General features: G+C 40.4%; 1 protein-coding gene across 4 annotated transcripts; it reads right to left on the bottom strand.

Annotated features, from left to right (window-relative positions):
• Nucleotides 1-12,900: 12,900 nt before the first annotated feature.
• On the bottom strand, nt 12,901-60,161 carry Tcaf1 (TRPM8 channel associated factor 1). Of its 4 annotated transcripts, none has more exons than XM_026409376.2 (9): nt 40,393-40,552; nt 34,006-34,639; nt 23,072-24,066; nt 22,692-22,789; nt 21,442-21,655; nt 20,910-21,149; nt 19,783-20,120; nt 18,121-18,397; nt 12,901-15,362 (listed from the first exon to the last, which is right to left on the bottom strand). In XM_026409376.2, the coding sequence occupies exons 2-8, from the start codon at nt 34,623-34,625 to the stop codon at nt 18,143-18,145; spliced, it is 2,760 nt and encodes a 919-aa protein (XP_026265161.1). In that variant the 5' UTR covers nt 34,626-34,639; nt 40,393-40,552; the 3' UTR covers nt 12,901-15,362; nt 18,121-18,142. The 4 variants fall into 4 exon arrangements, with proteins under 4 accessions (XP_026265161.1, XP_026265160.1, XP_026265159.1 ...); XM_026409375.2 differs by lacking the exon at nt 40,393-40,552 and adding an exon at nt 60,059-60,161 and having other exon boundaries at nt 12,902-15,362; nt 18,147-18,397; XM_026409374.2 differs by lacking the exon at nt 40,393-40,552 and adding an exon at nt 42,181-42,320 and having other exon boundaries at nt 12,902-15,362; nt 18,147-18,397.
• Between the last annotated feature and the right edge of the window lie 11,928 nt (nt 60,162-72,089).

Genomic DNA, 72,089 nt, shown 5'->3' with positions numbered 1-72,089 from the left:
CCGGGAGCTACAACTGGCGTTTGGGTCTCCAAGTTTACCCAGAAATCGTGCCCAGAGATTGTGTTGCTAGGGAGGAAACATGACTGTGACGTCACCGAAACAGACACAGCTATGATTGGAGAAATAACCCTAAAGCACTGGGGAGTCGGTGCATGAATCTCCACCCAGGAGGGGTCGGAAGTGGAGAGTTACGAGGGAAGGGAACTGGGCGATTTGCCGCGATTCTGTTCTTGCACCGCTGTGCATCGCGGATGCACTGTTTTTATTTTTACTGTGCTTTGTTTGATTTTGTTTTTAGAGGGGGAGAGCAAACATACAGGAAGGAAGGTATGAATTGAGAATGATTACAGACAACAGGACTTTGGATCTCGTTTTCTCTAGTTCCCTTTGGGGGCTCCCTTGCTGTTTATAAAGCTTTTTGTTGTTAAAAGAAGAACATGCTGCTTCTTTACAAGACCATGTGTCTCCTTACAGGAGCTATTGAAAAGCCGGCCCCGTGGCGCAGGCCGGTGATCCCAGCGGCTCCTGAGGCTGAGTAAGGAGGATCTCAAGTTCAAAGCCAGCTACAGCAATTTAGCGAGGCCTTAAACAACTCAGACCCCCGTGTCTAAATAAAATACCAAAAAAGGGCTGGGGTGTGGCTCAGTGGTTAAGCACCCCTGTGTACCAAAAATTAATCAGAGAGAGAGAGAGAGAGAGAGAGAGAGAGAGAGAGAGAATTTAAAAACAGTCATCTCCCCACAAACGACCCCACTGAATTTTAACATGTAGGGGTGTCCTCATTCATAATCTCTTCTGTCCCGCCAGCGTGTCTAACCTAGCGTCTGCACCAGGACCTCTTGCCCCTTGTCTAACTAGATAGCTCCCCTTTCAAGACCTTCTGTTCAGTTGCCTGCATTTTTGTAGTTTTATTTTTTATGTATTCCCGATTCGGTTTCTGCGCTAACAATATGCTTTGGTTAAAAGCTCTTTCTTGAATCTGTGCAGCCCATTCTTTTTTGCATTCACCTGCTTTAGGCAGCTTTGTGCGGCTGTGAACAATATATCCCACAAAAACAATTTTGAGGAGGAAAGGTTTATTTTGGCTCATTGTTTTGGAGGGCCAGTGGGCTGACTCCATTGCTCTGGGCAAAACTGAGACAAAACATCATGGCAGGAGATCCTGGCAGCACAAGGCAGCTCAGGACACCACAGCCAGGAAGCTAGAGAGAGCTCCTTTCACCAGGGATAAAATATGAATCCTAAAGGCATGGTCCTGGAAGCTAGCCTGCTTCCTTCAGCAACACCTTACCTGCCTGCCTATAGTCGTCCTCAATATTATTTGTTCTTTTAGGTTCTACTTATTTACTCATTCAATGTGGCAATAAGTAAAGAAAAATATGGCCTTATTTTGAAAGTGAGTTACCCAAATATATTTTTACCTTAAAAACAAAGTCAGTAAATGGGCAGGACTTTTGGAAAAAATTTAAGATTTACAGAAGATAAACTGGGATGTTTATCAAATGCAAATCTATCTATATAGCTCTATGTATCTATCTATATGCCTTCTGTTTTGTCTCTAACCCAGCAATCTTACTTTTACAAATTTATTCTACATAGAAGTATAAATGCTACAGATCAAAAAATGTTTAATGCAAAATATTTGAAATAGAAAAAGAATTCAAAATTACTAAATTTAATGTATTGACAAGCTAAGGATGGACCATGCAATGGAACCTGTTTCAACTGTTTTAACTAGACCTGTAAGTACTAATACGTAAATGTTTACAAGTATAATGTTTAATATATGTTAGTGTGCATAATATATCTTTTGAACATAAAGATCTTATATGCAAATATGTGTATATGTATGTGTGAGTGTGTGTGTGAGTATGCATGTACCTATGTGTGTATGTGTATGAGTGTGAGAGTGTGTGTGGGTGTGGGTGTGTGTGTGTTGCATGGAGACATCTTCAAGGCATCCAGGAGTACTTGGTAACCATGGTTACCTCTGATAAGTGATTCAGGGATGTTTGAGAATGTAGATGAGCATTATTTTCTTTTCATCTTGGGTAGTTCTTAATTATATTATTTCTTCCATACAAAGAAACAGTGAGAACAACACAAAAATGTTTCTGGGAATAAAAGATCATACACAATTTTGGTTACTGAAGAGTTATAAAAATGTCTTGAGGATTTTTCATGATTACCTTGTAGAAGTCAATAATATCACTAGTTAAATACCCAGATTTTTATCAAGCAGCCGCACCCTGAAGGCTCAGTCCACACCCAGGCAGTCCCATGTCCTGTCCTCTCTCTGGCTGGCTGTCCCTTCCCCAGTCAGTTCTTAGCATGAAATTACAGTCACAAAGTTCACCTATCAATTTCTGCAAAACCTCTCATCCATTCTCTCCATCTTCACCCCCCACCCCGCACCCTGTCAAACCACCAGCATCTCTCCTACTAAAATGAGCCCCTGAGCTCCTGTGCCCCTTCCTGTCATTTTAACACATTAGGGAGACTGCAATTGGTGTTCATTCTAAAATTCAGAGCTGTACATGTCAGCTCTGGCCTAAACCATGTAATGACTTCCCATCAACTTAGCATTCTGACCTGGGAACACGGCTCCGCACGAGGGCTCCTGCTCAGGCCTCCAGCCCTCAGTGACATCGTGGTGCCTCTTGTCTCCCAGTCCTCCAGCCCCATGGATTTTCTTTTATTCTTACTTACTTTTTTTTTTTTTTCTTGTACTGGGGATTGAACCCAGGGACACTTACCCACTCTCAAACTGCTGGGATCACAGGCATTCACCACCATGCCTGGTGACCCCATGGATTTTCCTTAAGTTTATGGAATGCACCACACTCACTCCCATCAAAGTGAGCTTTCCTTCTAGAAAATTACTCTTTTTTCCCCCCCTTAGCCCGTCATCACTTCTGCAGGAGAGACTTGCCCACCCTTCAGAGTATCCTCCTGTCCACACTAAGTACCTCTGCTTTTTGGTTCACATCCTGTTGCTGTTGTACCTCAACCAGTACAATCGTCTGATCACTCTGCTTCTCTCATCAGTCTGCAGTGCCAGGAGGCAGAATCTGCCAGAATTGTCCCCACCATTTGTTGGATTGTTTTTCCCTGCTTTGTTTCTGGTATGTAGAGGGCTTTAGTTTCTTAAGAAATGTGTAAATATATGCTGAATAAATAAGTCTGTAGTGAGTGTCCCAAAGATTTTTGTTGAATTAGTGAGTAAATAACTGACGGATGCACTAGTGGAAATCTGTTTGGCAAAGAGCCCGATGCATTCAACTTTCAAGAGTGAGCAAGGAGAAACTTACATAGCAGACACAACTCAGAGGAAACCTGTCAGATTTCAGAATGTTCTGGGGCAGGAGCCTAACGTGCAGTGGAGTTATCTGAGTTCTTAGGCTTCATGCCAGAAAAGAACTGAACTTCAGGAACTGAGGTGCGAGAGGAGTGGCTCAGTAACGCTCCGTGTCCAAAGCTGAGCAGCCTCTCCTGCATGCCGGCACTCTTAACTTCTAACCAGTCTCTACCTCCATCAGCCTCACCCCTATAGTAATGTGCTGCATTTGTTCTTAAGAATCTTGAGAGTATTTTAATTGCTCTAAAAGAAGAAAGGCCCTTGCACAGCTTTCACCTTAGAAAAAAAGGTGCTTTTTGCAGAGTGAGAGTGCAAAAGCAGGTCTCACGTCAACCAAGGCGCTGTCAGTCAGGGATACAAGATGCCCCGAGGAATGGAACCACAAAGTAAGAGCAGACTAAAGGTCCATTAAGAACTAGGGGATGAAAGACGGTGACTGGTATGGCTTCTGGCTTACGTGGCATTGCTCACTCAAGGTGCCAAACCCTAGACCCTTCCTTCCACCTAAGGGAAAACCATCTATTCAACAAAAGTCAATATATTCTCACTGGACACACATTCTTTGAGGCACTCTGGCATACAGAAATGATACTGCAGTTGATAAATCTAGAGAAATCTGAAGTCCATAAGTCGAGACATCTGGAGAGGAGAGCTGACGTGAAAGTGACCATTGGGTCTGTTTATCTCAGCATCAGGTCAAGTGTCAAGTGTGAGTAAGTGGAAAGGAAGATGCACTCATCTATGATCAAGGGATCAGGGAAGAGCTTGCAGAGTAGCCCTGAAAAACATCTAGGGTGTTTGTGGAGGCGGGGGGGGGGGGGCAGGCTGGTGGGCATCACAAGATGAGGCCACATCTTATTTCAAAGCCAGGAGACAAAATGGAAAAGCTTCCTTTGAAAAGGACAGAATGTTCTTTATCACTGAAATTTGCTCATATTTGTTAATAGGAACTTGAGCAATGCTCATTCTAAGTCCCCAGGTTTTGAGGGACTTTGGCTGTCCTATCAGAGTTTGATGGTCTTCTACAGTCTGAAGGCATTTTAAGAAACACCATGTAGCACACACTGTGGTTGCTCCCACAACATCTGTTCCCTACCCCTATTGTCCTATCTTACCAAATCTCATTTTTGTTCAGATAATCTATGCCTCCCTCAAAAGGTTCAGGGGGAAATGAATCCATTTCCGGTTCCTAGGGTGGATATGGGTGAGGTGAGTCAAGCAGTCTTGCCTAGGCCCTTTGTACTGCCTCGGCTGTGTGTTAGCCATCTTGTCTCTGTGACCAAAATACCTGACAAGAACAACTGAGAGAAGGAAAACCTTATTAGGGGCTCATGGTTTCCAATGTCTCAGTCAACTGTCAGCTGGCTTTCTTGTTCTGGACCCAAGGTGAGGCAGAGGAGAGAGTCAAAAAAGGGTGAGGGATGAAATATAATCCCCTTTTTCCAGCCATGACCCACAGGCCTACATTTACCACCCAGTAATCTATTCAAACTCTTAATTGATCCAATGGATTGATTCACTGATTCGGTTATAGTTTTCACAGTTTAATTGTTTCACCTATGGACATTCTTGCATTGTCTAACATGAGCTTTTTAGGGAACACCTCACATCCAAACCATAAGAACTGGCTCTTTCTACTTTATATAAAATAAATAAATATAAACAACAACATTATACTTACTTTCCCGGAATACACAAGAGGCAAAAATTAGAATTGCTATTTTCACTAGTTGCACGGTCCACATTTGTCAGATAGAGGCCAATCCTTGCAGTAATTTTCATTTATCACTAAACCAAATGCAGGGATTACTTCATACATAGGCTTCCTAATTGTAGGCTAGAATTAATAGTCCTTGGCCACTTTCTCCAATTATTTTTAGTCATGAGTTCAGCTAAAGCAGTCATGAATATTCTTGCCCTGATAGCCTGGAAAGGATTAGACATACTCTAATTTAGGAATGGAGATGGATGAATCCACCACCGTTGTACAGTCACTGTTCTGGGTCACTGGGAAGGTTTACCAACTCACTATTTAGGATGATCCAGAACAGGTGTCTACAGCTGTTTTGAGAATAAGTGTTGGGGTGGCCTTGAAGAGGCTGATCTCAGGTTTCCAACTGCAGGGTATGGAAGTGCCAGGAGGCCCCAGCTGGTGTGTTCTGGAATCCTTGGTCCCAACGCCATGCTGCCCAACGGTTTCTCAGTTTCTTGAGTGATTTAGAGTGACAGGGATCATAAGGCAGGCCCAATCCTTGGTGACATGGGACTCTTCTAATGGGTAAATTGGGCTCAAGAACTCCCCAGTGACCTTGAAGGGACCTTGAAAGACCTGCACTGTGCTTTAGGCTGTTCCCTTGTCCTGTCTCTGCATCCCAAGGGTTAAACCTGCACTGCAGTCCCGGCCTCCCCTGGCCCCTCCTCAGCGTTTCCACACAGGCGTTTCCCTTAATAAATCTCTTGCACATCTGATCCTCTCTGGGCTTCTGCCTCTTGGAAGACCCAGAATAACACAAGTACTGTTATAATTATAACTCTTAACATTAAAGTGTTTGAGTGAACTTATTAAAATTGTTAATAGGAACTTGTGGAAGTTGAGAGCAGAGTCATTAACTTGAGGGTACTCATAAAACACTGTTATGTGTCTTGTCCTTTGGTAGATTTATGATACCTTTATTGAAATTATAGGATAGGCTATCTGCAAAGGCAAGTTCCTGTCTGCTGCATCATTGAAAGCAATGACATTGGAGTTTTTTACTTGACAGGTGGCTAACCCTAATTCAGAGTCACAAAAGCTTTCATATTTTCCTTTGATGTACTTGTGTAACTAACTTGGGCCCCCATTTGGTTATGTTTATATCACACATGTATAGAAAATCTGCGTGGGAGCCAGAATTATTCCAGCTACAGAGGTTGTCTTGGAGCACATTGTCACCATACAGTGAGAACTATACTGAGATCTTCTTCCTCCATTACTGGCGGGAAAAGGAAGTAGATCTTATATTTCCAAACTCTTTCTCCAATCTCAAGTTGGACATAAAGTCTGGTTTCATTTTGAAGGTTTCAACTGGTGGGCAGCCAGGGAAACTAAGTTAGCTCAAGACTGAGCATGGAGGTTCTTTCTCAGGTTCTGAAATATCAGACTCAAATTGCACAACAGACCTAAATTGCACCTGCACCAGTGTGATGTATATGTCTTCATGCACAATCACACATGGGTTGCAGATATACAGATACCAGAGAAGATAGGCTATGAGAATCGGGGGGCTGTAGATGGTCAAACCCTGTGAGAAAACTCCTTCAGGGGAAAAGTAAGTCAGAGTTCCTAGACCTACAGAACCAGCACCTATCGTTGCTTTGTTTTTTTCTCTACAAATATAAACAATTATTGATTTATTCCAAAGATCCTGTGACTTCAAGGTAGTTCCTTCTCAAGGCCTTCAATTATATTTTGAGACCTGTGATCCAAAGCTTCTCTAATTTTAACTGAGGACAAATGGGTATCATTCAGGCTAGTGGGGTGAGAAATGGATTGAATGAGAAAGAGAATACCTGAGTCTGATTTCCCAGTACTCTAAACATCTGTCCCAGTAGACTCAATATGTAAGACTGAAACTTTCATTGCTGTGCAAATTTAATTCAGTTGTTTCTAGATAAGTTTTCTCCATATGAACTTGGTTCCACACTCTACTTCTTAATGGATCCATCAGGCCCTTGATAAAGAACCAGAATTTTGTATATAAAAGTTTAGAGTCATGTTTTTTTTTTTTTTTTCTGTTTAGTCCTTTTGGTAGAGGACATAGCCATATTAAAACCAGCCCATCTTGCTCCTTAGTCCTAGAGGAATTTCAGAGGGGATTTACTCTGAAATGTGACTTGATTTTTGAAGTTTCAATCTTCAGAATTTGTGACTTTCCTCTAGGTCAGTGTGTTAGCTCTGACTCTGAGAAAAATACACTTGAGATACATCAGTTTAAGAGGAGGAAACATTTATTTTGGCTCACAGTTTCAGAAGCTTTAGTCCACGGTCAGCTGGCTCCGTTGCTTTGGGCCCTGGGTGAGGCAGAACATCATGGCGGGGAACACGTGGTGGAGCAGAGCTGCTCATCCCAGGAAGCAGAGAGGGGGAGAGAAAAGGAGGATCCAGACTCTGGGGTTCCAATATCTCCTCCATTACCCTTTACGACCTCTTATCAGCCCCCACCACCTGTCATCAGTGCCATCATCCAGGGACCAAACTTTCAACACAAACACCGCTGGGGAGAACTTTCGATTTAAACCAAACCATCACTGATTTCTGTCATAAGGTCAAGCCAGAAATCTGTGATCCATCTATACATCTAGGAAAGCAGCTCTTTCTATAGGGATGAAACTCACAAATGTCTGCCTTGGCACATCTTGAACATGCCCCACACATTTGTATCTCCCTTTGCTTTAGATGGTCTGTGTGGTCTGCTCTATTATTCCTTTTAAGAATGTACCCAAATATCCCCTTATCAGAGAGGCTTTCCAGGATCTCATTACATAAAATAGCAGGTGTGCTCATTCTGTAGCCACTCACCCCCAACACACTCCTCCCCATCCTTACCTAATTTTTCTTCACAGCACTTACCAATCTCACTTGTTCATTTTTATGTTCAGAGTGCAACATAAGCACCGTAGGACAAGACCTTTGTTTATCTTGTATTTCTAGACCTTAAACAGTGAGTAGCTTGTAGTGGGTGTGCAGTAAGTCCACATAATGTAGATTTTTAGGTGGCCCAATTGCTAGATTGGAAGAGGATGTTCAGGTTGTGAGATATGCATGTTACAGAAGCCAAAGATGAATGTTTAAGAATGTTTAAGAAACGTTTCTGTGAATGTTTCCTAAAAGACAGCAGATAAGAAGCATTTTAATTTAACTTGGGAATACAATTTCTTTAGTGGCTCCATCTAGTTTTGTGTTAAAAGATGAGTCTTGATGAGGCTATAGACCTTTACTAGCTTAATTTCCCATTACATAGAGATTATAAATTCCATGAGGTAGGTTTAGCACCCCAAAAAGATGTTTTCTGCTACTTCTTTAATCAAAACATGATACTGCGATGGAAAGGCATCTTTCCGTTTTATTTTAAATTTCCACTCCTTCTGTGTGGATTATATAGCAGTCATCAAGTGAACTCACATGGACACTACAGATGTAGCTATTCCTTCTACGTACAAGCAGGCTGCTGGCCTACTACCTTCTCCCTGTTCCTCCTTGGGATGGCTGAGGGAATCTATTTGAGAAGTGGGGATATCTCACACAATGAGCAAGTGGCCCATAAATATTGACTTATAGCCTCAATTTCATTTTTGTTTACCCCAAGTCTTCTGTCAAATGGAAGCATCCTTTCCCAGAGTACCCACTACAGATCTTGTGATGTATGTATGGTTTGTCAGTGTGTCTCTTGTGCTATGGCAAGAAAATGTAGATGTGAATCATTCTAAGAGCAGCCAGCTCTTCCTCAAATCTTTTGTATTGAGAAATAAAAAAAGGCAATCCCTAACATACAAGAATTTGTCTGTCACTCACAAGTAGGCCATGTTTTCCTATTGTACTTAAATGATTTCATAGAACATCAACATCACAATAGTCACTATGAAATAGATGAATGGATAAAAACTGTGGCATATATATACACAATGGAATATTACTCGGCAATAAAAGAGAATAAAATCATGGCATTTGCAGGTTTGGATGGAGTTAGAGAAGATAATGCTAAGTGAAGTTAGCCAATCCCATAGAACCAAATGACAAATGTTTTCTTTGATATGAGCAGGCTGATTCACAGTGGGATAGGGACGGGGGGCATGGGAGGAATAGACGAACTCTACATAGGGTAGAGGGGTCAGAGGGGAAGGGAGGGGGCATGGCAGATTTAATGATGGTGGAATGTGATGATCATTATTATCCAAAGTACAGGTATGAAGACATGAATTGGTGTGAATATATTTTGTATACAACCAGAGATATGAAAAATTGTGCTCAATATGTGTAATAAGAATTGTAATGCATTCTGCTGTCATATATAAATAAAATAAATATTTTTTAAAAAAGGAAATTCTGAAGCCTGTAAAAAAAGAATAGTGACTCTAAGATCATAAAGTGCGACTCAAATAAGTTTACTGTGCAACCCACAAACATACTCCTCTCTTCTCTACAGCCAGTATCTACTACTTTAAAAAAAATAAATCAGGTGCAAGCACATACTAGCATATACAAGGACCTGGGTTCAATCTCTAGCACATAGACACACATTATAAGATCAAGGTCATTTTTCTAAGCAAAAATAACCCAAAAGGTTTCAGCATCATGATGAAAACACAAATAACTAGGATGGGAGCAGACTTCATGGATCAGCTATGCCTTTTATTCAGCAGTGGAGTTAATCAGTTAGGCATCGGGTAGAAATGGCCACTGGTTACAGGAGGAATCTGTGCTTACATAGGTTACACCGAGAAGTGATTTAACCATTGAAGATTTTAAGAGAAATATCAGTTTGGGGCACTCAGGAAACAGGTTGTGAGAGTTTGAAACTTGTTTTTAACTGGGCAATGATATTTATTCTTCCCTCTGGGCAAGGATGGAGGGTCCGGAGTTCAGCATTCAGTGTGTATCTCTTTCCCTCCAGGGTCTATTGCACTGTCACTGGGAAAGGATTTATTGGGAAAAGATTAATGCTTGTCCTTTTCCCAGGGATTGTCTTGTCACTGGGTGAGGTTTGCTTCCTTCCCAGGGATTTTCTTGTCACTGGGAAACGATGTATTGGAAAATGATTAAAGTTATCAATCTTTTGTCTTCTTTCTCCCTCCCTCTTCTCAGACCACACTGCTTTGGGGGTTGTCATTGTCATATTCTTCAACTTTCAGTACCCTGGTAGACGGATAAGATGTACTGAGATCTCAACCATTATAGAATTGCTCCTGTTTCTTGACAGTATCTAACCCAGAATAAAGCCTGGCTTCCTGAGACTCTCCCCCAAATTGTTTACCTGAATCTCCACACCTATAGTAGGTTCTGTTTAACACCCTTTGGCAGAGATGCCCCCAGTTACAGAGTGCATTTTTCCTGTCTGCAATGAGTAGTAGATCCAACTTGTCCAACTGCAGGTGTGTTCTTACAGGTTCTGGATGGTGGTTCTGCAATCACTTCTATTCTCCTCTTATTTATTCATTCATTCATTTATTCAGCAATTCTGAGAGTATTCTCCCTCCACATTAAAAGGCCCTTCTGTTTCCACTACTGGGGATCCATTAGGCTTTATGCCAAAGGCCCCTCTTGCACTACAGATCTGAGTCAGCTGCTTATCTTTTTATAGATTATTGTGGTTCCCATGAGGACCCAGGATTTAAGTCTGCTCTAGGTATTGAGAGCAAGCCACTAACACGATCTCTTTGTGTTGTCTTGTGAATAAATGATAAAGGCCTTAATTAAGGCTTATTATTAGTTTCTTTATAATTCTTTGTCTCTAAGGCTACAAAGACAGCTAGAATAAAAGGAGAAACCCTGTGTTTATAAAAAGTGCTGGAGTTGCCACTCCAACCTCTATTTACTTTGGTGAAGAGTAAAGAAAGTTAGGACCTCGCTCCAGGTTCTTGGCTCGTGTTGAAAGCACACACCCTACAGACAGCAGGCCCAGGCATAGGTTCAGCCCACTGTGCGTGCTGGGGCCCAATCTATGAGTTTCATACGAGATTGTAAAAAAAATATGAGTTTCATTCAGGAAGGGGAAGGGTCGTTTTTCCATGTAGTGGGGCCTCCTCTGGACCCCTTGAAAGATTATTTGTGTATTGCATCTTTGATCATTTCACCCTCCTCCCTCCCACCCTTTGGGCTCTGTCTCAGACTTTAAACTGCAATAAAGAATTTGGATAGTTTGTGAAAATGAGCATTATGTCAAAATTCAGACTATTAATGATTTTTAGTGCCTACATGTTCATATTTCTTAAATAATTATGCATATTTAAGTTTCTATGAACAGATGTAACTTTAATGGCCCTTGGGTGCCCAGACTTGTATTAATATTAACCTTGGTTCCTGACACTGTCATTACTGGTCAAAACATGGCTTTTTTTGTTGTTGTTGGTTGATTTTTAATCACTTCTATTCTCCTCTTATTTATTTATCCATTCATTTATTCAGCATTTCTCTATTGAATGAGCAGTTAGGAAACCAATGACCCAACCTGAGGTAGGATATTGAGTTACTCAAACTGCCCTGGGTCTCCTCTCAAAGAAATTCTTCTTCTATACAGCACTGAAATGTGCCAGAATCCAAAGACGTAAATACCATTTCTATATTCTCTCAATTTAGATGTAGTATTTTGTGCGTGTTTGTGGTTAGAAGAAATATCCTTAGGAAGTTGAGAATTTTCCACTACCCATTCTCTACTGTACTTGGAAGATTGATCCTGACATTGTGGGAGATAGAAGGAAGAAACCCTTTTCAAAATGGAAGCCAATAGGGAATTTATCCACTAAGTGTATTAGAGGTTGATCCTATGGAGAGTGGAGAGAAAGGGTTTGTTACAAATGCTCCTGTTGAAGGTTGGCTGTGAGGTTAGTACTCATTAGAGAGCTTCAGTTGATCTTGGGAGTGAGACAATAGGGGAAAAGAAGCTAATGGTGTATTTCAGTTTCCTTTCACAGGAATGCAGACTTACTGGTGTGGTGGAAGATAAAAAAGAATCTTGGTTTTTGCTGTGACAGTAACAACCTGGGAATGACTCTCATTTGTGAGGGTAAATCTTGGTTCCAGATCCTGATACATGGACCATAGGAGAGATGCTAACTCAGGTGTGTGGCAGGGGAGGTCTTCTATGTAAATATTTATTTTAAGACAGAAATGTTGGAAGGATGGAGAAGGAACAGCTACTAAAGTCGTCAGGACAGTAGGGCACAAGAAACTTGGTAGCCTGTTTCTCTCAAGTTCAGGAAGAAAATAGGTGAAACAGATGATAATGCACAGGGAAAGTGGCCAGGAACCTAGGAAAGGGCTGACAGATGGACAGAAATCCTCTGACACCACCAGCTGGTCTTATGTAGGACTAAAATTTGTTAAAGCTGTCAAGTGAATAAGAGTGCAGAAAAGGTTCCAGCCCTATGTGGTTCTTCTTGAAGTATTTCCCAGAATAGGGGTGGAATTCACAGCCTTGAAAAGAACACTAGTTGGCAATCTTCATCCAATGCCTCCTTGAGCATTCTTTCATTTAATAAATATTGCAAACCTGCTGGACAGCAAGCTCAATCACTAGTCATGGTGAGCCCAGCAGAAGGCTTGTTTTCTGTGGACCACCTGTAGAACAAGGGAAAGTGAAGCATGCTTGAATTGTTGGCCTATATTTGTGTGGCTAGAACTGCAGAGTATGGGGGACACGTGACAATGAGCCTGAAGATATCAGGGGGATCCATATGGTTGAGGGCCTTGTAAGCTCTGTTAAGGGGTTGGTTTGATTGACTGTATCTTAGCCAATGTGAAGCCACAGAAGGATTTTTATTTGACTTTATTAAAAATGTCTCAAAGTAATACATGCACAAGGTAAAAAATTAAATAGTACAGAAGGACTTAAAATGAAAATCACAGTTTCCCACCTGACCCCTTAAACCCTAGTCCAGTTCCCTAGATACTTTTAACAATATTTTTTGGATCTTCTGGTAACTAACTTTTCTACTTTAAATAATGTTTGAACAATACTTTCTTGATTAACTTTAGACAATCTTTGATAATTCCCCATTACAAAAGATAAGGATTTAGCTTACACTCTCTGTACTTTTCCTTTGCCCATACTTCTCCAAATATTTGATAGATATGTTGTTTTTAATACTTTTGTTGGTTTAATTTATAGCTTTGATCAATGCACTAATTGTCTATTTTTTGTTTTATTAATTGAATACCTTATCTTTTTACCCCCACTTTGAACATAGAAGTAGCCCTAAACGTCCTTTCTACTTTTCTTGCCTCAGCTAATTCTCGACCTCTTTCTGGTTTCTTTTACCCTAATCTGTCAGCATTACATTTAGCTTTAGTTCTGAATAAAAACACTTCAGCCATTTTTACTTTGTCAGTTAGTTGATCAGAACACTGAAGACCATAAATGGCATCTCCAAGATTTGGGGTAAGAAAATACTTTATACTGAGAGCCAAGTAGCAGCCAGGCTGTCTTTTCACCACACCCCTCATGTCATGGTGCCTGGATCACTGGCAAGGAAACATACCTACCGTCAATGTCAACTCAAGTCTTCCTCCACACTCTGAGTAACCCAAATCATGCCCCATTTTATTTTGCTTCATAATTGGACTGGAATTTCTTGACATTTTCTATTCAACTTTCTTTTTCGTTGACTAAAGATTGTGTTTCTTCTCAAACATTCCAGCTTCTCAATGATACTACCTATGGCCCCGAATGCACATTCTCCATAGAGCCGAAGACTATGCACCCTCATCCACAAAGGGACTGCTGGGCAACTGTCACTCAGAGAGACGTCCTTCCAGATGAACGTCACTCTAGAGAGAGACGTCCTTCCAGATGAACGTCACTCTAGTGTGAGACATCTTGGGGTGAGGTCCATATGGATCCTATTTCATCTTCTTTCCTGGGTTTCATCATTTTTCTCTGGGAAACTTCCTCAAGGTACTTCCTCAGGGAGGGTCAAAGAAGGCAGACTTTGAAACTTGCATGCCAGAACATGTCTTCACGTTGGTGTTCTTCTTGACCGCCTGCCTTCTACGGAATTCCCAGAACCAATGTTTTCCAGAAGTTGTGTGAAAACACTGTTCCCATGACTTCTTGCATTCAGGGTCCCTGATGAAATCTCTGCTGTCAGTCTATTTCTCATCCGATTTTAGTTGAACTAATTTTAAGTTTTTTTTTCTCCTTGGACACATTTCTTAATAATCCAAAATTCTGGAAGGCTGTCTAGGTGTAGGTAGAACTGGGGTTCCCCAACCTGTTCTTCTACTGTTCGATTCTTTCTCTGTGTTCTCCCTTCTAGGAATGGCTAGTGGTTGATATTGATTGTCTAGGTCTCTTTCCTTCCTTCACATTTTCTCTTTCTTTTTGCTCTACATCTGGGGAGACCCTCAACTTCACTTTCCAGCCTGTCCACGCAGGAATTTTCAGTCTTAGTTTGCTTTCAAGGGGCTTTTGTTATCCACCGCTTTCCCTTTCTTCGCAGCGTCCCGTCACCATTTTACAAACGCACCTCTAATCTCTCTGAAGATAGGGCGTGAGTTTTCAGTTATTCTTTCCCTCTGGAGTTTATAGTACGTTCAACACCCCTAATTCTACATGGTTAGCTTTCTTATGTTCTGTCCCTGCTCCTGCCTCCTGCCCTCTGTGTGTGGGATTTCCTAGCTAAAAGTTCACATCCCAGAATCAATATGAACTACTGACTGGTAGGCGTCGGTGGAGTCTCCTCTGCTGTCGTGTGGACAGGTCTGTTTCTCCGGCTGCTTCTCTGCATGGAAGCCCTGGGCTCTTGGGTAGCGGTCTCAACTTTCCGAAGAAAATTAGCTGATTTAGGCTGGCGGGGGTGGGGGGGTGGGGGGCACTTGTTTCCACAAAAAGAGCAATTTTATTCGGAGCACTGACTCTTACCTCTCCTCAGGCAGTTTATTCAATTTCTTTATACAAACAACAATGACAACAACAACAACAAGGAATCTTTAACTGGCACTGACAGCAGGCGCCTGTGTTTTGTGCACGGGGGTGGGGGATAGGGGGTCGGGGTGGGGATGGGGGTCAGCTATACAGCGGGTACAGTTCATTAGTTGAGGGACTCCCTTGATGCTCGAGTCTCTTTGGGGTCATGTTGCTCAGATCAGCTTCTATTCTGTCTGAAAGGTACCTCCGCTCTCATCAAGCTGCTTCCACTTTTTCTCTTCCAGAAAGGTGTTGAGATCATCTTCACGTATCACCAAATGCCTTTGTCTTTGCCGAGATGTGCCGGTTCTCTTCCCGTCTCTTGACTTCAGTTTCAGTGGGGCCTGGGGAAGGAGGGGAGGTAAACTGACATGTTCAGTCCATCATCTTAAGTTGCAAGTCCCATTGGAGGCTTCAGACAGGGGAGTAACATGGATAACTCTGTATTTTTAAAAGATCCCCAGGGCTTTACCGCTAAACTTAAAGAGGGCAAGGACAGATACAATTTTATTCTAAAAGTTTGGGCATCTAATTTTCTCACTGAGAATATGCAGTGTGGGAGACTTTTGGGAATAAGGCTCGTTATCAAACTAGCCCATTACTCAAAATCCAATAAACTAGAGTCTATTGGAGTCTGCTCTCCGGGGACCCAGGGGACAGTGACTGAAACTTGAAAAACCTTGAACCTTAAAGACTTGCTGGGTCCACAGCACTCACCCAACCACCTGCAAAGTGCCTCGGGAGGCTACCTTAAGTCCTTCCTTTGTGCTGGCATTGGGGATCAACAAAGGAACCTTTGTTCTAATAAAATTAGATGAGGAGTACCGGAGCCAAAGCTCTAGTAAGTAGGGACAGAACTCCCTCTGTTGGCTGGTTGGCTTCTTTATTACTCACTCATTTGGCCCTTCAGCACTGTAGTTATGAACCCCCATTCTGTAATCAGAATGCCTGTGTTCAAATCCCAGTTCTACCACTTGTTAGCAATATAGCTTTAGATAATTTACTGAATCTCCATAATATTCAGTTCGCTCATTCATCAATGGGAGTGATAATAGTTTCCATCTCATAAAATTATGGTGAGGATTAAGTGAAACAATCTATAGAAAAGAACTAGTAGTACAGTACCTGGCACACCGTCAACACCTTACAGTTGACAGCAGTTATTTAAAATGTAGAATGAATATTCAGGTTTGAAGAACCTGGACCATGGATATTCATGGAATAAGGGGAAGTAATTCTAGGAGGGAGAAGTGGAATGAAATCCAGAGGAAAGCAGGGTGTAGGTCAAATCTTATTTTCTACACAGCCACCCATTTACCAACTAAGTCAATGGAAGGATCCATTAAAATAAATGTGAGCTAAATCAAGGAAAACTGTCTGGATATGCACATCGGCCTTGGAGACCGGAAAGCTATAAAAAAATGGGAAGTTCTGAACAAAACTAGAAGTACACAGGAGACTCTATGAATGTGTGCTATTTAAAGAAACTGGATGAGCTCTATCTAGTTGTCTTGTTCCAAAGTGATGTTTTGTAGGCATGTGTGGTAGGTAACTCCACAGTGACTGTCTAGTTAGTGCCACTGGGGACATAGGAACTCCACCAGAGGCTGATGCCCACTGTTTGCTAAGGACAAACACCATCTTGGAATTGTTTTGTTTTCAAGACATTCACTTTTGATTTAATCAAAAAGGGGATTTGACTCTTTTTAAAAATTCCTTTGGTTCCTTTCTTTTCCTGAAAAATAGAACTGAGTAAAAAGACTACACTGTTAGTAGTTTTAAAAGACACCATTGTGAATTGAGAGTCCTTTCTTGGGATTCATAAATCAATGTACCACGAGCCTTGGAGAGGTTGGTGTATAAAACATAGGATAAGATAGAATAGGTAATAATTACGTACCGAATATCTTAAAATGCCAGAGGAAAGGATTTTGAATGTTTTCACCATGAAGGAATGATAGACATTTGAGGCAACAGATATGTTCACCTCATTCAAATGCACACTACATACATATATTGCAACCATGCAGGATACGTCATTAATACTATAATTTTTACATTTTTATGCATCTGTTAAAAATTATGACTGTATTTACAAACTTCATCTAAACTGAAGTCTATTCCTAAAATAATTATAAAATAATTAGTCAGCTAATTATATAATAACAATGGCAACTGACGTTCTCTCTAAACCTACTAGTTGCCAGGCCCTGTTCTAATGACTTTTAGAGTTGGGGAACACTGAATCCTCACAATAATTCTGTGAAATAGATCCCATCTTATGGGAGAAAACTGAGTCACAGAGAAGGTAAGAAAATTGCCAGGGACAACAGATGGAAGATCTAGAATTTGAACACAAGGAGTCGACTAGTTGGAATGATGATTGTAATCACTAAGCTATGGGCAGAGAATGGGAAGCAGTGAACTCACTATTCTGCACACAAGTCCCTTAAATGGCTTGCATTATATATATTATAAGACTTCACAATTATCACTGCATATCTTCATGACAACCCTGTGAGGCAGGGACTTTTATCCCCATTTCATACACAGGGAAATGGGAATGCCGGGTCAAATGACTTTCCCAAGAGCAAACCCTAGCTCTGGCTCTTCCTGCTATACCAGACTGCGTTTAAAGTGCTTTGACAACTATGCAGGACACAAAATACATGAGTTGTCAGAGAGCTGTCTAGCTGTCATGGTGGATTTGTGCAGTAACCTTCTATCACCAGGTTTTTAGAGCAACTAATAACAAATAAAAGGCCAGAGTGAGTCCGCAGGATGTCAGTAAGAGCCACTATCGATGGGCTATGGCCATATACCAAGGGCCGGTCTAGAAACTGGTGCCCAAGCTCTCAGGACCGGGCTGACGGCAGTCAGGAGGCAATCTGACAACTGAGAGCAGAGGAGCAGAATCATGGACGGGAGGCCTTGTTCCCGAGACATTCTGACTTCACTTTTGCTGTGTTCTTAACCCACTTCCTAGAGACAGAAGTCAGTAATGAGATTCGGCAGTGAGCTAAGAGGACAAGGCCAGAACCCTAGCAGACAGAGGTAGAGGACTGAACCCCCACCTCTGCCTACCTCCCCAAACCTCTCTACCTGCCACCTCGATGGGCACTCCTTACATCTGTGTGAGGAGGTATAATTTCATAATATTTTCCTTCCATTCAGGCAGATAGGCCAGGCTGGTAGCCACTTCCTTCTGGATGGGCCAGGCCCAGGCCTCAAAGAACGGAGCCAGGTTCTTCTGCACTTGGTGGGAGAACATCTTGACCCACAGATTCATTTTGTCGACATTGTCTGTGGGCAGGTTGGTCTGGTTCCTGTACTCTGTGAAGAGACGGATGAATGGCTCCCAGCCAAAGGCTTCCTGGAGCTAGAAAGAGAAAGAGGAAACCAGGTGAGACGTCTAACCTACAGAAAGAGGGCCCCGCAAACAACACAAGTGTGATGTGCTTAACTCCCTGACCTCAGGCTTCATGTCCACCCCTGGCCTTCCCTCCTGTTCTGCACACTGCCCTCATGTCCTGTTCTCCCACTTTCTGATCTTAAGAAGGGCCTTGGGGCAGACAGCAGGCAGACATGGTTGTGGTGATCGCTGCAATAATTAAAATTGATGATTTCTACCAATATCATCATTCACCTAACTCACAAGATCACGAAAATAACGATGGGATGTTACACAGGGCCTTAAAACCGACCAAGTGGATGGATCCTTATTATCTTTCATAGTTACAAGGTTAAATAAACTCCAGCAATTGGGAAACTCCCACCCCTATGCTGCAATCCTCACTAATCAGAGGTCCGGGTCAGTTCACAAGGCTACCAAAATGGCCTTGGGGGGCAGGGGGAGTGACTCAGGTAGAAGTGGGAGACCACAGGTAGTCTAGTCAGCCAGAACCAAGAAGTCATCCCAAGGCCATGCCTAGAGTCCATGCTAGCCAGGATTTCAGAGTGTTTGAGCACAGAGGCCCCTGGGCGGTTCCCTAGACTGAATTAACTTTACTTCACGGAGGAGGAACATTTGCTCCTGCCCCTAACAAGAAAGTGAAAACAGAGCCTCCCGGATGATTTCACACCACTGCCCTGGCAGTGGGAACGAGCAGAGAGGAACTTGAGCAGGTGGAAGAACCAGAATAGAGCAGGCCTGGCCTGACCCAAGGCAATGCCACGCCCCGCCCCACTGTGAGCCAGGAACTGATCCAGGCACTGGTGGGGGCAGCGGTCTAGGGCATGGAGCATTCAGAGGCAAAGCCGACCTCCGTGCCCAGGATGCCCCGTGGATTGCCTATTGAGGTGGGGTCTGAGGCACAGCCAGGTCATAATGAGGAGAGGGTACGCTCAATGAGGGGAAGACAGGTCATAACCAGGAGTAGTGGGTGAAAGGGGTGGTTTGGTGCTAGCTGTTTGGTAGAAAGTTTGGCTTCAATTGAGGGTCTGTCTGCCTTTAAGACCAGAGAGAAAGAGAGTGTATTTTTATAGTTCTGTGTTTGCCTTCAGGAGTTTTAAGATTTCTCACCTCCCTGGGGGTGCAGCTGAGGCTACTAAGTCCACTCTAGGGTCATGCAAAGTGAGGCCTAAGAGGCCTCACCCAACAGGACTTTTACACTTGGCCTTGTCCACGTCGCCCATGGCTGAGTGTGGGAGACAGATGCAGTGGGGGTCTCCTGGGTGGCTAGAAGATCACCTAACACTTGGCCCTGTTGGTCCTCACAGCGAGGGGCTCCCTCCCATTGCCCTCCCCCACCTCCTGTCCAGTACCTGTAAATACGTCTCCAGTGCGGTCCACGCGTTCCAGTTTTTCACATTGGGTCCCTTGCCCAGGTAGATTCGGACACGCTTCTCCCGAACTGGGGGCCACAGGGCAATATTGGCACGGCCTCGAGGAATGCCCAGGACTGTCTCATGCACATAAACACACCACAGGTTGCAGGTGGCCTCGGTGGTGTGCGGTGGGAACTCCCACTCCTGCCGCTGCTGGTTGCGGCCCAGCTCGTGCACGGGGCCCCACAGCCCCTTGGTTCTGATGAGCTTCTCATTGATGAGCTCCTGCACGGACTCCAGATGGCACATGATGGGGTACCCAGCATGCATCCAGCCTGGGAAATACAGGAGGGGAGAGGAAGGGTTAGGGTCCTCCTATCCACCCGGTGAAACTTCCACAAGAATCAGTAACCCCAGGCTACCTCCCACACCCTACTGCTCAGGAGGGCACTCCAAGCCCAAACCCTCCAGGCTCTCCTCTCGCTCTGTGCGAATGCTCTCATTGCACTCTTTGACTTGCAGGGCCACAGGAGGGGGCGTGGGTTGTAGGGAGCCATTCGTGCCACCATTGCAGTATTCTGTTTTTATGAGGATGCCTTACTCATGTGAACTTGTGTCTCATATGTTTTTTGTCAAAATTCAGAACTCTTTGAAGGTGGTTTCTCCTCCCATTATCACATTGATACTATTTTACACTGGTGATTTATTCATCCCAAGAAAAGGAGGGTCTAGAGAAATTTCTTTGGTCCTTTGAGGTCTAGACATTCCCTGTTCCATTTTCTGGGCTCCGTCACCCAGAGGCAAAGGAGTCTTCATTCAGTGTCTCTCAGTGACTCTGAGCTAATTCAAGGCCCTCTGCTGTCTCTACCCACTTCTTGATGTCTCCATTTGGACACTTGTGAAGGATCAGGTGGCATCCCTTGATATCTTTGATGACATCTCTTGACATGCTGATGGACATGGCTATTTATTTCTTACATAACCTTTTCCCTATCTATTTAAATAGCAAGGAGTATGTCTACATGTCTTGCTAGCAAAGCATGTGTACCCTCCTGGCTGCCTGCTGCATGGCTGTGGAAAGAAAGGCACTTTGTGTCTGCGTGCAGAGGGATCAGGGCACCCACCAACTGAGATCTGCACGTCAGCGACAATCCTCTGAGGCAGACGTAAGGGGAAGGGTTCGGCTCCCAGTCGTGCCACCGCCTGCATCACCTCATCCCAGAGGCGGAGCAGTGGCTCAGGGTTCTCCAGAGCACGCAGATTTGCAGTTGGCACAGTCAGGATAATGTTGTCCGTGGCCAGCTCTCCCCAGGGACCTGGATTCTCCTGGATACGCCTCTTCCACTCCTCCTGGGATGTCTCCCCTAGAAGAGAGGCCAGGGGGGCTTGGAACATGCTTTCCCAAATACCTTAAGTCAAAACATCCAACTCAGACCCCAGGAGGGGAACGACAAGACCATGAGCAATACATCCCTCCTCTTTATCCTGTGGAGTCCCCATGGATATGGTGTGTGTTTATCTCCTGGCCCCAGAGCAGAATCTAAGGAGGCCACCCTCCGTCCCACCAGACTGTGTCTCTCTCTCCTACATCCCTCAAACCCCTCCTCGTCCCAGCCCTCCGCCTCCCTGGGGATGCAGCCCACAGCTTCCACTCACCCAGCTTGTAGTAGGGAGCATGCACGGCTCCCTTCACGGTGATGGGCACAGAACCCAGTTTGCTGCTCTGAGGCACAATGATATAGAGGAGGCCACCCCAGAGGCAGGTGATGGACTTCGTGGGCTTGTCCAAGCAGCACCGGTTAATCACCAGGGGGCCTCGGAACAGCTTGCTGGCCCTGGTCAGGTCATCCGTGTGGCAGCCAATCTGGATCTGAAGCAGAGAAATGCCCCCAACAGAGTCACCACAGGGCATGGGTGGGTGACAGGAGAGAGTGCAGGAGGCGGAGGCTCAGGAGGGTCATAGGGCCACGACCCCATGTAGCATCAATGAGTTGTGTCAGAGAGCCCATGAAATCACAGCCCTCCGCAGGTCATATGGACTAACTATGGGTGAATTATTCTTGTGAGGGATTCCAATCTCTCTACAGGGGGTCGTGGTGCAGAATCATTAACATAAGGAGCAGCAGGTGTAACCAGTAAGGTAAATTCCAAGGAGCGCTGACTCCACAAATGGTCCCTGAGTGTCTTTTAAGAGAGTCCTAGGTTGCAGATTCTGCGGTGGTGGACCTGGCACTGCTGAGTGGAGGGGACCCTGTTTTTCAGTGGGATCCCGCTGATGAAGTGGAGGGTTGGTTCGGTCCTGCCCCTCTCTCCAAGGCCCCCCTTCCTGGGAAGGTGAAATGACTCCTGTACCTGGTGACCATGGGATTGTTTCCCTGGTTTAAGCTAAACAAGGGCCAGGATAGGAAGGGCATAGACTAGGCTCCACCAGCCAATGGTCGTCTGGGGAGGGAGAGCCAGATGGGGTGTCTGCATGTGGAAGTGAAAAAGCAGACCATGGACTCCAGCAATCAAGATACCACCTTTGGTGTGATGGGGAAGAAGCCAGGGTGAGAAGGAGCTTGTGCTACAACCAGAGAAATATATGGGCATAGAAAGTGAACTGAGATTTATTCAATCCCTGTGGAGGGGTAGGTTAACTTCCTTTTGATGCCTCTATTCCTCCCTCTCTGACACAAGTCAAAAGGACAATACTTAAGAACCAGCAGTTGGCTAGTCTTGAGTCCTGAGCTCTGAAACGTTTCAGTCTACACATTGTCTGCAATGCAATTGGCTTATCCTTATAATGTGGGCATAGACACGTGACTTGTATTGCCAGTAGGGTTTTACGAGGACCAAATAAAGTACCAGTGGGGAAGGCAAGAGTCTTGGGTGCATGTTATGTGGTGGGCAGGGCGTGGCCTCACCTTCAGATCTGCAGAGGCAGCAGATTCCGGCAATGAGACTTCTATGATTTGCCTTCCAGGTATGTAGAGCCCGGTGCTCATCCAGCAGTATCGGGTGCCTGTCAAAAGCACAGAAGGGTATACTTTATCCCTCCTCCATGACTCCACCCAACCTGGCACCTCCACAGATCCTTCAAGAGCTCTGCCCACCCTTTCCCTTCTGTGCTACCCTGATCAACCTCTTCCAAACAGCACTGCAAGCCTCAGCCCCTGACTTCTCTGAAGTAAATGGCAAAGGATAGAGACAATCATCTGCAGAAGTCAGACTCCCAAAATGAAGTGCTGCAATCACATGCCCCAATCCCAGCCGTTCCCAAGTTGCTCCCACGCTCATTCCATACCTGGATTGGTACAGTTGACCTCCACGGTGATGGGAGACTCGGAAGGGCGCAGATAGGGGCTGCTGTACATGTCTTCAATTTCAGGGACTAACAGAGAGAGGTCACTTCCAGAGTGGGCCAGACCAGTGGCCAGGGAAAGCATGGCCCCCCTGCAGCAGTCATTGATAACGGGGTTCTCTCGGGTGGCTACGGGGAGCCGATAGCGACTGAGCAGCTTCCTCAGGAGTCGGTGCACGGACATGTAGGCGGGGATCTCTTCTGCAGGGATCTGGAGGAAGGCTGCACCATCTGGGCCCAGCTTGGCTAACCAGCCCTTCTCCACATTCCCTCTCTTTCTGCCCATTATAACCTGGAACTCAGCCAGGGTGGAACGGAAGTGATAGGTCCTTATCCCTGCTTTCGGGGTACGGAAGGGCCCTGGATTGAGGCTTTGGCTTGTGATGCTGATGCCAAAGGGGTTGAGGAGGAGGTTTCCAGGGAATCGAGCCAAAGGGGACACCCCTGGGTTCTTGAAGGCCCACCACCAGGCTTGGGCTCCAACAAATAGCCCGCCGCCCTCTGCTACAAACTCCTGCAGCTCCTTGACCCCCACTTCACTCACAGGCTCAAAGCAATAGACACTCGCATCACTGGTGAGATTGGGCTCAATGCTGGTGTCTATGCCCCCCACCGCAAGCAGGCCGCTCAGCGTTCTCAGCTCTGTCTGCACCACGATCTTGCCTCTGCGGCCCCCATCCAGCCAGCGGACAGCATTGAGCAGAAAGGGGCCCAGTTTCCCCACTGTGAATAACACCTTATGGCCAGTCACAACCACCCGGCCCCGGCCATAGCGGGCAGCTGCTATGACACAGCCATGGTAGGAATCTAACCCCAGGGGAAAGGCTAAGGCCCCGTGCACTAGCAGCTGGGATGGGAAGCAGTCAGAGTTGCTGATGTCCAGCTCTGAAATCCCATGCAGGAGCTCGTCTCTGTCCTCGGAGAGGTCGTCTTCACAACTGCAAAAGACACACGCACTCTGGATCAGAGGAAGGCCCTGCACAAGGCTTCCGAGCAGAGCCTGAGCACAGCAGGGCTGGAGACCTGTTGCCTTTGCTCATATGGGTACTTTAGGTCCTGCAGGAGAGTTAGGAGAACAGAGTGGGCAGATCTCACCTCCCTGGGTGTGGAGATGTGTTAGAAGGAGGACAGAACGACTTGGCATGAATTCTGCTCTGCACATTTTTAGAGAAAAAGTTCTCTAAAGGAAACATTTCAAAGGAAATCCTAAAATGCTTACTGAATACTCTACCTTAAATATTCTAGACTGAAGTTCATGTTTATTTATTTTATTACAAAGTTAATGGGAAATCATATTTCTATTCTTATAAGGAGACTTCTTTATAAACTTTGTACTCTTTCCTCCAGATAAAGTCTACAGAAAGCCAAACTCGTAGTGCTAGTGAAGAATCATTACCATCTCAAATGGTGGAGCAGGAGCGTTCACTGGCCTTAACTCTAGTGAGCCCCTCTGTCACCTGATCCACGAGGACGTGAACACCTGGAACGGCACCCCATCATTGCCTGCCCAACAGCAGTGACACATGCGAGGGGGTTTTGCTTAGCACCATGGGTTTACTTTTGATGGGTCACCCATCCTTTTAGGAGCTCAAGATACCCAGAAGCCCAAAGTGGGAGATGGAGACCTGGACACTTGGTGGGATTATCAGGGATAGAGTGACCTCTGTAAGCTTCAGATCCCAGAGCTGGTTCTGGCCTTGTGTTAGGTAGAGCTATGCCAATTGGAAGAAGGCAACTTTTAGAAGACATCAAAAAACGGAGGTCAGTCGACAACATATTCACACAGTATTTGTGCTGTTCTTTTTCAGTGGCTGGTAGAGCTCTAACTGATGGGAGAACCATGGTCCTCACAGCAGATCCTTTCCAGAAGATAAAGGTATCACCCTACAACTTGGAGACGACGCTCTCTCTCCTTGAAACACTAACCATTAAAACCACCAACTAGTTCTTCTTGCTCTGATTCCAGGCTGACCAAATATCCTATGACTATAATCTTGCTTCCCATGGCCACATGCCTAATGACAGTAGAAGTCATTAGCTAGGCCAAACAGAATATTCTGGTTCTTGGACATTTATTTTTCTCAAGCAACACCTAGACAATCTATCCTTAATTTGATAATTATAAAAAAAAATGAGACTTTAAAAAAATAGTACTTTAAATATGTATACAAAATTAAATGGAAAAAGTCTTAATCTCATGAGGACTTCTATTTATAAATTTCATGAAATTAATTTTTTTAATAAATGAAGTCAGTGAAAAGCTGGGTTTTGGTGGTCTAAATTAAAGTATGAGCATCAGAATCTCTCACTAGCCATCATGACAAGATGAGAAATACAGAACCTGCAAAGCTAAGACTCAGACCCCAAGTCCCTAGAATTTCATCTAGACAAGAGAGCACTCTCTGAGGTTCAGTGCTGAGCCAGGGGACACCCTCAGAGACAAGGGTCTGTTGACTGCCGTAGCCATACTTACATACAGGGGGAGCTAAACAATAACTCTATGGTTTAAAAAGTTTCAATTGGGGTTTTCTCTTTCTCACAGTGGGGTACTGATAGAGCATATAAAGTGAATGGAATCATATAAAGTGAATGGACCAGAGATTCTTGAGAACAGAAGAATCTGGAGCTGCATGTGTGTGAAAGAGAAGATCAAGAACAGGACTATCATTTGCGCTGAGAAAATGCACTGCAAAAACCAATGATGTTCAATCTAGACTTTCAATTCTATTCAAAACTTAAATAGGGAATAATTCTCAAACACTTGTTGACAACTAAAAGCATGAAACAGAAGCACCAAACTAATGACAGAGAAAATCAACCTCCAAGGAAACAGTGATCCAGGAAAAGGAGGCTCTGAAGATGGTTTATCATTGGTGAATTTTAAGAAGATATGTTATAAAAAGTTACTAAATTATGATAAAAATGAATTACCAAATCAATAATCTCAGTTTTAACACAGGGGAAGAAGATATGTCTTGGCCTAGTTAACTACTGTGGATAAGTAAAGGAGAAAGTTGAGAAAAGCAAATCTTCAGAGAGCAGTTCTATAGGCCAAAAAGATGATTATCAGAAAGAAAATATGGTATATATAAACAATAGAATATTACTCAGCCATAAAGAAGAATGAAATTATGGCATTTGTCGGTAAATAGATGGAACTGGAGATTATCATGTTAAGTAAAATAAGCCAGTCCCCCAAAACCCAAAGGCAGAATATTCTCTCTGATATGTGGATGCTAATCCACATCAAGGGAGGGGAGATTAGAAGTTCACTGGACTAGACAAAGGGAATGAAGGGAAGGGAGGATGGCTGGTAATAGGAAAGACAGTAGATTGAATCAGGCATGTCTTTCCTATCTTCAAATATAAATACACGATCAGTGTAACTCCACATCATGTACAACCACAGTAGTGGGATCCTAATTGAAACAAGCTGTATTTATTCAATGCATGTATAATATTTCAAATTATACTCTGCTGTCATGTAAAAAAAAAAAAAAAAAGACGATTATCTGAAAAGAGTTAAGAAGTCCAGATCAGAAGATCCAGCATCTAGCTGGCAGGAATTTCAAACAGAAAGAACAGAGAGAAACAAGAAGAAACCAGCACAAAATGAGGAGCATTCCCTTAGACTGCAAACAGAACCAAGTCACTGACTGAATGCAGAGCAGGGGAAGCGAAAGCATCCCGCCAGTTACAGGAAACTTGTGAACTCCACATGTAAAGAAAAAAACCTTAAAGGATCCCACAGAGGAAGACAAACGACCCACAAATACATAAACATTTCAACTACATAAGACTTCTGAGCACACGAGGATACTAAAATTACCACACAGGAAACTTTGCCAAAAACATGATTTGAGCTTAGGTCTAGAAAAACAAAAATGAGTACAATAGAGGAATAAGTTGGCTACAAAAACCTGCAGCGGGCAGGGATGGAGTAAGATTGATCCCTAATGCTGAAAACCGCTGACCAAGGCCTGGACACCCACAGTAAGTTAGTAGAGACAGAAGAGAAAAACAAAGCGAATTAGAAAAAAAAAAAAAGTCAAACAAAAGTAGTAAAAACACCAGTTGAAACCAAATGCCACACACCAAATGTGAATTTTAAAAATAAAACCATACAAGTTGCTAGAAGAAAATAGGTAATTTTAAAAATAACATGGCTGTGGGGAAAGCTTGCTAACCATGACTCAAAATCAGATGTAATAGTAAAAAGATTGATGAGATCAACTAGTTAGAGATAAGCATTTTTTGGCAAAAATATGAAACATTTCAAAAACCAAATGTGATACAGATCACAAATACAGGGATAATATTCTTAGTATGCAAAAAAAAAAAAAGTCATAAAATGGAGAGAACACCAAGAACTCAACAAGAAAAATGATCAAAATGGACAGGCAGTTCACAAATAACAAACAAGAAGTGGCCTTTAGACCCCCCAAAAGATAACCAGTAAAATTACTCATTATAAGAACAATGCAAATTAGGGCTGGGGTGGTGGCTCAGCGGTAGAGCACATGCCTAGCAGAGGCAAGGCCCTGGGTTCGATCCTCAGCACCACATTAAAAAAATAAATAAAATTATTGTGCCCAACTAAAAAAAAATATTTGTAAAAAATAATGCAAATTAAAACTATATTGGAATACTCTTTCCTGGCCATCAAAATCAGCAGAAACACAAGTCAGACAGCTGTGCTATTGGGCATGTCCTCACATGGCTGATGGGAATTCCAAATGGCACAAACCTGAATGGAGAAGACTGGAAATTTCTAACAAAAGTATACACACATTTACTCTACCACTAAAATAATGACCCCAAAAGTATAACGCCTACAGAGTACGGAAACATATGCAGAGTTGTTAACTTCAACACCATTTATAACAGCAAAATGTTGAAAACAGCTTAAATGCCCACTTGTTAGAGACTGGCTGAATAAAGTGTGGTATATTGGTGGAGTTCAACACTATGTGACCATAGTAAAAAATGAGGAAAACTTCAACGTATGGTCAAGAATGATGACGACTATATATTAATAGAAAACAGAAGGCGGGCATGAAGGCACATGCCTGTAGTTCCAGCTAATCTGGAGGTTTCAGTGGAAGGATCACTTAAGCTCAGGGATTTGAGACCAGTCTGGGCAACACAGTGAGACCCTCATCTCAAAAAAACAAACAACAATAACAAAAAAAGAAAAAGAAAGAAAAAAGGAAGGAAAAACCGTGCATACAACACACAAAAATTATCTCAAAACAGATTCAAGACCTAGCCTGAAACTATAAAATTTCTAAAATAAAACAGGGGAAAAGCTGCTTGAAGCTGGCCTTAGCAATGACTTTTAAGTATCACACCAAAAGCTCAGGCAGTAAAAGCAAAAAATAAGCAAATGAGGGTACCTCCAACGAACATGTTTCCCCATAGCCAAAGACACAATCAACAGAGTGAAAAGTCACCAATGTTTACGGACAAAATATGTGTAGATCATATATCTGCAAGGGGTTAATATCCAGAATATATAATGAAGTCACACAACTCAATATCAAAAATAAAATACTGAAACATGGGCAAAGCACCTGAATTGGCATTTTTAGACAAATATAAATGTCAAAAAAAAAACAAAAACCCAAAACAAATAGTCAACGCATTTCTGAAAAGCTGGTCAACATCACTAATCACCAAGGAAATGGAAACCGAAACCACAATGATAGGTCTCCTTGTACTTGCTAGAGTGGCTGTCATCAAAAAGTCAAGAGATAACAAGGGTTATCGGGGTATGGAGTAAGAGGAATTTGTGTATGCTGTTGGTGGGAATGTAACTTGGTACCGCCTTGACAGAAAGCAACTTGGAGGTTCCTTGAAAAATTAAAAATAGAACTAACACATGACCCAGCAATCCTTCTGCTGGGCATACGCCAAAAGCAAATGGAATCAGCAACTTGTAGAGATAGCTGCACTCTCAAGCTCATTGCATTGTTCATTTTCCACAAAAGCCAAGAAATAGAGATGATCTGAATGCTCATCAGTGTTTTAACGCCATTTTGAACACACACAACTTCCATCACCCCCCAAATGTACTATATGCCCTTTTATGTTCAATCCAGCCTAATGCACCTTCTATACATATGGATTAGATTGAGATTTCACCTGCATGTAACCATAAACATGTACTCTCCTGAGCTCAGCTACTTTCACTGAGGACAGTTTTTTGAGAACCCATCCAGATTGTTGAGTCTTATCAGTCATTCACCCCTTTACTGCTGAGTAGGTTGCTCTTCTGTGGATATTCCATAATTTACTTATCCATTCTTCTGATGATGGAAATTTAGGTAGCCTCCTGTTTGGGACCTGCTGCCATGAATGTTGATGTATAAGTTTTGGCATGGACATGTTTTCATCACTCATGGACACTCAGGGATGAGTTGGCTGAGTTGAATGCTAAATGCCCCTGAACTTTGTAAAAAATTGTTAAGTCGTTTTCCAAAGTCATTGTGTCATTTGATGTCCCCAGTGGCAATATATAAAAATGCCAGCTGCTCCACATTCTTGTCAATACTTGGTACAGTGAATCTTTAATTTTAGGTATTTTTTGATGTTAGAGGTGTGTGATATTTCACTGTGATTTAAATCTACATTTTCCTAATGACCATTGTTGTTGAGAAGCACTTAATGGGCTTTGGTTTCTTGTCTATCATCTTTTGTGAAGGAAGTTAAGTATTTTGCTTTTTTCTTTAACTGTCTTATTATTATTGGGATTAAGAGTTCTCTATGTACACTGAATGCAAGTCTACATTCCTTTTGTGGACATGTACTTTTTTGTCTTATGTTGTCAATCTTTACCTACTCAGTGGCAGATACTTTCTTCTATGCTGTCATTTAGGAAGTTTATGAATTTTTGTTTTTGCATTCAGGTCTAGATCTATTTCTAGGTATTTGTTTTGTATGGAGAAGGGTAAGGGTCAGAATTCATTTTGTTCCCTTCTAACACTGTCCAGTTATTTCAGAACAATATGTTGAAAAGTCTATCCTTTCCTCATTGAATTACCTTGGTCACCTCATCAAAAAAAATTGATCATAAATTTAAAAATGTATCTCTGAACTTATTTATCCAGGATGTTTCTTACTCTTATGCCAATACCATAGTGTTTTGATTACGTCATAGATGTTTTGAAATCAGGTAGTATAGATCATCTTTGTTCTTCATTTGCAAAGTAAGTTTGGTTGTTTTAGTTCCTTTTCATTTGTATTTTAATTTTAATTTGAATACTGCATGCTTTCCCTTAGAAACAGGAAAAAAAAAGAAAGATTGGAACTGCATTGAGAATGTAGGTCATTTTGGAAAAACTGACTTCAAGAATATTGAGTGTTCTGATCCATTAGCACAGTGCATTTCACAACTTCCTTGTTTCATTTAATTTCTCTTGGTAATATTTTGTAGCTTTCAATTTACAGATTTTGTTAAAATTAATTAGTGCCTCATAGTTTTGGGTTCTATTTTAAATGATGATGTATTTTAATATCAATTACCAATTGTTAGTTGCTAGTATAAAATATAATTGATTTTCTGTCTGGCATAGCAGTTTTCCTGTACTGTTTTTTTTTTTAAATAACTTTTTACATCCATGAGCACATTTTATGCAAATACTTCTAGGGATAAAATAACTCCACTCTAGAAAATCCTTTGCTAAACTTATGTTCAAGTGAATCTTGTCACTTACAAATCTTCTAAATTCCCAATATAGTTTTTGGTTTTTGTCTCTTTTTAATTTTGTTCCTTTTTTTTCTTTTGCAGTAATGTAAATAGAACCCAAAGCCATTACAACTGAGATACATATGCAGCCATTTTTAACTTTTTATTTTGAGTTAGGTCTAAGTTGCTCAGGCTGGACTCAAACATGCAATCTTCCTGCCCGAGCCTCCTGAATTGCTGGGATTACAGGTATGTGTACTGCTGTAATTTGTTTTCTAACAGGACAGGTCAAATTTTTCCCATTTCTTTCACTCAGTGTTCTAGGAAATCTACAATATCCCCAACCCCATCCATGATTTTGCTTTCTACACTTTCACTTACCTGCAGGTAACTGCAGTCCAAAAATATTAAATGGAAAACTTTAGAAATAAATAATTCAAAAGTATTAAATTGTGCACCATTATGAGTAGCATAATAAAATTTCAAACCATTCTGCTCTCTGTAGGTTATGAATCATCTTTGTCCGGTGTATTCCTGCTATACCCACCAATAGCCTCTTACTAGCCATCTTGGTTATCAGATTGACTGTTGCAATACTTCTGTGCATTCAAATGACCCTTACATGGTAATACTATGTACCAGTACCCTTGTCACTCACCTTACTTCATCTCATCACAAAGGCACTGTATTATCTCAAATCATCACAAGAAGAAATGTGAATACAGTGCAAGATATTATGAGAGAGACATCATTCACATAACTTTTTACTACGTATTTTATGCTTCCTTATTTCATTATTAATTGTTATTATTCTTTTATTGTGCCTATACATTAAACTTTATTAAAGGTATTTATGTATAGTAAAAAGCATTGTATAAATACAATTTAGTACTATCTGGTTTTATGAATCCACTGGGGATCTTGGAATGTAAACCTCATAGATAAGGAACAACTATTGCAGTGTGAAGTAAAACAAACAAAATACTCTCTCTCTCTCTCTCTCTCTCTCTCACACACACACACACACACACACACACACACACACTTATTTCTTATTTTCCAGTCTGTGTACCTTCTTTTTCTTGCCTTATTGAATTGGCTACTACTTTTAGTGAAATGTTGAAGAGAAGGATGAGAGCAGGTATCCTTCCTTGCCTTGCCTCATTCTAGGGGGAAAGAATGCAGTATTTCACCATTCAGAATGCCTACCTACATGCCACTTAACAGATTGAAGTTCCTTTTTTTAGTTGAAATTATGTTATGATTCTGTATTAAATTTTGTCAATTTTTTCTATACATTAATTGAAATGATATGGTTTTCTTTTTTTCTATTAATATGGTAAATCAATTTTGTTTTTGAATATTAAACCAGCTATGTATGTGCAATATAGATGTACTTGGTTATGATCTATTATCATTTTCATATATTGTTATATTCTATCTATGGTATTATTAGGAAATTGCATCCATATTCAAGAGGGATATTGTTCTGAAGTTTTGTTTCTTTTTCTTAAAATGTCTTTCTATGGTTTTAGTATCATAGAAGTGCTAGTTTAATAAATCAATTTTTGGAAAATTGTCTTCCTCTTCAATTTTTTTTGGAAGAGTTTGTATGTAGCATTGCTATTATTTGTTTCTTGAATGTCCGGTAAAATAATTTGTAAAACTATTGGGTTTTATTCATGTTGTTGCTGGTTTTAAATAAAATTTTTATTTTTTAAATTAAAAAAATTGAAAATTTGCAAATATAGTACAAGAGAGCTTTTATGTGCCTTTGACACATTTTTCTGTAATGTTCCTATTATATAGCCATGGTATGCTGCTAAGAAGTTAACACTGGTCAAATACTACTAACTAAACTCCAGAATTTATATAAATTTCACCTGTTTTTCCACTAATGTCTTCTAGAATCCAATCTAGGATGCCACTGGGGTATTTAATTATAATTCAACTTACATTATTTTATATTTGCTCTTGTGCCAATTTTGGTAATTTGTGTCTGTCAGGAAATGTGTCCATTTCATCTTAGCTGTCAAATTTATTGGCATAAAGTTGTGGTAAACTTTATTATCCTTTTAATGACTATACAATCTGTACTAATGTTTTATTCTCCATCCCTGAAATTCATAATTTGTGTTATCATGTCTTTTTGTTGTGTTAGATAATCTAGAGGTTAATCATGTTTGCTGATTTTTTTTCAACTAATAACTTTTGGTTTTACTAATTTACTCTATTCACTATATATCTAACTTCTAACTAGCAATGCCCTCCAAGGGTGTGCAGATCCTAAATAAACTCATAAATACCTGCTCAGATATTATTTTCAAACTACGCAGAGAATCACATTTATCCTTGAGATGCTCAATTTTTAAAACTCTGAAATCTCCTTGTAATCTGGAAGTTAAAAAGGACTACTGTGGAAAATATCCATGTGCTTTGTTCTGAGGGTGCTGAGAATTTTATCGTACTATAGGTGTTGCCCAGTGTATTTTTTCTAAACCTGGGATCCCCCTTATTCATCCATCTAATTTTACATCGTGTGAGCACCAGTGAATCTGTAATGTGTTCAGCACCATCTGTGAGCTGCAAGGCTGGGCAGGGTTCTCCACACTGCACCCCCACCTGCATTCTCCATTACCTGGGCCTTCGCCCTCAGAGGTAAAAATTCCTTCCTAAATTCAACACTTAGCATACTGTACCATCATTTTTGCTGTCCTCACTTCTGAATCCTCACTTCCTATTTCCACCCTAAGCACATCTGACTTCCCATTTCCATCCTTCCTGCTGCTCTCTAGACTTTGGCCTCTAGGGTCCTTCCCATTTTCCTTTTCCTCTCATTTCCACTGAAGGACACCTTCTCCCATGAGCCTTCCTGGATTAAGTCCTCCATAAATTTATGGAGGGCTCCAGGGGCTGGTAAGCTGGACCCTGGGGGATATAATGGCCAATACAGAGTTCCTCCCATCAAACATCTAAGTGGTCTGGCCTGGGAAGGTAGAAGCATTGAGGACCTTGTCCCTCCCATGATAAGGACTGTTTTAAAAACTGAGCTGGGGTTGGTGGATGTGGCGATGTGGATCCACATCTGAGTAACCCGATTTTCTTCCGTGAGGAGGGAAGCACCCAGAAGATAAGAGCCACATCTGCTTCTTAACTTGAGGCCCACTCCACTCTGGGGTAAGGTACTCACCTAACTAAGACCGGGATCTTGGGCATCTTCTTGGAGACTTTAAAGAAACTTGTGTCCCCTTTATTGTCAGTGAAGTACACCCCGGCCACGCTGGTCACCAGGTTCCCAGGGAACGTGAACAGGACCCTTTCATCATCGCCCTGGTTGGCCCAGTCCCAGGCTTGGCCTCCGATGAGCAAGCCCCCTCCTCTCTTCATGAACTGGACCAGCTTCTCAGTCATGGTTTCGTTGTAGGCATCGATACAGTAAACTCCCAGGGAGTCATTCACCTCTGGCTCAATCTTTGCCTCTACTCCAGAGCCCTCGAGGATTTTGAGCAAAGGTGCCAGGGATGGGTGCACACCAATGGGAGCCCCGGGGGAAGAACAAAGCCACCCCACAGCGTTGAGGAGAAAGGGAGTGAGCTGGGCTTCCACCAAGTAGTCCTCATGGGACAGGACCACGAGGCGGCCTCGACCATAGGAGGAGGCAGCAATGAGGACCTGGCCCATGTCATTCACCATCACGGGAAAGGAGGCCTCTCCAATGAGCAGCAGTTCACATGGGACGGCATCTTCAGGGAGATCCCAACTTGTGACTCCATTCATAAGGGCCTCAAAGGCAGCAGAGGGAGTCGCCATGGCTCTGTTGGCTTCTGCAGAGAAGAAAACAAAGGCTCAGCTTGGTGGAGAAGGGGCAAGCACGCAAACAAACAAAAACCAGCAGAGCGTTCTCTCTTCTACTAACTGGGGCAATTCTCCCAACCATGAGGATGAGTCGATTCCAACCACCAAGGGACTCAAGCTCTGAGTATCTGCTGTCCAGGGGACCCCCCCGTGTCCCGTCCTCTTTAGACTCTTAGGGTCAGAATAGGAGAGTCTGACACTTTCCCACCATAAAACAAAACAACAAGAACAACAACAAAAAAGGAGGGATGAAGAGGAATTGTGTTCCTCAAAGAGGTATTTTGAGATCCTACTTCTTTGTATCTATGGATGTGACTTTATTTGGAAATAGGCTTCTGCAGATGTAATCACATAACCACAGTAAGATGAGGTCATACTGGATTAAGGTGGGCCTTGTCCAATGACCGAATTATACAAAGAGGAAATTTGGGCACAGACTGATGAAGATAACAGGGAAGGATGCTGAGGAGAGGGAGGCAGAGTGTGGAGTGATGTGTCTACAAGGCAAGGGATACCAAGGACTGCCGGCAAAACCCAGACCTAAAAGGAACCCACACTGCTGACCCTGGATCTGAACTCATAAGTGTGAGTGAATAAAATCCTTTCACTTTAAGCCAGCCTATTTGTTGTCATCTGATATGGCAGCCTCTGGGACTAATACCCTGGTGCCACACGCTGTCCCCAGATGCCCATTCTGCTTTCTTGGCCCCCACCCTGATTTTATTAATCTCAGCTTGGTGAAGTTACAACTGAAGTATGAACAGTCTGGGCTCCTAGAGAAAGCTGTGCATTGGGCAAAGTCTCAGGCTGCATCAGCGGGAAGCAGAAGCCCTCTGTGGCTTCAATGCAAGACTCAAGACAGCCAGGAACAACACGTTCTGAAATGATGACAGATTTTTACTTGCACTGGGACACAGCTGAGAGAAGTAAGTGTCTGTGGATGTGAACATACTGTCCTCAGCTTCTTCACTATGAGCTCTGCCTCCAGGATGGTCCACAGTCTGACTTCTGCTGCATGCACTTGATTGAGACTATCCTCCAAAACCAGATACCTCCATTATCAGGACACCTGGGGCTTCATGTCTTCACTGACCACTCAGTGGCAGTGCACACGGCGGCTCTTCCTATCCATGAGGCTCACCATTCCCTAAGTGTGGCCCAGGCAGCCTCTTTTTATATCTTCAAGCCCTGAGACCACTTAACTTTCTCTCCTTTATCTCCTCTTGGTATATGTGAGTCCTTAAGTATTTTTTGTTTGTTTGTCTTTTGTTTTCATCTCTATTCTACTCTTTTTATGTCTCTTATCAGAGAATATGCTGTCTGTCTTGATCCATTTTGTGCAACTATAACAGAACACCTGAGGCTGAAAATTTATAAAGAAAAACGATCTATTTCTTAGAATCATAGAGGTTGGGAAGTGCAAGATTGAGAGGCCCACATCTGGAGAGGGCCTTCATGCCGCATTATCCCATGCTGGAAGGCAGAAGGGCAGAGAACACATGTGAAAGAGTGAGGAAGGGGACTGAAGTCATTGTTTTATCAGAGACCCACTCCCGGGACAATTCCATGACTCACTACCTTGATAATGGCATTGATCCACTCCCAAGGGCAGAGCCACTAGCAATTAAGATTACAACACACCAACACTGAAGGACCCATTTAAACCGTAATAGTGACTTTCAAGGTAATGTGCAAAATGATGACAAGCTCAGGAGTTAAGGCTGTCTGGATTTATGTTTCATGTATTATCAACTGTGAGACCCCAGCAACAGAACTCAGACATAGTCTCTGCATTCATTATGTAGGAATGATCCCATAATCACATAAGTTTTTCCTGAAGATTAAAGGTCAAACACCCTTTCCCATAACATTTCCATATATATATACCACATGGTTAAGAGTAAATCATTCAAGTATATGAATATTAGGGGATTTTTATAAAGTAAAAAAATAATGTTAGGCTTTACAAACAACAAATTTTTATTGATTCTGATCTTATAGTTTTCCTGGGTTTCAGTTCATATTAAGACTAATGTTAACGCTGGTGCTAATGATTCTCGTGTTTATTTCCCAAATGTCTTGATGGGCCCTCAATGAGTCCTTGGCCTGGGCACAATGTCTTCCACAGCCATGGATAAAATGGCCTTGGTCTCAAGGTGACTAAAAAGTTCAAGACCCAGAATGAATGCACTCCATAGCCATTTATCACTGGTCTTTAACACTAAAGAAGTCAAATTTATTATTTCCCTCAACAATAGCTGTTCTAAGTTTCACAAGCATCAACTACCTTCCTATCTCAAAGAACTACTGCGAAGATATGGCCAGTCAACACAGGGTTAATAAGAAGCTTTCCCCTTCCCTGCTCATCCTGGGCCCACAAATGACCAGGAGATAAACCACAGAGTCACAGAATGTCCTTTTTTCCTGTCCTTCTGAAATCCAGCAGGTCAATATCCTATCAATGTCCGTTCTGAACTAGGCCATTGGCCTAGTTCAGGTCCTCACTGATTCACGTCTGGAATAAACCAATCCAGCTTCTACTTCTCTAGGATCTGTTCCTACTTCTATTCTTTTAAACCCCATCTAATCACATCATTGACCTGAAGGAAAAACCACAGATCTTCTCTGGTGTCCACAGGGGAAAATCTGACTCCCTTCTCCTGGTCTGCGAGGCCACCGCAGTTGGCAACTCCTTAAGTTTTCCAGCTTTATCTCCTGTCCCTATTCCCGTAGCTTCCAGACTGTCTGGCGCCCCTGGACAGGGCCTGCTTCCATTTCAGATTCTCTTTCCATTCTCCTTCCTTCCCGTCCCCTCTCCCACATCTTTCTATCTACAGAAATACCACCTTTCTAAGTGAATGTGTGCATAGAGGACACAATTTAAATGACCCCGTCTATGAAGCAGTGCTCGATATCACTAATCAAGCAATGAAAGATATACTGCATATTATCCATGAGATTGTCAATAAATAATTAGATAGATAAAAAAAAACTAGGAGAAAGAGAAGGAGACACTGAAAAGAAGGTGAAGAAGATGAGGGCTACTAACAATGTATACTGGTGGAAGGGATCTGGGGACACTATAGGTATCTGAGCCATGACCAAGAATGTCTGCACTCTTGAAAGTGACTGACAGTGGCAACTTGTATTCAAAGGCGAACCGATTCTTCAACATAGCGATTCCTCTTCTAGAAAGTTTTTACAGAAATTGACAGCATTGAAGACAAATGCTCAAGGATTCTACTGCCACATGAAACTACAAATATAGACAGAAAAATGAAGAACCAGAAGTGGACCAAGAGGATAGAAGCATTCCTTGAGTGTCAGGTTTTTACATACAGAGAAAATTTATGGTGGCCACATTTGAATGTGCTAACCTTGACCGCATTAGGAAGGGAAAAAGAGAATAGTTTTTTTTTTTTTCATCTTTATACAAGTCTGAATCTTTTGAAATGCTGTATATGTTATTATTACAAGTACAAAGAATACTGAGATAATATAAGTTCAACCAAGCAAGTAAATATATATTAAATGACTAAATATGTAAAAGATTAGGTAGATTGATCAAGTGATCCTATCTTACTGTCCCTAAAAGTCTTCTTTTGCCTCCTGTCTGGTTGTCCATCTGCCCACATGTATCTCTGATTCCCTCTCCTCTAAGGGTTCCTTGAACTCTGTAGCCAATTTTGTTCTTACTTTAACCAGCTATCAGTGAGCACAACATTTGGATTTGAACGAAATGCTCTGTCTTTGTCCTGAATTCTTGTTCTCCCAGGGGGAGTGACCTAGCTTCTGCTTTCTCTCCTCTGGGTCCTCTTTTGCCCCTTCTAGCTTGCTACAATTGAAGTCGCTGTCCAAAGCAAAAGACACCCAGGCAAACCTGTAACTCAGGGAGAGAACAGATTTTCTACTCCTACCATAAAGTACTCCACAGGATGCAAACAGGGTTTTCCCTGCGAGAAATGTATGGAAGGGAAGATGGGGCTACCCTTTACTGTAGCTGATTTTAGATACTGATATGCACAGTGTCTGAGGTCATAAAACGCAGTTTATTCTTTGAATTCTCCAGGAGAAGGAACAGGTGTTCTGTGGATGAATGATTGAATGATTGATTTGAAGGTAAGGGCAATCACAGGACCACTTCTTCAGTAAACAGCTTGAACTTAAAACTCATTAATAGCACACACACTCAATTCTTTGTTTTTTCTTCTCCATGCCATTTTCTTCTATGAACCTTTATTTCTTTTTCCTTAAAAACCTTATATCTTTTTCACTGTCCAAGAACTTCGACTAAGCCAGAATTGGAGCTATTCAACCACTTCTTTTGCATTACACTCGACACTCCCTGCTAATTCTTATTTAATTTTAACTTGAAATTTCTTTTTGTTTAATTCATGCATAAAAATATGGAATGTTCATGGAAGGATAGAGAAGTTCAAATAATAATAATTTAAAATTTTTAAAATTAAGTAAAATTGCATATACTTACCATGCTGCTTAAAAGTAAAAAAACGCACACCCCCGTCCCATACCTTTGCTAGTATCTCTGAAACCTCTCTAGTGGGCCTCATCATTCAATCCTTCCCCACTACCATAGTAGTAAAGCTTCAAAACTTCGCTTTTTTCTATTTCCCTTACCCCCTGTCTTTCACTCATATTTGCTCACTTCCGCTGGGTGACTTTCAGGACAGCTACATAATCGAGGAGCCCTTGCCCACAGCAAGAAGACCCTTTTCTTTCTATCCTCCTTTCCTATGTTTTTGCTCCCGCGCCCTCCCCCGCCCCCCGCGCACTCGCTACCGCGCAGTCTCTCCCTCCCCCGCTCCCTCCCTGCTGGTCTCCATCTCTCTCCATTTCTCCTACGTGTTGGTCTGCCAGCCTCACAGGGTTTCTCTCAAAGGAACAATGTGTGAGAAAGGTCCTCCAGATCTCCCAAAGGCTGTCAGTAATAAGCTTCGAGTCCGGTGCCGGCTCCCCTCTCCCCTCCTTAGCTCCCAGGCCCAGAGCCAGTCTGCACCGAGCGAGTGGGTGACGTCAGAAGTGGAGCAGAGCGGGCCTGGGGCGGGGGTGGGGGGCGGCCAGCCAGGGAGGAGGGTAGCAGCAGAAAATCTCTGCCCTGGGTTGGCAGAGAATTCTCCAGGCAGGGGACACCGCAGTCTGTGCATGAGGTGGGGTATCTCATCAGGGTCCCCTCCTCCGCCCACCCTCCCACACACCAGTCTCCAGGGGACATTTCACGCGGGTGAAAGATCTCAGTCTTAGAGACCCTGTTCGCAGAGGTCAAAGCCCAGTAGGGCAGGAGTGATGCTCCGTCACCAGCTACCTGTGTGGTCCTGAGCTAGCCCTGCCTCCACCCTGGCCTTCGGCATTCTCCAGGTATTCTCAACGCGTAAAGCGCGTTCGGTGCCAGGCCTGTCTGAAGTCGACCACACAAAGCAGGCGCAAGCCAACATCAAAGTCAGAACCCGCGGAGCGGGGCACTGCGGCACGGGGTGCACAGCCGAGAGCAGGGAAAATCGCCCCCAGAAACAGGGACCCTCAGCGCCGGGAGCCTCCGTCCCCGACTAGGGCACACCCAGGCCCCCGCGCGCCTCTGTAGGTCGGCCGGGTACCCCAGCGCGGCCCCCGGTCCTCGGGCCTCGTCCGCCTTCATCAACCGGGCGGAGGCCACCGCCACCAGCCCCTTCCCCAGCCCGCGAGGCTTTCCGATGGGCCCACTCACCAGGTCACCCTGCAGTTTCCACAGCTGGGAGGGGGCAGGGCCTGGCGCTTAGAGGGACTCAGGTTCGGAGGGGAAGGGGCTTCCCTGCAGAGCGCTGACCGCAGGAACGATCGGTGAGCTGGGATCCTGATCCAGGAGATCGGAGTGGGAGGGGAGGAGCGGCTCCCGACGAGTCTCCTCCTCCCCACTTCCTCCCGGGCAGGAGTGGGAGACCGAGGGGGCGGCGCTTGGCAAGGGACAGCGCTTCTTTGTGTCGCCAGGCCTGGCGGCTCGGCATTGCGGCAGATTAGGGACGCCCAGCGGTCCCATCCTAGGAGTGAGGACGGCCGTTTTTATTAAAGACAAACTTCTCTAGTTTATTTCTATTTATTAGGAAAAAGATGGACAAATTATGGGACCTACGCTCTAGGAACTACAATTCTTACGAAGAGTTTAAATCTCTAGTATTGGGGGAATGCACCTTGACACACTGGAAAAGGAAAAATACAAATGTACAAATTATTAAGTACGCTTTCGATTTTATAAGGGGAAAAAGGAAACCGTGTATGTATTCGTATTATGGCGGGGAAGGATACCTGTTTACCAGTTAATAATGTTTAGCCTGAGAAATAGGAGAAAGGCAACTTTTTACATAATTCTGCATTGATTGTATTGTTACATGCATTACTTTCGTAACGCATAAAAATACCTATTGTCAAAATCCGTTTGTCAAACAATGGGTAGCTAAAACATATTAATGTACAGTTCTTTCCTCTCTGATAAATCATTTGACAGTTGCTCTCTCCTCTTTGAATTGCTTGTCCTGGCAGACCACACCACACCTGTCTATGTGGTGACTTCACCTCTGTTACAGGTGCCAGCTCTAGCAGGTGAAATATGGGATTGTATAATGGTTAGACACTCAAGACTGTCAGATGATGGATGGATTCAAATTTCAGTGCTACCAGCTGTGTGACTGAACAAGCTACCTAATTCCTTTGTGCCTCAGTTTGATTCGCTGCAAAATGGGGATAAAACTAAGACCTATATTACAGATTTATTTTAGGGCTTCAATTCAGTAGGCTTGTCCTTTACCTTCTCCAGGCTTCAGGTTTCTCAGCTAAATGAGAAGGGCTGTGGACATGCCAAGTCCCTTCCAGACCTGAAATGTCAGGACTAATAGTAGGGCAGGTTAAAACCTCGAGATGAGTTTCATGAAAGAAATACTAAATTCAGAATAAAGGTGCAGATATTACATAAAAATAACAAAGGACAAAAATGTACCCTGGAAAGATACAATCTAACTTAACCTCTGAGGATGGCGCCGGAAAAAGGGTTAGAAAAAGGGTTTTAACTGCTTATTTTAGGGAGGGGAGGGCGGAGTGCTGAAGAAAGGTGGTAAAAATGTTGGCATCTGATATATTATTTTCTGTACGCAGCTTTAAAATGAAAAAAGAAGATGTCTAAAAAGGGGCGAGATGTATTAGTCTCTTGGTGGTTGGGTGCCGAGAGGAAAGAAGTTCAGCACGAAATAACTAAGAGCCAGAATGGCAGAAAAGAGCAGAAAGAGCAGAGGTGGAAAGCCTCGAGGCACCCTCCTTGGAAGACCTCTGTCTGGGGCCCGGCGCTCCCGGTCCTGGAACCCGCCACCTTCGCAGCTCCGCGGGCGCCCGGCCGCCGCGCCCGGGACTCGGCCGGGTGCCTCTCTCCCACCTGGGCCGCCGTGACCAGCGCCCGGAGCTGCCCCTAATTCGGAGGGTGCCCTGGGGCCTGCTCCGGTTCCAGAAACCATCTTTGGACAAGACTCACCGTTGGTCCAGCAATTTCCACACCCGGCTATTTGAGAGGAGGGAGGGCGTTTTCCGTAGCGGATGGGACAAAAGGAGAGGGGGCAGACGGCCCGGGGACTCGAAAATTAGGGGTGGAAAGAGTGGTGGGAGGCCTGCAGCGGGGAGGTGGGCAGCAGCGCAGACGAGGAGAGGAGGGGGCCGTCCCGGGAGCTGATTGACAGCCGCACGCTAGGGGCGGAGCTTGGCCTGCAACCCCTGGATGCAAAGGTCCTGCTTTGTGTGTGTTTCTGCCCCAATGTGCGGTCCCAAACCTCTACAGAGACTCTGGCACCCGCCTGATGAGTGCAGAGGGAAAATTTCTAACCAAAAAAAAAAAAAAACAAAACAAACAAAAAAAAAAAACGGTGAGAATAAACCTTTATATAGAAAAATAAACAACTATTTCCAAGGAAGGATTAATTATATGCATATATATGTATATGTGTATGTATATATACATATACATATATATATGTGTGTATATATATATATATATATATATATACATACACATGCATACATACATGTTATACATACACATATACATATGTACTATAAGGAAAAGGAAATAAAGGTTCATAGAAGAATGCACATATACACGTTATACATACACATATACATATATACTCATATATTTATGTAAGTATATATGTATAAATGTACAAATCTATACATATATATGTTAGGTGTGTGTTCTTTCCCATTACATATATATATATATGCGTATATATGTATATTAAATATAAAATGTTACATACTTATATATCATAATACTTAATTTAATGTTATAGTAAGAGTATGCATTTTTATACAATTTTAAATTATTTTATATGCTTGTATAAAGGCAAAAATTATGTAGATTCTAATACTAAAATATATTCTAATATTTTAAATTATATACCAAAGTATTAGAATCAGTTACTTTAGATAATAAATGGATTATTTATAAGTATTTATCTGAAGTATTCCTTGTAGATGGTTTAGTTTGAAGTATTTTTCTTCATATACCTTATTATCATTTTGATAGTTACATATATTATTTTGTAATTTAATAAATTTAATCAACTAAAAAACTAAATAAAAATCATAAATAGTTGGTTGACTTTGCTCTAAATAGAATTTCTTTCTAGGTGGGAGTTTCTTGGACTGGTCCTAGTTCTGACCCATTTTAACCAAGGGTGTGATTCAAAATCTGACCTTGGAGCCATGACCTGGCTTCATGCCTGACTAGGTCTTGTCTGGAATCTCCTTTGTGTCTAGCTTGGTGAGCTCAAGAATATAACCTGGAGAAAGACACCTGAGTCTTTTTATGGCTGGTCCCAAAGGCTGGGAGGATACTTGTGTGGCCCCCATGAATTCCCCAGCTTCACCATCCCTCTATTTGCCCTTGTCCTTATTTGCTTAGTACCCAAGGAGAAAGTGTCTCCAACCCAAATTGGCTGAGGAGGGCACCATGTAAAGATTTGTTCCCCTGTTATAAAACAGCACCCACACTACCTTCTAGGAGAGGGTGGATTTAGTAGTGAAGGGGACAGAACATTTCTTGTAGTATTTAAGGGTTTCATTGTAATTCCCCAAAGTAGAGGATGCATAGGCTCCAAACTGTGCTTAATTCTTTCAATTCTCCATTTCACTAGGTCACAAACAGGTGCTCCATAATGCCCACTGGATGGATGGACAGGAAAGGCAAATGAGGGGAAGAAAGGAAGTCCCTAGGATCATTTCTCAACAGCTTGACATTAAAAAAACTGATCAAATCGAAAGTTTCCTGTGTTGCAAGTTTTCTATATGCTCTTTTCTTTTAATTTTACCCCTTAAATTTTTGTTTACTTTCTATAACTCCTAATGCTTTCCTCAATACATGAGTTGATTCTACCTACTCTCTCTGATAAAATGCCACATTATTAGCTCTGTCTTCAACTCCCTTGTCATTTTTATTTCTACTTTTCCTTGAGTTTGATTTTCTTCTAGATTTCTGTTCTAAGTGGCCCTAAGGTAGTCTGCCATGAAATCCTGAAAGCATTGAAATAGATATTGAGATAAGAATGAACAATTTATTAAAAATTCACCCTATGAAACATTATGCTGTTCTTTAAAAAGAATTAGTTCAACTTGCACATTGAGGAATTGACCTGTAATTTTTTCCTTAGACACTTTGCCTTTTAAAAATGTTACAAGTATATTTTGAAATTAAAGTCTATTTACCACTCTTAGGTCTATACCCAATGGAAATGTTAGCTAAAAGATTCATACTAGAATTTTCTCACCAGCACCATCCAAACAGTATACAACTGGAAGCCACTAAATATTACTGTTCTTGTTTCTTCATTCCGGGTGCCACCCTGGTCTCTGTCATCTTGGTAGAATCAGCAGTAGAATGTTTAAATAAGTTCTGATATATTCATAATGAAATATTGTACAGCAATGAGAATAAACAAATTACATTATACACAATATGGTTGAGTCTCACCAATGTGTTAGAGAATGAAAGAAACTAGAAAAAGAAGATTACATACAGAAGGATTATAGTTACTTAAATTAAAAAAAAAACACAGAAAACTAACCATTGAAATTAAAACTCATAATAATATTGATCCTTGGAAAACTAGTGACTGGCCCAAGAGAGCTTTTTTAATATTGTTGGTGTTTTCTCAGTGAATTTAAATATTGGTCCAAGGATGTATTAAATTCATAAAAATTCATAAAGCTATACATTTATGCTATACCGATATATGTTTCCATGTAAGTGTTATATGTTAATAAGATGTCAACATAGCATTTTGATTCTAGAAGTTTAGTTGATTAGATACCTTGAATCAAACTACTGATGAAGCTGTATATACAAAATATTATTAATGCATCAATGAAATGACAAGAAAAGGAATCTGCAAAACTGAAAACAAAACTAAAACAGGAAATATAGAGGGAAGCAAGCAGAAAAGCTGGCTTTCACCATGATTTTTCTGCAAAACCCTAGAGAATGTATGAGGAGTGACTATGTGAATTTTCCAGTCTAGAATATTGAAATGTACTCCCATATAAAGGATTTAATTTAAAAGGTAACCCCTGACAAAGCTCAGTCACCATAGGGGTACTTCTATAGGGTAAAAGTAAATGAGAAAAACAATTGCCCAACACAGAAGAAATCAATGCAACCTGCTTGTTTTAACCCTACTGGAGAGTGAAGGGGGGGGGGCGGAATCCCTGAGAATCAGAAACTAACCACAAGATTTAACCACATAGATTTGCAATTGAGTTCATGCTGCTTCTGTGGGTTGAAGAGCCCTAAGCAAATAATATAATTTGAAGTGGTTCCATTTTGGCAGTGTTTCTGGTTGGTAGAAGCAAATGCAGATCATTTCTGGAAAACTTAACTTCAATGCATCTATAAAGAATTTCTAGAGAAAAAAAATTCCACACACAAAAGAGCACAAAAATCACATAAGAATCAAGGAAGCAAAGAACCATGAAAGACAGCCATAACACACAAGAAATATCAGACTCTGGCAGACTTCAGATATTAGAATTAATGGACATAAAATACAAAATAACCATAGTATGTTAAAAATTTTAAAAATGAAAGAGAAGCTTGGTATATTTTTAAAGCAACCCAAACAGAACTGGAAATGAAAAATATAATAGCTGAAAGAGAATAGTTCAAAATAAAAATTCATTGAAGAGATGGAAGATTAAATAAAACTGAAGAAAAATTATTGAACTGGATCTAAAACAGAGAAAATTATTCACAATTCAGGCAAAATCTATAAAAAAGATGGAAAATGTAAATAAGGATAGAAGATATGGAGGGTAGAGTAAGAAGAGCTGACATACACTTGACCTGATCTCCAAATGGATAAAATAGAAAAATTGCAGATAAGTTATTATTGGAAAAAATTGTTACATATTTTCCAGAGATGTTAAAAGACTCCAGTCCTCTGGCCCTGGAAACCTAATGAATTCAAACAAGATAAATACAAAGAAAAATACTCATTTAGATATATCATAGAAAAATGAAGAACAGAGGATTTTAAAGGGGAAAAATAAATAAAAGTATTCCAAGGGAGAAAAACACCAGAACAGATCGTGTAAATAACGGATGTTTAAAATCCTTTCTTCTGAGTAGAAAAAGAAAGAAAGAAAATATCTTCAACATACAGTGAGGAAATAAACAATATAGAATTCTACATCCTGCAAATGATATTCAACTACTCTCTTAAGAAGTGCCATTTTCAAACTGACAAATGCTGAGAATTTATCAAAAGATATACATTAAAAAATTCTTAAAGATTTTTTTTGGGGGGTGGGTACTGGGGATTGAACCCAAGGATGTACTACTACTGAGTTACACTCTGAGCCTTTTTTATTTTGTATTTTGAAAAAGGGTCTTGCTAAATTGCCCAGCCTATCCTGGAATTTACAGTCCTCCTGTCTCAGCCTCCAGAGTAGCTGGGATTAGAGGTGTGCATCACCACTCCCAGATAAAAGATGTACATTAAGAAAAAGGAAAAAACTAGGCAAGAAGACCAATAGAACAAGACTCACATACAAACCCACATACAGTTACCTCATACTAGACAAAAGCACCAAAAACACTGAAGAAAAGATGGCCTCTTCAACAAACGGTGCTAGGAAAATTGGAAATCCATATATAATAGAATGAAAGTTAACACCTATCTCTAAAACTCAGCTCTAAGGGGATCAAAGACTTAAGATACCTAAGATACCCTGCACTGATTAGAAGAAAGGTAGGGCCAACCAATACGTCAACATATTGGTACAGGAACTGACTTCTTGAACAAGACTTTTAAAGCAGAAGAAATAAAATAAAAAATCAATACACGAGATGGTATCAAACTAGAAAGCTTCTTCACAGAAAATGAAGCAATTAAGAGCATGAAGAGAGAACCTACAGAATGGGAGAAAATCTTTGCCACCTTGCTTCTCAGATAAGGTGTTAATATCCAGGATATATAAATAACTCAAAAAGCTTATAACCATCAAAAACAAAAAAACAAAAAGACCAAAACCAAAATAACCTCCAAAAAACAAATAACCCAATCAATAAATGGGCAAAGGAACTGAACAGACACTTCTCAAAAGAAGAAATATGAATGATCAACAAATGTATTGAAAAAAAAATGTTCAATATCTCTAGCAAGTAGAGGAATGCAAATTAAAACTACACTGAGATTTCATCTCACTCCAGTCACAGTGGCAGTTGTAAAGAATTCAAGTAACAATAGATATTGACAAGGATATGGGGAAAAGAGAATGCTGGTACATTGTTGATGGGCTGCAAATTGGTACAATCCTTCTGGAAAGCAGTATGGAGAATCCTCAAAAAATTAAAGAGTGCAACCACCATTTGACCCAATTTTCCCACTCCTTAGCATATATTCAAAGGATTTAAAATCAGAATACTACAGTGACATAGCCACATCAATGTTTAGAGCAGCACAATTTACAATAGTTAAGCTATTCGCATGCCCATCCACAGATGAGTGGATAAAGAAATTGTGAGAGATATATAGATATAATGGAATATTACCCAGTGATAAAGAAGAATGACTTTATGACATTTGCCAGTACAAGAATGGGGTCCTCATTAGAATAAAAAATATTCATGCTTGTGTAATTTTACCAAAATGGACTCTACTATTATGTATAACTAAGGAGAACCAATACAATTTTAAAAAAGAAAAAGGAAAATGATTTGAGGTATAAAACAAAATGCTGAGAGACTTCCAGTTCTGGTATTGACAGAATCTCTTTGGAACAACAGGAATAACAGCTGGAAAAAATACAGAAAGTAACTGGTAAATGAGCAATACTCTGATAAGAAATCAGCTGAGGTCTTTGGAAGAGGACTAGAGGAGATACAATCCTCGAGGGACAGAAAATGAAGGGCATGAGCTCCACCTTCCTTGTGTTTTTTTTTTCCTTTTGGGTATTCTCTATTTTTTAGACAATAATAATGGGGAGTGGAATATAAACCAATAACATAGTAGGGTCGTGGGGTTTATTTAAATTTCATTTAATGAATAATTAAATAACTTGCAGAAAACAACAGGTGTACTAACCCTGAGAATAAAGAGATAGAGACAAAGGGAGCCAATTAAGAACTAAGCTAAGAAGGGAAGCTCAATGAGGCCAACTCCTGAGAGGGTCTCCTGGAATCTTGTACAGTTAGGATTTATGGCCCTATGTTTCTCAATGTCCTTGAGAAGGGAAATTTCCTTCCTAGCAGAGGTGAACTAAGATAAAATTTGTCTCATCATTGACCCCCCAGCACTCAGATTAATCTAGGATTGCTTTGTAGATGAAGCCCCTCAAAATCAAGAATCAATAAATGGGATGGTTTCAAACTAGAAAGTTCTTCTCAACAAAGGAAACTATCAATAATGTGAAGAGAGTGTCCACAGAGTGGGAGAACAAAGAAAAGCACTAATCTCCAGGACATACAAAGGACAAAAACAACAACAACAAAAAAACACCAAAAAATAAACAAAGAATTGAAGAGACACTTCTCAGAAGAAGATATACAATTGATCAACAAATATATGGAACAAATGTTCAAATTCTCTAGTAATTAGAGAAATGCAAATAAAAACTACTCTAAGATATCATCTCACTCCAGTCAGAATGGTAGTTATCAAGAATACAAGCAATGATAGGTGTTGATGAGGATGTAGAGAAAAAGGCATACTCATACATTGCTGATGGCACTGCAAATTGGTTCAACCACTATGGAAAGCAGTATCTAGATTCCTTAGAAAACTTAGAATGGAACTACCATTTGACCCAGCTATCCCATTCCTTGGTCCATACCCAAAGGACTTAAAATCAGCATATTGTAGTGACACCGCCACCTCAATATTCATAGCAGCACAATTCACAATAGCTACACTGTGGAACCAACCTAGATGCCCTTCAACAGATGAATGTATAAAGAAACTGTGGTACATAAACACAATAGGATATTACTCAGCATTAAAAGAGAATAAAATTATGGCACTTGCAGGTAAATGTATGGAGTTAGAGAATATCATGCTAAGTAAAGTAAGCCAATCTCCTTCAAAAGAGGCAGAATGTTCTCTCTGAGAAGTGGATGCTGACCCATAGTGAAGAAGGGGTGTGTGGGAAGAATGGAGGAACTTTGGGCAAACGGGTTGGAGGGAGGGGGAAGGAAAACTGATGGAATGAGATTAACATCATTACTGTAGGCACACGTGTGACTGCAGATTTGGTGTAACTCTACATCATGCACAACAAGAGGAATGAAAAGTTGTACTCCATTTGTGTACAATGAATCAAAATGCATTCTGTTATCATGTATAACTAATTAAAACAAAAAATAATTCATCTTCTTCTTCTCCTTTTTTTTATTTTTTAAGAGAACCACTTCTTAAGAGTAAGGATTATACTTTTGGAGAAAGGGTAAACCTGAAGTGGATCAATCCTACCAAAACCTAAAACTAACCTTTGGTAGTATGGAAATTATCTGTTGGGACTTTATCTACACCCATTCATTCCCAATCTTCTTGGAAAACAATAACATCTACCAGTTGTTCTCCACTACATCTAGAATTAAACCAAAAATTAAAAGGGAGGTTAAGAAGCAGGATAAATTGCCAAAACCTAAGAGAAACAACAGACAATAAAAATAGAATAATCAATGGTTCAGATAGTTGAATTCTTAAACCAGGAAATTAAGAAAAAAAACTGTGACTAATATATTCAAAGAAAATTATAAAAACAAGATTGGAGAATTTTGGCATGGAACTAAACTATAAAAGAGTAAAATGTAAATTCAAAAACTAAAAAGATTGAGATTTATAATTTAATAAATGGCATTAACAGTATTTGAGACACAAAAATCCAATAATTGGCAAAGTATAACAAAGATCATTAGGACTTAAAATCACCATACTACAGTCATGCAGTGATATCAATATTTAGAGCAGCTCAATTCACAATAGCTAAACTATGGAACCAATCTAGATGACCTTCAACAGATAAATGGATAAAGAAAATGTGATATATATACACAATGGAATGTTATCACCTTAAAGAAGAATGAAATTATGGAATTTGCAGCTAAATGGATGGAGGTGGAAAATATCATGCTAAACAAAATAAGTCAAACCCAGAAAACCAAAGGCAATTTTTTTTTGTTTGTTAGTGGATGCTAAAGCATAATGGGGCTGGATGGGGAAGAATATAGGCACTTTGAATTGTTTAGAGAGGAGTGAGGGGAGGGGGTATGGGAATGGGAAGGATGATGGAATGAAATGGACATTATTACCTATATACATGTATGATTACACTACTAGTGTGACTCTGTACCATGTACTGCCAGAGGAAGGAGAAGTTGTGCTCCATTTGTGTACAATGTGTCAAAATACATTCTACTATTATGTATAACTAATTAGAACAATTTTTTTTAAAAAATCATAGAAACTCAAAATAAAATAAACCCTCATGAACAACAACAAAAAAGAGAAAAATATATGAAAATAACACAGAGGGAAGAAAATATGATGTTAGAAGATTAAAAATGTAGAAAGAACATAATAATTATGAGAAATGGTGAAGTTATGACATATGCATCATCAAAATTTTATAAGGCAAAGTAGAAATCAAACAGAAGAAATATGTTAACAATGAATGATTGAAAATTGCCAAAAAGAGATGAAAACCACACATTGAAAAAACAGTCTTCAAACAGAACCAATACTGAGAAATTTATGCTCAGGCATTTCACAGACAAACTGGTAAATTTATAGAGAAGACTTAATAATAGTCAAAGATAAAGGATACTTTCAGTTTAAAGAAACAAAATACAGCTGATTTTTCAAAGGAAAGGATGAAAGCAAGAACATGATGGAATTCCAAAATCATCATCATTATCATCATCATCATCTCATCATTTCATCATCATCTCTGATAACCAAGGCATCTTTGCACAACAAAGTATCACTCAAAGACATAGTAAAAAACAAATTTAGATACACAAAACTAAGGGAATTGTTGAATGGCAAACACAGTGTAAGAACTAATGGAAGGAATTTTTCAGAATTATGTAATATGATTCCAGAAAGGAGCACAGAACTACAGGAAGGAATAGAGTACCCTGGAAAGAGTAAATAAATAAACAAATGTAAGTGAATATTGGCTGTTCAAGTCAACAAATACAATGTCTTGTGAAATATAAAACATGAAAAAATGAAATATTTAACAATAGCACAACTGCAAGGTGGGGGTTAATAGAGATAAACTATTTTAATGTTTTGAATTATTTTAGAATAGGTAAAAGTAATGATTAAGGTAGATTGTAGTAAGCCGGCAAGGCAGATTTGAATATGTATAGTAATTATTAAACGTAACAAAATTTTAATAATTCATAAATAATACAGAAGGGAAAAATTTTAAAGTATTTAATTGGAAAGAAAGCAAGAAAAGAAAACAATGTACAACTTGGAAGACTCTAACCAATTGCTATGGACTGCATATATGCATCCTTCCAAAATTCCTATGTTGAAACCCTAACCTCTTGAGTGAATGCTACCAAGTAGAACCTCTGTGATGTGTTTACATTAAAATTAGGTCCTGACTCTGAGCACCCATGATTACAGCAGTGTCCTCATAAGAAGAGAAAGACACAGGAGATGGCTGGCATCTTTATTTTAGAACTCCCAGCCTCTAGAACTGCGAGGAATAAAGGTCTGTTGTTTAAGACACCCTGTCTAGGGCACTTTTGATATGGCAGCCTAAACCAAAACACTGATCAATAATCTTTTAAAATGTAAATGAATTACAAATCCAATTAGAAGACAAACTATTTAAAAGAGAGATACTTTAGATGTGAGTGCACAGAGAAGCTCCTACAGTTTGGATCTTAGACATCAAAGGCGCATTTGTTAAATGCTCATTCCTCAGAGGGGGCTGTTAGGAGGCTGTGGACACTAAGAAGCGGGGCCTAGTGGGAGGTCTTCTGGTCACTGGGGTGTGCCCTGGAAGAGGATGGTGGGAGCCTGGCCCACTCATCTTTCTCTTTTCCATCCTGGCTCTAAAGCGAGCAGTTCTGCTCTGCAACGTTCTCCCTGCCATGTTCTCTCTGCCATTATGTATGGCCTTGTCACAAGCCCCAAATCAACAGTTGAAGATTTAAGTGCATCTTTTTGAGTAATCTGCTTAAACAAGGGCATAAAAATCAGTAAGGAGACACATGATTTGAATACCACAAATAACAAATTTGACCTTATTAACTTGTATAGTATAGATAGATCCCCAACAAGTGAGAATATACATGATTTTAAGTACATGTTAAACATTTTTAAAAAAAAACCTTTATATTGAGCATAAAGCAAGTCTCAAAAACTTGGCATAGAGAATATATTATGTATAATAATATTCTCTGATAATAATTGGGATTAAAATAGAAATCAGTAATCAAAAATAAATTAGAAAATTGCCATGATTTGAAATTAAAGAACACAACCCTTGGAGAAGAAATCATAATGGAGATTAGGAAATGTTTTTAACTCAGTAATCATTAAAATGCAATGTATGAAAATTTGTGGGAGGCAGCAAAATCAACTACTAGAGAGAAATTATAGCTTTAAACGTATATATTAGTAAAAGATGAAAGGCTGAAAGAAAAATATCTAAACTTGTACCTTAAGGTATTAGAAAAAAAATAACAAAGCTAAAGGAGGTAGATGGCAGGAGATAATAAACACAAGCAGGAATCAAATTAACAAAAAGGTGGAGAAATTCACAAAAAAAACTAAAGATTTTTTTTTAATTAGCCAAAGTAAGATTGATCAATAGAGAGAGAGAGAAGGGATGAGAAAATATATAAGATGATCAGAAATAAAAAGGCAATACTATTATAGTCCAAAAATCACATTAAAAATAACAAAGTAACAATATGAATAACCATAAATCTGACAAAATCTATGTGAATTTTCAAATTCCTTCAAATCCTAATTTATCTAGAATGACACAAGAAGAAATAGAAAATATAATCTTATCCATTGTGGTAATTAAGTCAAAAATCAAAATTAAAAACATTTCTCCCAAAAGAACTTTAGATCTATAAGGGTTTCTGTGATAAGTTTCCCTAAACATTTAGAAAAATGTAATTCTATTAAATATTATTTGCAAAAATAATCCTTAGCATGACTCTGATACCAAATCTGGTAAGTGCACTTCAAGAACAAAATATAGGAGTCTAGTACCACTCAATAACATAGATTCAAAAATCCTAATCAACATATAAGCAAGTAAATATTCAAGTTCAATGATATATATAAAAAGAATAGAGTCTAAAATATACTCACATATGTACAGTTGCCTGTTTTACAATAATATAATCCAACGGTGTCCAGATGTTTTTTTCAATATTCTTTACTGATTACATATCTATGTGGAAAAAATGAACCCTGACCCACACCTCATGCCATACCACACACACACATACACACGGTAATATGAGGTGAACTGTAGGTCAAAATGAAAATGATAAAACAGTTAAGCATAGTGTAAATTTTTGTGATTAAGGGAGAGAAAAAAATTTGTTAGTAGAACAATTGTTAAGTACATATGTGTTAGCTATAAAAATTAGATATTATTAAAATGAAGTACACTTAAAAGTTCTTTTATTAGAAGACATCATTTTCAAGTGAAAAGGCAAGCCACAGATAGTAAGAGGTTATGTGCGACTCATCAATACAACAAAGAATGCATATGCATATCCAGAATAGAGCTAAATGGCCTCACAAAATCGATTAGAAAAATATGAACAAGCACTTCAGAAAAGATGATATTCAAATGGCCAATAAAAAATGAAAAGATGTTTAATATAATTAGTAATCAAAGCAATGCACAGTACAACCATAAGCTACCTAGAGACATCCTATATGGCTAAAAACAACTGTGACAACAACATTGAATGGTGACAAGGATCTAGAGCTACTAGAACTAACATATATTTCTGATGGAAGGGTAAACTGCTATAGCCATTTTGCAAAGCTGCAATGATTTATTCAGGTTGATTAGGTGTATGTTCAATTAAAAGGTAAGAAATGAGTATTTTTACCTACTAAAAAATATATTCAAGTATGCTATGTTTTAAGTATCCAAAGCAAAAGGAAAAAAAGGGGGGGGGGGAATGTCCACCAACAGTAGAATGGACAAATGTTTATGATGTACTTACACAATATATTACTACTACTAAGTAAAAAAAAAAAAAGAATATCATAATGGTATGTGCTACTACTGAATGGATGATTCTCATAGACCTGTGTTATAAGAAACAAATCAAGCACAAAGAATACTTCTGTATGATACAATTTATGTGAAGATCAAGATGACACCAATATGTGATGATAGACTTCTGAACAAGCTTATCTTTAAGAATGAGAATTGACTGGGATAGGGAAAGGAGTCTTCTGCGGTACTGAAAACCTTTGGTACCCTGACTTCACAGTAAATGCTATAGTGAACTTTATATAAGTTATAACTAAATATTTTATTAGAAGTAAATTCTTTAAGCGAGTCTATTGATAAACTGAACACTGCTTTTATTCAGTAATAATAATAGTAAACATGTGACATGTACTGACAATCAATGCTATTTAATTTAAATATGCTAAATTAAATGTAGCTAAACATGTTAAAGCTAAGAATATCTTGAATCTGTCAAATGTGTAATAAACCAAGAACATTCCTAAAACATTATATTCAATACCTCTAATTTTAAAATAAGAGGAAGAAAAAAATGGTGAAACAAAAGAATAAGACAAAAATGGAAAGGAAAATAAAAAGGAAATAATAACATGGTGGAAATACAGTGCATCGTTAATTATAATAAATATAATAAACTAAATTGTTCAGTAAGTTATAAACTATCAGATAAATAGTAAATATTTATTTGTTACATATTTATTATATATGTTTATTTAAAAGTATTTGAATAAGTATGTATGTTTAAATCCAGGATTTAAATTTAAAATTAAATTAATTTAAAATTAAATTACTACACATATATTTAAAGCAAACATTCAAAATTATTTAATGTCAAAGGATGAAAGTCAGGTAAGTTATGAAAATGGCAATCAAGACTTGATTTTATGTTTTTATAAACTAAGATTATAAAACAAAAAGTATTGCTAGGTACCCCTAATGTAGGATTCTTACATTCTGGTGACATGTTAAACTTATCACAATTCAGTAATAAAATAACTTCAATATATAAATAAAAAGATATAGATCTACAATGACAAGTTGCCAAATTCATGATCATATATGGAAAACTGAACAATTTCTATAATTCACAATTCAAGCAGATATAATTTTGGTAAGGATATGTAAAATCAGATTCATAATTCACACACTTATTCTAAAGGTACACAATGAACACTATAAAATTAGAGAACACATTTTTTCAAGCAAATAAAGAAAACTGACTAGGCTAAAAGGTCAGTTTCAATAAATTCAATGGAATTGATATCATAATTATCTGAATACAATATTAGTTATTTAGGCTAAATAATTTATAAAGAAACTTTAATCTTACACAAATTCTTCCATAAAGTAACAAAAAGAAAAAATACTACCCATTTTTTGTGGTAATACCAAAACCAGACAAGGATAGTATATAAAAAGGGATAATTACAAATCAATATCAATTCACACTAGTAAATGGAAATATATAATGTTTGTCTTTATATATATATATATATATATACTCACACACATAAAGTTTATATATATATATATATATATGAGATATATGTCTACTATATATACACATATATAGAGTTGATATATATATATCTCAAATTAGCTTTATTTTGGAAATACAAAATGAATTTAATATTATAGCTTAAAACTATGATTTACATTAATATATTTAAAGAAAAAAATTATATGATACTTTCAATAGCTACAGAAAAAGCATGTGATGAATCATCCACTTATAATAAAAGTGCTCATCAAAAGAAGAAATATAAGGATGGTGCAATGAGATGAACCATTACATGTACGACTGCACATATGGTGTGACTCTACATCATGTACAACCATAGAAATGTAAAGTTGTGCTCCAATTGTGTACAATGAATCAAAATGCATTCTGCTGTCATATATACCTAATTCAAATAAATAAAAAGAAGAAGAAATAACCTTCTTTATTGTGGAAACAATATTATATACAAAACAATGCATGGTTTAAAGCTGATATAATAAAGTCTTTCTCTTTATTATTTTAAAGACAAAACAAGATGTCCTTTTTTTCTTTTATTCAACATTATTTTGGAAGGCCTAGCCAATGCAATAAGACAAGGAAAAGAAATTAAAGGTATAACAATTAGACAGGAAGAAACAAAATTGTCATTATTTTCCAATGAAATGACTATATAGCCAATCTGAAAGACTCTACAGGTAAATTTAAATTAATTCATTCTATCAAATTCAATTGACAAATAATAGCATATAAAAACAGCAGCTGGATTTGCATGGGCTAACAAGAATAAGCTACAGAATATAACTTATTATATAAAAGAAAACATTTACAATAGCAGTAAAAGATACAATGTACTTAAAAGTAAATTCAACAAAAATTAAGTAAAAGAAATCTAGGGAGTAGTAGCACAAACTGTTAAAGACAACTTAAATAAACAGCCTCATGTACCAGGATATTTGAATGTATTACCCCAAAACTATATGATGAAAATTTAATCCCTGATACTGAAGTTTTGAGAAATGGACCTAATGAAAGGTAACTGGGCTATGGAATGTAATGAATGAATGAATACCATTATTTTGAGAGTTGGTTTGTTATAAAATAAGGTGTTCAGAGACCTTTTACTCTTTGTCACCCTTTCTTTTCCCTTCCACTATGGGATGATGAGACAATAAAGCACTCGCCAGATGCAGTTCCCTTGATCTTAGATATCTCATCCTCCAGAACTAAACCAAAAATTTCTATTCCTTATAAGTTACCCAGTATCACTATTCTAAAACAGCAACACAAAACCAGACTAAGTCACAAAGTTAATGTAGTATCAATCAAGATCCCAACAGGCTTGCTTGTTTGCCTGCTTTTTAGTTTTGGAGAACATGACAAGTTTATTTAAATATTTATATGGCAGGTCAAAGGTCCAAAAACAGTTAAAACACTGTTAAAGTAGGAGACTAAACAGATGGGAGCACATTTTCCTATCAGATCTGAGGACTCATTATAAAAACTATAGTATTTAAAAATTATTTAGTATTGGTCCTGAGTTAGATAAAAAGAGTAAAGAGCTTAAAACAAGTTTGTGCATATATGGAAAACTTAATTAATGCAGAACATGAGTGCTGGGACAATTAATTATCCATACAAAATTTTTTTAAATGTAAAAAATCAGTTTCCAAGTGGAATAAGACTAATTGTTGACTGCAATATCAATAAAAGTATCTTGAAATAAAAATTCAAAGATTATTTTCATTGAGAGAGACAGAGATACAGAGAAAGAAAGAAAACCTCAGAAGCAAACTGAAAGCAGGCATTGGCAGCATACATTGCTACAAAGGATTGATTAGCATGCAGATTACATAATGAAAGCACTCCAAGAGAAAGACACACAACCCAATATGAAAAGGAGCACAGGACAGGAACTAGAATTTCACTCACAGAAAGCACAATACCTAATCAACATATAAAAAGATAGTAGTCTCATTGGTTATGGGGCAATGCTAACTGAAAGCAGGTGAAATGATATGCCCTCTCTGTCTGATGGGGTAAAAATGAAATTTGACAAGACCAGGTTATGACAAGCATGTGGAGCAACAAGAACTCCATGCATTGCTAAACGGAATGCAAACTGGTTCAGCACTTTGGAAACAGCTCGTAAATAACCTGACGAGGTTGAACATACAAAAATCTAATAACCCAGCAACTCTACTCTGAGGTGTGTACTCTAGAGAAGCTCCTGCAATGTGTTAGAAGATCCATTTTTCTGTTAATATACCCTGTAGTGGGCAGCTTTTGAAAAGGCCCTCCCAGCCCTTCTTCCAGGTTTTCATGCCCTTGTGAAATCCCTTCCCTTTGTGGGCTGGATCTAGTCATTTATGTCTAATGGATAGAAAATAGCAAAAATTATGTACGCTATTTTTGAGGTTAAATGACAAAAAAAAAGATTCTTCTTTCTTCCTTTCTCTAGGGAAGCCCCCTAGAGAAAGTGGCTGACCTTTATGCAGAGGCCCAAGTGACAAAGAACTAATGTGTACAGCCAGAGTCAGGTGGGCGCAAACCCTTGCTGCAGTCCAGTGAGTCAGCTGGAAGGAGGTCCCCTGGCCCACTCCTATCCTTGAGAGGGCTGTAGCTCCAGCCAACACCTTGATTCTTTGACTGCAGCCTGTGAGAGACCTTGAGTCAGAGACTCCTAACTCAGCCACCTTGGATTCCCCACCCACAGAGTCTGAGATAACAGGGAGATAATAGGGTTTGTTTGGTTTGGTTTGGATTTTTTGGCTTTAAGCTGCTAGGTGTTGGGGTAATTTGCCACCTAGTTATAGATAGCTAATACTTCTCCCAAACTAGAAACAACCCAAATGTCCCTCAGCAGGAGAATGGACAAATTAGAGTCTATTAAACCATGAACAATGAAACTGGAAGAAGCGTCAACAGGGTGAGTCTTACAGATTTAAGAACATGTACATACAGGGTAATATTCCTTAATATGAAAGCTAAAAATGGGGAAACCAACACTTATATACTTTTGGAACACACACATAAATGTGGTAAAACTATAAAGAATATAAGGGAATGATTAAGACGAAAATCATGACAGATGCCATGTCTCCAAGAAGGCAGGGGGAGAGAAGAGCTCCCCCACCCCCCAACATGGCATCTAAGGTACTGCGTTGCACTATTTCTTGGCCTAGAAGATTGTCAGTATTCGTTTATCATCCTTTAGACTGCTTTTAGTTATTGTGCATTCTTTATACCCAAACATTTTTTTTTTTATAAAGTGAAGCGAAGCAAAAAAGAAAGCCAACTATTGAAATGCAATTAATGTACAAATAAACAGTTTGGAGGATGAACGGATGGACAGATGGTTGGCTGGTCAGCTAGGCAGAGACATTCTGTTCTTTATGTCTAGTCAGAGCTCTACTTCTTCCAGGAAAGTTTCCATGATGATCCAATTGGCAAAGATTTTCCCCCTATACTGTGCTTAAGGCCTTCTCCCTCCTTTTCAGGTTGGGCCAAGTCAGCGGCCAGCTGGGGGCTGTTTTTCTAGGAACTGTGGGATCCAGCACTGGCTGCGTTAGGCCCAGTGCATTCCAGACTAACATTTTCCGCAATCCCCGCACCCAGGCTCGCCACCACCCGCCCCCCACCTCCCTCCTCCAGTACAAACAAACCCGGAGCCCTGGGCCCCTGCAGCACTGGGGAGCTGAGGACTTTAACCTTGGGGGGTTAAGCAGAGACCAGCGCTTGAGACAACATCACTTTTAAGGGTCCTTTGAACAAATCTCAAAAGCTCCTTTCGGAACACAAACCAAATATCTCGAAAATAGGGGGTCCTCCGCCTCCGGGCAAGCAGAGGGAATAACAATGGAGCGAGCAGGAAACGGGTTTTGAGCTGCAGGGAAAATTCTGAGAAGGCCCAGAGAGGAAGGAAGGACCTCGGTGGAACGCCTCTGCCACCCGGGGGCGTGCACACGGAGCCCCCACACCAGTCCACACCTCTCCCGGGCATTCGCCGCCTCGACCCCTCTCTCCCTCTCCCCGAAGGGGCACACAGCCCTGGGCCTGTGGCCACTGCAGGCCTCTCCTGGTCCACACCCACGCTGCCCCCACTCACCCTTTGCCCTGCTATTTATTCCCTGCAGAGCGGGATCCGGCCGAGAGGACCAGCTGGGAGGAGGCAGCAGTTGTTCCCAAAGGAAAGGAGATCCTGGAGCGAGAAGGGTGGACGCTAGCTGGGGGACGTGGAATGTCGCAGGCTTGGAAGGGGGAACGAGGAGGGGGGCGTCCTCCGGAGCTGATTGGCCTTCACGGGGTGTGGGTGGAGCTAGGCCCCGAAGCCCACCCCAGCCCCACCCCCAGACCCAGCCGAGGCCGCTTTGTGTCAGTTTCTACCCCAAGATGCGGCCCCAAACTGGGGATGGAGACCCAGGCGCCTGCCCTGGGCGAACAGTGGGCCAGTTTGTTAAAACATTTTTTTAAGCCCATAAGACTATTTATGAACAACTAAGCAATGATAGTCTTTACATGAACTAATATGCAACTATTTTTACTGCTATTTAAATATATGGATGCTAGGGATTTTTAATTTAAAATCTCAAATTGCAGTAAAACGGAGAGCATGATTCCATTCATATAAGAAAATATTCTCACATTATTTTGTTTTTATGTGGTGCTGAGGACCAAACCCAGTGCCTCATGCATGCCAGGCTAGCGCACTATCACTGAGCCACAAGATACATAAATAAGTAAACGTTTTAAAAAAAATTAAAAAAGAAAGAAAATATTCTCTGTGTGCTTATATAAGGGGTGGGGGCTAATAGTGAAGAAGTCTGCTATTGACTCATGTTCACAACCACTGATTTGTTCTAAAATAGCACAGGCCTTGTTTTATAGGTTTAGCAAAATAGTCAGGTGTTAATAAGGTGTAACAGACAAAAACAAATCAAAAGCAAAACCCTGGACTCTGAAGCTAAACCCCCCCCCCCCTACTTACAAGCTGGGGAGGACATATGTTTCTGTAGCTACTATAGTAAATTGTCACACACTTAGTGGCTTTAACACAACATAAATTTATTATCCTACAGTGCTGTAAGTCAGAAGTCTGGCACAGGTCTCCCTGGCTTATTACCAAGGTGTAGGCAGAGTTACATTCCTTTCAGAAGGATGTGGAAGAGAATTCACTTTCTTCAACCTTTCTATCTTCCAAGAGTCTGCCTTCAATTCTCTGGCAACAATCTCATCACTTGGACTTTGGTGTTCATTGCCACACTTCTTTGGAGTCTCCAGACACCCTCTGTTACCTAGCAGAACACTTGTGATTACACTGGCCCTCTCCAGATGATCCAGGATAACCTCCCATCCCACAGTCAGTCATCTACGCATCTTAATTTTATCTGTAGACTCATGTTCACAACCATGAGTTCTTCCCGGGTACCATTGCACATTCCCAGGTTCTGGGAGTTAGTGCCTGGTCCTTTTCAGGGTCATTTTTGTGTCTACCACAGAGGGTTGATTGATTTCTAGATCTGTCCTCATCTGTGACAGTGGGTCTGGTGCTCATCTCAATCTCACAGGATCACAATTGGGATAAGTCAATGCACGTAAAGCCCTTAAAGTGGTACCTGCACATGGCCAACTATGTGAATGACTACTATGACCACAGAGATGAAGGGATCCTTGGGGACTCTTTCCATGAGTCTTTGCATTACAAATGGCCAGTGACTTCAGTTTACAAAGCAAGACACTTCTCGTGCGTTGTGGGTCCTTTCACCTCTGCTGCTGGCCCCCTCCCCAGCAGACGCTGGAACCCCTCCCAACAGCAAACCCTTCCTCCTGAGAGAGTGTGGATTCTCCCTGTTCTGGTCTGCATCCCTCAACTCCAAGTCCTGCATCCCTTTTGATGCTCATGCTCCTTGGGGCATTCTGCTCACTCTTTTTTTTTTTTAATTAATTAATTAATTTATTTATTTATTTTTATTGGTTGTTCAAAACATTACAAAGCTCTTGACATGTGCTGTTCATCTTCGTCCTCCAGTTAATTAAGTTCCTTAGAGGTAGAAAGGGTAGAGGGTAGAAAACCAGTAAACGTGCCTTATCCTCTTACCCCCGCTTACTAGCCACTGAAAAGTCCACGGCTTTTCAGGATTGTTAACACAAACGATAATGTGTGAGAAAGGTCGTCCCTAACTCCCAGGGCAGTCACGACTAAGCCAGGAGTCTGGCGCGGGCTCCCTTCTCCACTCCTTGGCTCCCAGGCGCAAAGCCAGTCTGCGGAGAGCGTGTAGGTGACGTCAGAGGAGCGGAGGGGGCGGGGCTGGGGTGGGGGAGTCTGGAGGAGGAGGGTGGAAAAGCTGCGCTGGCTTGGCCTGAACCTCTCCTACAGCTTGGTGCTGGAGGGGGTGGGGTACGCCTGGAAAGAAAACACACACACACACACACACACACACACACACACACGCACACACGAGGCACCTAGAGGACTGTCTCCCCGTGGCAAGGGATTTTGTTTTGAAAGAGCCCTGGCACCTGAGTTTCAAGGTCCTGTTGCATCTCGACCTGTGCGAACCCTTTCCACTGACTGCATCTCCGTGGTCCTTTCTTGATAAAGCAGATCGGAAGAGAAGTGTTAGTCGTAAAACTCTGATCAACTGCACAGGAAAAACAACACCAGCTAAAAATGGTGGGCTCTGTGCCTGTGTGTATCTGGGAAGGGAGGGCGACACTCAGGCATGTCCTGCTGGCTGTCAGCATCTGCCAGGGGGAGGGGTATGGCCACAGAGAAATGCAGCTGTCTCTGCAGAGAGAATGAGGAAGAGAGAGCTCAGTTGCAAGGAACTCTGGTCCTTTGGAAGCAGCCTGCAGTCCCCAAACACTCTTTTGCCTTCAGAGGCCCCTCCGAAACCCTGTTCAGCTGCACAAACATGCCAGGCACCGGGAGCCTCTCCCCTTGGTAGTCAGAAACCCCCTTTGTGTAGGTTCCAAAAGCCTTCAAAAGCCTCTGAGAGGCAAGCTTCCATTCTGCCCCCAGGAGAGGCTGGCAGAGTAGTTGTGAGGGAGCTTAGACTCACAGGAGAGTGAGGAGAGGACCCAGGACACCAGGAGGTAATGAGTAAAAGAGGTACGGGGAGGGGAACTGCAGTTGTCCCTCTGAACCCCTCTGCTGCCTGTTAGATTGGGATGGGGGGCTCTGGGTTTGGTGCCCCCAGATAGATGCACTTCTTAGAATGCTACCATGACATGGAGGTGGAAGGGGTGGGGAGAGGGATAGAGGGAGAATCAGAGGCCCACCGGATGCCTTCCTCCCCTCTAGACTGGAAGCTAGGAAGGGTGAGAAGAGAGTTGGTGCTGAATAGAACCTGCCCTTGTCCACTTGGCCTATGTGGCCTGCAAATCTCTTTTCAGTTTTATGCAAATTGTAGTTCCAAGTTTTGTCTATAGTTTTGAAAATATAAACCAGTACCCACTCTCGAAAATATGGGAGAGCAGTTTCTTCAGCTGTGTAACTAAGTTTTTCAAGGATGCTTATTTTGCATCCTCTCCCCCACATCTCAGTTAGGTAGCTAAGACTTATCATTCCTTGCCTCAGTGACTTTATCAATGCAGAAAGCAAAGTGTTAGGGCAACCTCATAGGCGTCTGGCTACCAGTGTAGTGACACAGGGCACTACACTCAGGAAGCCCCCTGTGCTTAGGAGGCCTCATAATCAGGAAGTTCTATGCTTGGTTTAAGTGCTCTGCTGTTGCCATCTGGACAGTTTCTCAGATATTTTGAATGAGAGGCTCTGCATTGTCATTTGGCACCAGATTCACAAATTATGTAGCTGCTCTTGCCAACCATCCTGAAAGGAGTCAGGTCTTAGTAAAACCAAGAACTGCTAAATAGGGTTTTAAACAAGCTGAGACAGTGTTGTGAGGGGGGAGGCCCTTCAGAGTTTGCCACCAGGAGACAGTCTTGAAATTCCCAATGTCTGGTGAGCTCCAGCTAAGCACCTGCTTTTCCTATGCCACCTAGAATTGAAGACCAGCAGCCCCTGTTAAGGAGGACCTCGATGGTAATGGCTCAAGATCCATATGGTGCCTCATCCTTTAACTCTTTTTTTTTTTTCAGGGAGATTTAAAGATCCTTCAGGTGTCCTTGCGACTCTGCATTTATTTTTCTAATTCAAGTGGCCACACCTCGGGAATTCCCCTCCGCCCACCCAGGGGAATATGTACAGTGGAACGCTGAGGACAGGATCATGAACCCAATGCTACAAAGGCCAGAGAGCACTGTAAATGAGAGACGTAGGCCTGGTGTGATGTTAGGAGGTCATGCAAAGTATGACAAACACAAACTCTTCTAAATGGAGCCCTAGACTATTGTGCAGGAGAATGCAGGCCCTTGTTCTATTTTCAGATTATTCAAGAGAAGCTGGGAGTCTGGATCCTTGTGTAAAGCCTGATTTATTAAACATTTTAAAATTAAAAGGATTAGACCATTATCCAAGCACCCTAAACACACCTCTGGGAACCAAATCTAGTGCCTGAGCTACTCCTTATTGACTTCTACTGTAGGTGAATTTGAAAACATCTTTCTGTTACCTTATGTCATATGCATCATTCTCAGTTGAAAACATCCCATACATAAAACAAAAATGCTTTGTTTTTATTAAGCCAACCGAATTCTGACACTGAGAGTCTATCCTGCTGTTAACAGAAAACTCCATCAAAACAGTCTTTCCCTGGGGTCCAGCCATCCCCTCTGAGGTCTGACCTCCCCTTATCCCAGTCCTAATGATAATTATGCTCAGTGCTTGATTAACTAGTGTGTGCCTAGCAGTTGACCAGAAGGTATTTCTTTAGGAAAAAAATTCTCATTCTCTCTCCTATAACACAGCCTCCAGTGCTCTTTTAATTTAGAGGCCCATGAACACACTTTTTCCAAATGTGGTGGCAATGGTAACACCAATGCCACTACCTTGGCCTATTTGTGTCCTATTACTCTTCTTGGTTTGATTATTAGAACTTTTCTTTGCTATGCAGTGTCATTTTTCCCTAAGTTATATGTAGAAACAATGCACTGTTGTTGATTTCCTACAGATCACATTTAACATATGCATTAATGTACAGGGTTTATTTTATCAGACTTGTACAAAACTGTGTGGTAGTCAAATCAGTGAAATCCTTTTATTCTGTATAAAAACAAAATCACACACACACACACACACATACACACACACACGCTCATACACTACAATTATTTGTTGAAATAGTGGGTTGTTGGAAAATCAAATAACAAAATGCAATTTTGTTGTTCAAAAGTAAAAGCAGAGAGGGTCAGGAGAAGGTGGGAGGGGAAGAACAGATCTGCAAGACAGGACCATGTCCTCAGCCATCAGTTGTTGAGTCTGCACCCAGGTATGTGTGCCAAGAGCAAATGCTAGGTGGGGGGCTATGGCCTCCTGTCCCCCAGCATGGGAGCTGTGGGTAAGTGTGCTCAGTTCTAGGGCTTATGTAATGGAAGGAACACGATGGAAGAGATCTGTCATTATCTGAGCACTCTGTCATTATCTCCAGTGTGATGCTGAGCAACCCTTTTTCTTCTTGGGCTCTCTGCTTTGATGAGGGGAAATGAAGAGAGGATATCTTTTCAACACAGCAAAAGAAAAGAAATAGGACAGGACTGTGAAATTCTGAGATGAGGAAAACAGAAAAAGGAACCAAGAAAATCACTCACCACTGTGGCATCCAAAGAACCCGGAACCCAGGATGTACCTACCTCCTGGCATTCCACGCATTCTCAGTAATGTAACCACACGGGCCCCACCCAAGGACTGTTCCTCGGCGGCCCCTCATCCTGCCACCTGTGAAGCTAAACCTGCCATGTTCCTGAATCTCATTGGAGGAGGTCAGAAGGGGGGAATCTTGCAGCGGAACTGCTCTTGATTCAATGAGGTTTATAGACACAGCTTGTGGGGCCTCTACGGAAATTCATACACCTGTGAAGAGAAATTTCAAAAATGTCTTGTAACCTTTTGGTGTCTTTAAAATGTGCTTTCCCCCAACCCCAATTCTTTTTTAGGCATTAGTTTTGACAGTCTTCTTGCCAAAATACTGCCAGAGACACATCCTTTGAAGTTGCTAGTCTCAACTGGCTGATGAAGATTATCATCAAGTGGCCACCAGGTTTACCTGTACTTCTTTAGAAGTACAAAGGAAAAGGAAGGAGGTTGTTTTGCATTAAAATACATAAATATAATGTAAAATCAGAGCTTCCTTACAAGAATGGAAATAATTAGTCATAGGCCTGGGTTTTGCAACAGCATTAGGAACCCAGGCTGTGACATGCCCACCGAGCAACTCTGTTTCAGATGGTTGGGGGAGGAGAAAATATTTCCTTTAGGCAAAGTAGCTAAAAAACAAACCAAATCTGATTCAATGAGCTTCAAATGCTGAGCGAGGCAGCAAACAGACTATGACAAAGGCAGAAGCGAGGCAAGCAGTTTAGAAAGGTTTTTTTTCTAGAGGGGATGCTTGTATGGAATGCTTGTGTGTGGTTCACTGTGCTCCATGGACATTCTCTCACCTTAGCAAATTAGGGGCTTGGTTTAGGGGGTTGGGATGGAAGGAGAGTCGATGCCTTTACATGTCCAGGATTATTTGAAGGCCTCTTCCTGTGGTCGGAATCTGGATGAGTAGCTAAAGGAAAAATAAAGGAACAAACCAAAAATTATGGCCTGATGTTAAATTGTTTTTCTATTAAGAATTTAAACAGAAAGGGGGAAAGATAAAAAATAAATAAATAAATCTCTCATTGTAAGACCCAAAGAAACTACTCTTAAAACTATCAAATATTTATTTCTCTTTTAAATTTCTATTTTTAAAAACGGATGCAAATAGTACCTTACTAATTAACTAAGCACTTTTAATAAGTTTTATTTTGAAATAATTATAGATTCACAGGAAGTATCAAAATATATTGGGATGTTCTGTGTACCCTTCTTCTACTTTTCCTCAATGGTTTGGTTTTATTTTACTGAATTATCACAAATATTAGAGACATTGGTACAATCCACAGAGTTTATTCAGATGTCATCAGTTTTGTATGCTTTCATTTGTATTTATGGATACATAGTTTTTGTGTTGTTTTATCATGTGAGTAGACTTATGTAACCACCACAATAGAGACACAGAACTGTGCCCCAGGCCAGTGGTACATGCATGCCATTTCAGCTTCTCAGGAGGCTAAGGCAGGAGGGTTATCAGCCTGAGCAACATAGCCACACATCTTAACAAAAGAAGAAGAAGAAGAAGAAGAAGAAAAAAAAAGAAAAAGTTTCAGAACTGTTTATTCCTCACCCACTTGAAAACATAATTTTTGTACATCATGGACCAGGCACAGTTCTAGGTAATAGGAATTTATCACTGAGCAAACAAAAGTCCCTGCTCTTTGAGAAGAGACAGAAAATAAAAATTTAAAGATGAATAGTATGACATAAATATCAGGTGATGAGTGTTACAGATCAAAATAAATCTTGTAAAATTAATACTCTTTGTTGACCATCTTGTAGATTTAGGCACTGGGCTGGGGGAGAGAGTTGTTTTTCCTCACATGATCTGATGAGGAAGAACCTTATCTATATTTTATATATGAATAAAATAAAGTTTATAAAGATTGAGTTGTTTATTTAAGGCTACACAATGAACAAGTGATGTCTGCAAGTTTATGACCTTTTAAAAACATCATCACAGAAGTACCCCACAATTAAAGCATTAATTTTAATTTTTTAACATTAATTTCTTCTTATTTTTTAGTGGATATTCAAGACACAAGCTTAGCAAAGTGATGCTTTAAAAACACTCTCTGTGGGTTAAAACAGAGCTCGTAGTATTTTTCTGTGTGTTCCATTATGTTTATTAGCTTTCCCTTTATTTCTTCTTAAGTTGGTTGTGTTTTCATGCTCCTCAGTATTGCCATGATGAATTTTGTTGTTTTAAGTGCTGGATATTTTTTAATTCCTCTACATAGTCCTGAACTGTGTTCTGAGTTGTAGTTCAAATACTTAGAATTAGTTTGATTCTTTGGGGTCTTGCTTTTCAGATGTGTTAGGCAAGACCAAAGCAGCATGTGGTCTAGGGCTAATTATTCGCCACTACAAAGGCAAGATGCTCTAAGTACTGCATCCAGTGGCTCATGAATTAAGAGCTTTTTTCTGGACTGATTGATAAGAACAGGCACAGCTTCTGCTCTTTTGCAGTGCAGTCATTTCTATATCTTCCAGCTTTCATAACCCATAGATTTCAAATTATGCAGATTGAAAATACTTGGAAATTAGAAAGTTGGCCCAAACTCTGCAACTGCTAGAAGAAAACATAAGGTCAACACTCCAACATACTGGCACAGGTGTCAATTTCCATAATAATAGCCCTCCCTAAAGCTCTAGAAATAAAACCAAGAATCAATAAGTAGGGTGGCTTCAAATTAAAAGGCTTAATGACAAAAGAAGCAAAGAGTGTGAAGACGGAGCCTACAAAAAGGCAGGAAATCTTTGCTAGCTACTCTTCCGACAGGAGTTTAGTATCCAAAATATACGAAGAACACAAAACACTTCACAGCAGAAAATCATATAACCCAATCCATAAATGGGCAAATAATGTAAACAGACATTTTTGAAAAGAATAAATTCAAATGGCCAATAAATATATGAAAAAATGTTCAACATATTTAGTAATCAGGAAAATGCAAATCAAAACTTACTGTGATTTCATCTTACTCCAGTTAGAATGGCAGTTGTCAAGAATATAAATAAATTCTGAAAAGAATGTGAGGAAAAGGTATATTATATATTATTGGAGGAGTGCAAATTAGTACAGCACTTTGGAAAGCAGTACAGAGATTTCAAAAGACTAGGAATGGAACAACCATACAATATGATCCTGCAATCCCACTTCTCAGTGTTTATCCAAAATAACTAACATCAGCATACTATAGTGATATTGGCATACCAATGTTTATAGCAGTGCATTTTACCATAGCCAAGTTATAGATCCATTCTAAGTGTCTGTTAACAGATCAACAAATAAAGAAAATGTGGTATATGTACACAATGGAGTTTTATTCAACTATAAAGAAGAATAAAATTACTTCATTTTTGGACAAATGGATGGAATTGGAGAACATTATGGTAAGGGAAATAAACCAGTGTTTTAGCCAGTTTTGTTTTTTTTTTTCATTGCTGTGACTAAAAGACCTGACAGGAACAATTTCAGAGGAGGAAAAATTTATTTGGGGACTCATGATTTCACAGGTCTCAGTCCGTAGACAGCTGGCTCCATTCCTGGGGCACCAGGTGAGGCAGAACATCAGGGCACAAGAGTGTGGTGAGGGAAGCAGCTCACATGATGATCAGGAAGCAGAGAGGGACTCACCTGTCAGGTACAAAATATATACCCCCAAATCACACCCTGAATGCCCACCTCCTCCACCTATACCTACCTGCCTGAAGATATCACTCAGTAAATCCCATCAGGGGATTACTTCACTGATTGGTTAAGGCTCTATAACCCAATCATGTCACCTCTGAGTGTTCCTGCATTGTCTTACACGTGAGCTTTTGGGGGTCATCTCACATTCAAACCATAGCACTCAGACTCAAAAAGTTAAAGTCTGACTGTTTTTTCTCTTATGTGGAAAAGAAAGAGGTACAGTGAGGGACAGAGAGAGAGAGAAAGAATAGAAGGGATACACCAACAGAGCAGAAAAAAGGAATCCCAGGGCATGGTGGTACAAACCTGTAATCCCAGCGGCTTGGAAGACTGAGGCAGGAGGATCTCGAGTTCAAAGCCAGCCTCAGCAACGGCAAGGTGCTAAGCAACTCAGTGAGACCCTAAATAAAATACAAAACAGGGCTGGGGATATGGCTCAGTGGTCAGGTATCCCAGAGTTCATTCCCCTGTATTGAAAATAAAAACAGGAATGGAGCAGGAGGGAAAAGGGGAGATGAAGAAGTACTAGGGAATAAAATCTACCAAATTGCACTATATCCATGTATGATTATACCACAAAGAATCGTGTGTGTGTGTGTGTGTGTGTATATACATATATGTAAGTATAATACACTAATTAAAAATAATAATAGAATAGATAACAGTGAGGAGAACAAGAGGATTGGGTGGAGGAAAACGAGAAGGAAAAGTGGAAGTACTGTGGAATGATATTGGTCAAATTATGTGCATGCATGTATACGGTACCATGAATCCCACTGTAATGTATAATCATAATATACCAATAAAAAATAGAAAAAAATTTCATCTCTTCAGATTTTTCCCCTAAGGGAGACTCTGAAACTGAATTTTTTTGTTCTCCTAAACAATGTTATAACAACTATAACATTTATATTTTATTAGGTATTATAAGTGATCTAGAGATGATTTAAAGTGCACAAGAGGAGATGCATAGGTTATGTGCAAGTGCCATGTCATTTTGTACAAGGGACTTGAGCATCAGTAGATTTTGGTAGATGGTGGGACTAACAATCCCTTGCAGATGCCAAGGGATGGAGGTATTGGGTTTTGTTTTTTTAATACTTTTAGGTGTTTCTTTTCTGGCCTCAAGTATTTTACAAGAGTTTTTAACAGTGAAAAGTCACTTGAAAAGAGAATTACAAATTAAGAGATTTATACTATTTGCTTTTTAATCTTTCTGTGAAGTTACTATAATGAAAAAGACAGTGCTTTTAAGGTGTATAGACACTTATATATTAATTTGAACAACAAATTTTATACAGTTTTCAAAGCAATTTAATGGGAAAGCAAATTCTTTTGAACAAGTAGTTTTTTTTATACCATGTCCAATAAATAATTGATATTTGATTATATATCTAAATGCAAGGCTAAAGTTATGACATTTCGGTAAGAAAACATGGGAAGATATCTTTAAGATTTTGGGGGTAGTCAAGACTTTTTAAAGGGATACTTGAAATGCTAATTACAAAAGAGAAACTACTAAATTGACAATTGTAATGTAAAATTTCTGCCGATTACAATATATTGTTAAAAGAAATAGCAACTTATGGTGGAAGAGAAATATTTATTATGTATGTATTTATCTATGCCTATTTATTTCTGATCATCAAATGAAAGCATATCTAGAAAATAGATAAAACACTAACAAATAAATGGAAAAGGAGAAAATCAATGAAAATTTAAAAATAGAAAACTTAAAAACATTTTATGAGAGAAGATGGGAAAATGACCAAGAAGACACAAGAAAAGATATTCAACGCCATTAGTTATCTAGGAAATGCAAATTAACATCACCAAGAAATGCAATTTCCACTTACTAGAACATGAAAAGACAGACAACATCATGTGTTTCTAGTACATGGAACAACTGTAATAACCTGTGTGTACTGCTAGTGGGGGAGTCAAATTCTCAAGTCTAATGGATGTAGTTTAGTTGGTTCTTATAAATCAACTTATGTCTCATTTCTAAATGCATATTTGTGTACACAGACAACACACATATGTTCTAGGAACCAGAAATTCTACTCTTAATATTTACACAAAATAATAAAGCATATGCCTACTAAAATACTCAAACAATAATGTTTATAGCTGCTTTATTTACATAGCCAACAACAAATAATATATGGTATGTTTCTAAAATAAAATACTCTATGGCAATGAAGAAGAACAAATTTGTTTCTATAAAACAACATGAATGGTTCTTTAAAATCTTGAATTCCTTTTTTTTTTCTCTAAGAGAATATATACATCACAGTGTCCACTTCTTTAAACAATAAGACTAGGCAGACATCTATTGTGACAAAACCTAGAAAGTGTCTGTCTTTGGGAATCTATAGACTGGACATGAGCCTAGGGCACTAAGGGAGTCTCTGAAACTGATATATTTTGTTCTATCTGGTTGGGGTGGAGATAACGTGGGTCAATACCATGTCAGACTCTCAGCACTGTATGCAAAGTAGTTCATTTTTTAAAAAGTTCTGAGTAGTGATGGAAAATATAGAGGTAAAATTAATCCTCAAGCTATCAATACACATAGGTTAAAAGTTAAAAATAAGCATTTATAAGCAACAGATTAGTTATTTGTTCCATATTTACTCTAGATTTCAGTCTGATTCATCTTTCAAAGGTGCGGCAAGGTAA

Source organism: Urocitellus parryii, chromosome 3, assembly GCF_045843805.1.
Source record: "Urocitellus parryii isolate mUroPar1 chromosome 3, mUroPar1.hap1, whole genome shotgun sequence".
In the NCBI taxonomy this organism is placed as follows: domain Eukaryota; kingdom Metazoa; phylum Chordata; class Mammalia; order Rodentia; family Sciuridae; genus Urocitellus; species Urocitellus parryii.
The sequence above is the reverse complement of the archived record's forward strand: the minus strand, read 5'-3'. Positions and strand labels throughout refer to the sequence as shown.

Coding starts and splice junctions, on each gene's coding strand:
- Tcaf1 (XM_026409375.2), bottom strand. CDS start 34,625: ATGGCGACTCCCTCTGCTGCCTTTGAGGCCCTTATGAATGGAGTCACA. Junction 22,790..23,071: donor GGTCAACTGTACCAATCCAG/GTATGGAATGAG, acceptor TGCTTTTGACAG/GCACCCGATACTGCTGGATG. Junction 21,656..22,691: donor CTGCCTCTGCAGATCTGAAG/GTGAGGCCACGC, acceptor TCTCTGCTTCAG/ATCCAGATTGGCTGCCACAC.